A 72089-nucleotide genomic window follows, 5' to 3' on the forward strand; every position below is an offset into this window, starting at 1 on the left:
GGTAGAATATATATCCCACGGGGGTAAAATTGAAAAAAGATAAAAAAAATTTTTTTTTGGACTTAGTCATTTTTCGGGCGTTTATCAGACTTTCAGATAGGGGAAATGTCAGTGAGCGTTCCGATTTCAGTTCCAGAGTGATTCGCCCGTTGTGTCCTTAATATTTAGTCGTTTTCAGCCGATTTTCAGAATTTTTGAAAATGTCACTTTTTTGTGAAAATATCCACTAAATGAGGTAATAATATGTGTGAGGGTACCCCAGGAGAGTTCCAAATGTGTGTGGGTAGAATACATATCCCACGGGGGTAAAATTTAAAAAAGTTGAAGAAAATTTTTTTTTGGACATAGTCATTTTTCGGCGTTTATCAGACTTTCAGATAGGGTAAATATCAGTGAGCGTTCCGTTTTCAGTTCCAGAGCGAATCACCCGTTGAGCCCTTGATATTTAGTCATTTTCAGCTAATTTTCAGAATTTTTGAAAATTTCACTTTTTTGTGAAAATATCCACTAAATGAGGGAATAATATGTGTGAGGGTACCCCAAGAGAGTACCAAATGTGTGGGGGTAGAATATATATCCCACGCGGGTAAAATTGAAAAAAGTTGAAAAATAATTTTTTTTTGGACTTAGTCATTTTTCCGGCGTTTATCAGACTTTCAGATAGGGGAAATGTCAGTGAGCGTTCCGATTTCAGTTCCAGAGCGATTTGCCCGATGCGTCTTTGATATTTAGTCGATTTCAGACAATTCCCTGAATTTTTGAAAATTTCACTTTTTTGTGAAAATAACCACTAAATGAGGGAATAATATGTGTGAGGGTACCCCAGTAGAGTTCCAAATGTGTGTGGGTAGAATATATATCTCACGGGGGTAAAATTGAAAAAAGTTGAAACATTTTTTTTTGGACAGTCATTTTTCCGGCGTTTATCAGACTTTCAGATAGGGGAAATGTCAGTGAGCATTCCAATTTCAGTTCCAGAGCGATTCGCCCGTTGAGTCCTTGATATTTAGTCATTTTCAGTCAATTTTCTGAATTTTTGAAAATTTCACTTTTTTGTGAAAATATCCACTAAATGAGGGAATAATATGTGTGAGTGTACCCCAGGAGAGTTCCAAATGTGTGTGGGTAGAATATATATCCCACTGGGGTAAAATTGAAAAAAGTTGAAAACATTTTTTTTTTCGACTTAGTCATTTTTTTGGGCGTTTATCAGACTTTCAGATAGGGGAAATGTCAGTGAGCGTTCCGACTTCAGTTCCAGAGCGATTCACCCGTTGAGTCCTTGATATTTAGTCGTTTTCAGCCAATTTTCAGAATTTTTGAATATTTCACTTTTTTGTGAAAATATCCACTAAATGAGGGAATAATATGTGTCAGGGTACCCCAGGAGAGTTCCAAATGTGTGTGGGTAGAATATATATCCCACGGGGGTAAAATTGAAAAAAGATAAAAAAAATTTTTTTTTGGACTTAGTCATTTTTCGGGCGTTTATCAGACTTTCAGATAGGGGAAATGTCAGTGAGCGTTCCGATTTCAGTTCCAGAGTGATTCGCCCGTTGTGTCCTTAATATTTAGTCGTTTTCAGCCGATTTTCAGAATTTTTGAAAATGTCACTTTTTTGTGAAAATATCCACTAAATGAGGTAATAATATGTGTGAGGGTACCCCAGGAGAGTTCCAAATGTGTGTGGGTAGAATACATATCCCACGGGGGTAAAATTTAAAAAAGTTGAAGAAAATTTTTTTTTGGACATAGTCATTTTTCGGCGTTTATCAGACTTTCAGATAGGGTAAATATCAGTGAGCGTTCCGTTTTCAGTTCCAGAGCGAATCACCCGTTGAGCCCTTGATATTTAGTCATTTTCAGCTAATTTTCAGAATTTTTGAAAATTTCACTTTTTTGTGAAAATATCCACTAAATGAGGGAATAATATGTGTGAGGGTACCCCAAGAGAGTACCAAATGTGTGGGGGTAGAATATATATCCCACGCGGGTAAAATTGAAAAAAGTTGAAAAATAATTTTTTTTTGGACTTAGTCATTTTTCCGGCGTTTATCAGACTTTCAGGTATGGGAAATGTCAGTGAACATTCCGATTTCAGTTTCAGAGCGATTCGCCCGATGAGTCCTTGATATTTAGTCGTTTTCAGCCAATTTTCTGAATTTTTGAAAATTTCATTTTTTTGTGAAAATATCCACTAAATGAGGGAATAATATGTGTGAGGGTACCCCAGGTGAGTTCCAAATGTGTGTGGGTAGAATATATATCCCACGGGGGTAAAATTGAAAAAAGTTGAAAAATTTTTTTTTTTGGACTTCGTCATTTTTTCCGGCGTTTATCAGACTTTCAGATTGGGGAAATGTCAGTGAGCATTCAGATTTCATTTCCAGAGCGATTCGCCCGATGAGTCCTTGATATTTATTCGTTTTCAGCCAATTTTCTGAATTTTTGAAAATTTCCCTTTTTTGTGAAAATATCCACTAAATGAGGGAATAATATGTGTGAGGGTACCCCAGGAGAGTTCCAAATGTGTGTGGGTATAATATATATCCCACGGGGGTAAAATTGAAAAAAGTTGAAAAAAAATTTTTTTTGGACTTAGTCATTTTTCGGGCGTTTATCAGACTTTCAGATAGGGGAAATGTCAGTGAGCTTTCCAATTTCAGTTCCAGATCGATTCGCCCATTGAGTCCTTGATATTTAGTCACTTTCAGTCAATTTTTTGAATTTTTGAAAATGTCACTTTTTTGTGAAAATATCCACTAAATGAGGGAATAATATGTGTGAGGGTACCCCAGGAGAGATACAAATGTGTGTGAGTAGAATATATATCCCACGGGGGTAAAATTGAAAAAAGTTGAAAAATTATTATTTAATGGACTTAGTCATTTTTCGGGCGTTTATCAGACTTTCAGATAGGGGAAATGTCAGTGAGCTTTCCAATTTCAGTTCCAGAGCGATTCGCCCATTGAGTCCTTGATATTTAGTCACTTTCAGTCAATTTTCTGAATTTTTGAAAATTTCACTTTTTTGTGAAAATATCCACTAAATGAGGGAATAATATGTGTGAGTGTACCCCAGGAGAGTTCCAAATGTGTGTGGGTAGAAGATATATCCCACTGGGGTAAAATTGAAAAAAGTTGAAAACATTTATTTTTTCGACTTAGTCATTTTTTTGGGCGTTTATCAGACTTTCAGATAGGGGAAATGTCAGTGAGCGTTCCGACTTCAGTTCCAGAGCGATTCGCCCGTTGAGTCCTTGATATTTAGTCGTTTTCAGCCAATTTTCAGAATTTTTGAAAATGTCACTTTTTTGTGAAAATATCCACTAAATGAGGGAATAATATGTGTCAGGGTACCCCAGGAGAGTTCCAAATGTGTGTGGGTAGAATATATATCCCACGGGGGTAAAATTGAAAAAAGATAAAAAAAATTTTTTTTTGGACTTAGTCATTTTTCGGGCGTTTATCAGACTTTCAGATAGGGGAAATGTCAGTGAGTGTTCCAATTTCAGTTCCAGAGCGATTCGCCTGTTGAGTCCTTGATATTTAGTCATTTTCAGTCAATTTTCTGAATTTTTGAAAATTTCTCTTTTTTGTGAAAATATCCACTAAATGAGGGAATAATATGTGTGAGGGTACCCCAGGAGAGATCCAAATGTGTGTGGATAGAATATATATCCCACGGGGGTAAAATTGAAAAAAGTTGAAAATTTTTTTTTTTTGGACTTTGGCATTTCTTCCGGCGTTTATCAGACTTTCAGATAGGGGAAATATCAGTGAGCATTCCGATTTCATTTCCAGAGCGTTTCGCCCGATGAGTCCTTGATATTTATTCGTTTTCAGCCAATTTTCTGAATTTTTGAAAATTTCCCTTTTTTGTGAAAATATCCACTAAATGAGGTAATAATATGTGTGAGGGTACCCCAGGAGAGTTCCAAATGTGTGTGGGTAGAATATATATCCCACGGGGGTAAAATTGAAAAAAGGTAAAAAATTATTTTTTTTTGGACTTAGTCATTTCTCGGGCGTTTATCAGACTTTCAGATAGGGGAAATGTCAGTGAGCATTCCGATTTCAGTTCCAAAGTGATTCACTCGAGTCCTTGATATTTAGTCGTTTTCAGCCGATTTTCAGAATTTTTGAAAATTTCACTTTTTTGTGAAAATATCCACTAAATGAGGGAATAATATGTGTGAGGGTACCCCAGGAGAGATCCAAATGTGTGTGGGTAGAATATATATCCCACGGGGGTAAAATTGAAAAAAGTTGAAAAATTATTTTTTTTTGGACTTGGTCATTTTTCCGGCGTTTATCAGGCTTTCAGATAGGGGAAATGTCAGTGAGCATTCCGATTTCAGTTCCAGAGCGATTCGCCCGATGAGTCCTTGATATTTAGTCACTTTCAGTCAATTTTCTGAATTTTTGAAAATTTCACTTTTTTGTGAAAATATCCACTAAATGAGGGAATAATATGTGTGAGGGTACCCAAGGAGAGTACCAAATGTGTGTGGATAGAATATATATCCCACGGGGGTAAAATTGAAAAAAGTTGAAAATTTCTTTTTTTGGACTTAGTCATTTTTCCGGCGTTTATGAGACTTTCAGATAGGGGAAATGTCAGTGAGCATTCCGACTTCAGTTCCAGAGCGATTCGCCCATTGAGTCCTTGATATTTAGTCACTTTCAGTCAATTTTCTGAATTTTTGAAAATGTCACTTTTTTGTGAAAATATCCACTAAATGAGGGAATAATATGTGTGAGGGTACCCCAGGAGAGATACAAATGTGTGTGAGTAGAATATATATCCCACAGGGGTAAAATTGAAAAAAGTTGAAAAATTATTTTTTTTTGGACTTAGTCATTTTTCGGGCGTTTATCAGACTTTCAGATAGGGGAAATGTCAGTGAGCTTTCCAATTTCAGTTCCAGAGTGATTCGCCCATTGAGTCCTTGATATTTAGTCACTTTCAGTCAATTTTCTGAATTTTTGAAAATTTCACTTTTTTGTGAAAATATCCACTAAATGAGGGAATAATTTGTGTGAGTGTACCCCAGTAGAGTTCCAAATGTGTGTGGGTAGAATATATATCCCACTGGGGTAAAATTGAAAAAAGTTGAAAACATTTTTTTTTACGACTTAGTCATTTTTTTGGGCGTTTATCAGACTTTCAGATAGGGGAAATGTCAGTGAGTGTTCTGATTTCAGTTCCAGAGCGATTCGGCCGATGAGTCCTTGATATTTAGTCGTTTTCAGACAGTTTTCTGAATTTTTGAAAATGTCACTTTTTTGTGAAAATATCCACTAAATGAGGGAATAATATGTGTGAGGGTACCCCAGGAGAGTTCCAAATGTGTGTGGGTAGAATATATATCCCACGGGGGTAAAATTGAAAAAAGTTCAAAAAAAATTTTTTTTTGGACTTAGTCATTTTTCGGGCGTTTATCAAACTTTCAGATAGGGGAAATGTCAGTGAGCATTCCAATTTCAGTTCCAGAGCGATTCGCCCATTGAGTCCTTGATATTTAGTCACTTTCAATTTTCTGAATTTCTGAAAATTTCACTTTTTTGTGAAAATATCCACTAAATGAGGGAATAATATGTGTGAGTGAACCCCAGGAGAGTTCCAAATGTGTGTGGGTAGAATATATATCCCACGGGGGTAAAATTGAAATAAGATAAAAAAAATTTTTTTTTGGACTTAGTCATTTTTCGGGCGTTTATCAGACTTTCAGATAGGGGAAATGTCAGTGAGCGTTCCGATTTCAATTCCAGAGTGATTCACCCGTTGTGTCCTTGATATTTAATCGTTTTCAGCCTATTTTCAGAATTTTTGAAAATTTAACTTTTTTGTGAAAATAGCCACTAAATGAGGGAATAATATGTGTGAGGGTACCCCAGGAGAGTTCCAAATGTGTGTGGGTAGAATATATATCCCACGGGGGTAAAATTGAAAAAAGTTGAAAAAATTTTTTTTTTGGACTTAGTCATTTTTCCGGCGTTTATCAGGCTTTCTGATAGGGGAAATGTCAGTGTGCGTTCTGATTTCAGTTCTAGAATGATTCGCCCGATGAGTCCTTGATATTTAGTCGTTTTCAGCCAGTTTTCTGAATTTTTGAAAATGTCACTTTTTTGTGAAAATATCCACTAAATGAGGGAATAATATGTGTGAGGGTACCCCAGGAGAGTTCCAAATGTGTGTGGGTAGAATATATATCCCACGGGGGTAAAATTGAAAAAAGTTGAAAAAAATTTTTTTTGGGACATAGTCATTTTTCCGGCGTTTATCAGACTTTCAGATAGGGAAAATGTCAGTGAGCGTTCCGTTTTCAGTTCCAGAGCGATTCACCCGTTGAGCCCTTGATATTTAGTCGTTTTCAGCTAATTTTCAGAATTTTTGAAAATTTCACTTTTTTGTGAAAATATCCACTAAATGAGGGAATAATATGTGTGAGGGTACCCCAGGAGAGTACCAAATGTGTGGGGGTAGAATATATATCCCACGGGGGTAAAATTGAAAAAAGTTGAAAAATTATTTTTTTTTGGACTTAGTCATTTTTCGGGCGTTTATCAGACTTTCAGATAGGGGAAATGTCAGTGAGCGTTCCAATTTCAGTTCCAGAGCGATTCGCCTGTTGAGTCCTTGATATTGAGTCATTTTCAGTCAATTTTCAGAATTTTTGAAAATTTCACTTTTTTGTGAAAATATCCACTAAATGAGGGAATAATATGTGTGAGGGTACCCAGGTGAGTTCCAAATGTGTGTGGGTAGAATATATATCCCACGGGGGTAAAATTGAAAAAAGTTTAAAAAAATATTTTTTTGGACTTAGTCATTTTTCTGGCGTTTATCAGATTTTCAGATAGGGGAAATGTCAGTGAGCATTCCGATTTCAGTTCCAGAGCGATTCGCCCGATGAGTCCTTGATATTTAGTCGTTTTCAGCCAATTTTCAGAATTTTTGAAAATGTCACTTTTTTGTGAAAATATCCACTAAATGAGGGAACAATATGTGTGAGGGTACCCCAGGAGAGTTCCAAATGTGTCTGGGTAGAAAATATATCCCACGGAGGTAAAATTGAAAAAAGTTGAAAAATTATTTTTTTTGGACTTAGTCATTTTTACGGCGTTCATCAGACTTTCAGATAGGGGAAATGTCAGTGAGCGTTCCGATTTCAGTTCCAGAGCGATTCGTCTGATGAGTCCTTGATATTTAAACGTTTTCAGCCAGTTTTCTGAATTTTTGAAAATTTCACTTTTTTTGTGAAAATATCCACTAAATGAGGGAATAATATGTGTGAGGATACCCCAGGAGAGTTCCAAATGTGTGTGGGTAGAATATACAGTGTCTACAAGTAGTATTCAACCCCCTACAGATTTAACTGGTTTGATAAGATGCAAATAAGTTAGAGCCTTCAAACTGCAAACGAGAGTAGGATTTATGAACAGAAGCATAAATCTTACAAACCAAAAAGTTATGTTGCTCAGTTGAATTTTATTAAATTTTAAACATAAAAGTGTGGGTCAATTATTATACAACTCCTATGTTTAATATTTTGTGGAATAACCCTTGTTTGCAATTACAGCTAATAATCGTCTTTTATAAGACCTGATCAGGCCGGCACAGGTCTGTGGAGTTATCTTGGCCCACTCCTCCATGCAGATCTTCTCCAAGTTATCTAGGTTCTTTGGGTGTCTCATGTGGACTTTATTCTTGAGCTCCTTCCACAAGTTTTCAATTGGGTTAAGGTCAGGAGACTGACTAGGCCACTCCAACACCTTGACTTTTTCCCTCTTGAACCAGGCCTTGGTTTTCTTGGCTGTGTGCTTTGGGTCGTTGTCTTGTTGGAAGATGAAATTACGGCCCATCTTAAGATCCTTGATGGAGGAGCGGAGGTTCTTGGCCAAAATCTCCAGGTAGGCCGTGCTCTCCATCTTCCCATGGATGCGGACCAGATGGCCAGGCCCCTTGGCTGAGAAACAGCCCCACAGCATGATGCTGCCACCACCATGCTTGACTGTAGGGATGGTATTCTTGGGGTCGTATGCAGTGCCATCCAGTCTCCAAACGTCACGTGTGTGGTTGGCACCAAAGATCTCGATCTTGGTCTCATCAGACCATAGAACCTTGAACCAGTCTGTCTCAGAGTCCTCCAAGTGATCATGAGCAAACTGTAGACGAGCCTTGACATGACGCTTTGAAAGGAAAGGTACCTTACGGGCTCGTCTGGAACGGAGACCATTGCGGTGGAGTACGTTACTTATGGTATTGACTGAAACCAATGTCCCCACTGCCATGAGATCTTCCCGGAGCTCCTTCTTTGTTGTCCTTGGGTTAGCCTTGACTCTTCGGACAAGCCTGGCCTCGGCACGGGAGGACACTTTCAAAGGCTGTCCAGGCCGTGGAAGGCTAACAGTAGTTCCATAAGCCTTCCACTTACGGATGATGCTCCCAACAGTGGAGACAGGTAGGCCCAACTCCTTGGAAAGGGTTTTGTACCCCTTGCCAGCCTTGTGACCCTCCACGATCTTGTCTCTGATGGCCTTGGAATGATCCTTTGTCTTTCCCATGTTGACCATGTCTGAGTGCTGTTCACAAGTTTGGGGAGGGTCTTAAATAGTCAGAAAAGGCTGGCAAAAGAGATCTTTAATCCACACATGTGAAGCTCATTATTCTTGGTGCCTGAACTACTTCTTAATAATTTAGGGGGACCACACACAATTCTTGTGGTTTGAGGGGTTGAATAATAAATGACACACTGAATTAACTTTTAACGTTTTAAAAAAAAAAAAAAAAAAAAAACAATATTTGCTGCAGTGCATTTCCCACTTCCAGGCTGATCTACAGTACAAATGTCACAATGCCAAGTTAATTCCGCATGTGTCAACCAGCTAAATCTGAAGGGGGTTGAATACTACTTGTAGGCACTGTATAACCCACGGGGGTAAAATTGAAAAAAGTTGAACACATTTTTTTTTTGGACTTAGTCATTTTTCCGGCGTTTATCAGACTTTCAGATAGGGGAAATGTCAGTGAGCGCTCTGATTTCAGTTCCAGATCGATTCGCCCGATGAGTCCTTGATATTTAGTCGTTTTCAGCCAATTTTCTGAATTTTTGAAAATGTCACTTTTTTGTGAAAATATCCACTAACTGAGGGAATAATATGTGTGAGGGTACCCTAGAAGAGTTCCAAATGTGTGTGGGTAGAATATATATCCCACGTGGGTAAAATTGCAAAAAGTTGAAAAAAATTATTTTTTGGACTTAGTAATTTTTCCGGCGTTTATCAGACTTTCAGATAGGGGAAATGTCAGTGAGCATTCCAATTTCAGCTCCAGAGCGATTTGCCCGATAACTCCTTGATATTTAGTCGTTTTCAGCCAATTTTCAGAATTTTTGAAAATTTCACTTTTTTGTGAAAATATCCACTAAATGATGGAAAAATATGTGTGAGGGTACCCCAGGAGAGTTCCAAATGTGTGTGGGTAGAATATATATCCCACAGGGGTAAAATTGAAAAAAGTTGAAAAAAATTTTTTTTTGGACTTAATCATTTTTCGGGCGTTTATCAGACTTTCAGATAGGGGAAATGTCAGTGAGCATTCCGATTTCAGTTCCAGAGCGATTCGTCTGATGAGTCCTTGATATTTAGACGTTTTCAACCAATTTTCAGAATTTTTGAAAATTTCACTTTTTTGTGAAAATATCCAATAAATAAGGGAATAATATGTGTGAGGGTACCCAGGAGAGTTCCAAATGTGTGTGGGTAGAATATATATCCCACTGGGGTAAAATTGAAAAAAGTTGAAAAAATTTTATTTTTGGACTTAGTCATTTTTTTGGGCTTTTATCAGACTTTCAGATAGGGGAAATGTCAGTGAGCGTTCCGATTTTAGTTCCAGAGCGATTCACCCTTTGAGTCCTTGATATTTAGTCATTTTCAGCCAATTTTCAGAATTTTTGAAAATGTCACTTTTTTGTGAAAATATCCACTAACTGAGGAAATAATATGTGTGAGGGTACTGTAGGAGAATTCCAAATGTGTGTGGGTAGAAAATATATCCCATGGGGGTAAAACTGCAAAAAGTTTAAAAAAATTATTTTTTGGACTTAGTAATTTTTCCGGATTTTATCAGACTTTCAGATAGGGGAAATGTCAGTGAGCATTCCAATTTCAGTTCCAGAGCGATTTGCCCGATGAGTCCTTGATATTTAGTCGTTATCAGGCAATTTTCTGAATTTTTGAAAATTTCACTTTTTTGTGAAAATATCCACTAAATGAGGGAATAATATGTGTGAGGGTACCCCAGGAGAGTTCCAAATGTGTGTGGGTAGAACATATATCCCACGGGGGTAAAATTGAAAAAAGTTGAAAAATTTCTTTTTTTTGGAGTTAGTCATTTTTCCGGCGTTTATCAGACTTTCAGATAGGGGAAATGTCAGTGAGCATTCCGATTTCAGTTCCAGAGCGATTCGCCCGATGAGTCCTTGATATTTAGTCATTTTCAGCCAATTTTCAGAATTTTTGAAAATTTCACTTTTTTGTGTAAATATCCACTAAATGAGGGAAAAATATGTGTGAGGGTACCCCAGGAGAGTTCCAAATGTGTGTGGGTAGAATATATATCCCACGGGGGTATAATTGAAAAAAGTTTAAAAAAATTTTTTTTTGGACTTAATCATTTTTCCGGCGTTTATCAGACTTTCAGATAGGGGAAATGTCAGTGAGCATTCCGATTTCAGTTCCAGAGTGATTCACTCGAGTCCTTGATATTTAGTCGTTTTCAGCCGATTTTCAGAATTTTTGAAAATTTCACTTTTTTGTGAAAATATCCACTAAATGAGGGAATAATATGTGTGAGGGTACCCCAGGAGAGATCCAAATGTGTGTGGGTAGAATATATATCCCACGGGGGTAAAATTGAAAAAAGTTGAAAAATTATTTTTTTTTGGACTTAGTCATTTTTCATACGTTTATCAGGCTTTCAGATAGGGGAAATGTCAGTGAGCATTCCGATTTCAGTTCCAGAGCGATTCGCCCGATGAGTCCTTGATATTTAGTCACTTTCAGTCAATTTTCTGAATTTTTGAAAATTTAACTTTTTTGTGAAAATATCCACTAAATGAGGGAATAATATGTGTGAGGGTACCGAAGGAGAGTTCCAAATGTGTGTGGGTAGAATATATATCCCACGGGGGTAAAATTGAAAAAAGTTGAAAAAAATTTTTTTTTGGACTTAGTCATTTTTCGGGCGTTTATCAAACTTTCAGATAGGGGAAATGTCAGTGAGCGTTCCAATTTCAGTTCCAGAAGGATTCGCCCATTGAGTCCTTGATATTTAGTCACTTTTAGTCAATTTTCTGAATTTTTGAAAATGTCACTTTTTTGTGAAAATATCCACTAAATGAGGGAATAATATGTGTGAGGGTACCCCAGGAGAGATACAAATGTGTGTGAGTAGAATATATATCCCACAGGGGTAAAATTGAAAAAAGTTGAAAAATTATTTTTTTTTTTTGGACTTAGTCATTTTTCCAGCGTTTATCAGACTTTCAGATAGGGGAAATGTCAGTGAGCTTTCCAATTTCAGTTCCAGAAGGATTCGCCCATTGAGTCCTTGATATTTAGTCACTTTCAGTCAATTTTCTGAATTTTTGAAAATTTCACTTTTTTGTGAAAATATCCACTAAATGAGGGAATAATTTGTGTGAGTGTACCCCAGGAGAGTTCCAAATGTGTGTGGGTAGAATATATATCCCACGGGGGTAAAATTGAAAAAAGATAAAAAAAATTTTTTTGGGGACTTAGTCATTTTTCGGGCGTTTATCAGACTTTCAGATAGGGGAAATGTCAGTGAGCATTCCGATTTCAGTTCCAGAGCGATTTGCCCGATGAGTCCTTGATATTTAGTCGTTTTCAGCCAATTTTATGAATTTTTGAAAATGTCACTTTTTTGTGAAAATATCCACTAAATGAGGGAATAATATGTGTGAGGGTACCCCAGGAGAGTACCAAATGTGTGGGGGTAAAATATATATCCCACGGGGGTAAAATTGAAAAAAGTTGAAAAATTTTTTTTTTTTGGACTTAGTCATTTTTCGGGCGTTTATCAGACTTTCAGATAGGGGAAATGTCAGTGAGCATTCCAATTTCAGTTCCAGAGCGATTCGCCTGTTGAGTCCTTGATATTTAGTCATTTTCAGTCAATTTTCAGAATTTTTGAAAATTTCAATTTTTTGTGAAAATATCCACTAAATGAGGGAATACTATGTGTAAGGGTACCCCAGGTGAGTTCCAAATGTGTGTGGGTAGAATATATATCCCACGGGGGTAAAATTGAAAAAAGTTGAAAAAAATATTTTTTTGGACTTAGTCATTTTTCCGGCGTTTATCAGATTTTCAGAGAGGGTAAATGTCAGTGAGCGTTCTGATTTCAGTTCCAGAGCGATTTGGCCGATGAGTCCTTGATATTTAGTCGTTTTCAGCCAGTTTTCTGAATTTTTGAAAATGTCACTTTTTTGTGAAAATATCCACTAAATGAGGGAATAATATGTGTGAGGGTACCCCAGGAGAGTTCCAAATGTGTGTGGGTAGAATATATATCCCACGGGGGTAAAATTGAAAAAAGTTCAACAAAATTTTTTTTTGGAATTAGTCATTTTTCCGGCGTTTATCAAACTTTCAGATAGGGGAAATGTCAGTGAGCGTTCCAATTTCAGTTCCAGAGCGATTCGCCCATTGAGTCCTTGATATTTAGTCACTTTCAGTCAATTTTCTGAATTTTTGAAAATGTCACTTTTTGTGAAAATATCCACTAAATGAGGGAATAATATGTGTGAGGGTACCCCAGGAGAGTTCCAAATGTGTGTGGGTAGAATATATATCCCACGGGGGTAAAATTGAAAAAAGTTGAAAAATTTTTTTTTTTTGGACTTAGTCATTTTTCCGGCGTTTATCAGACTTTCAGATAGGGGAAATGTCAGTGAGCATTCCGATTTCAGTTCCAGAGCGATTCCCCCGATGAGTCCTTGATATTTAGTCGTTTTCAGCCAATTTTCAGAATTTTTGAAAATGTCACTTTTTTGTGAAAATATCCACTAAATGAGGGAATAATATGTGTGAGGGTACCCCAGGAGAGATACAAATATGTGTGAGTAGAATATATATCCCACGGGGGTAAAATTGAAAAAAGTTGAAAAATTATTTTTTTTTGGACTTAGTCATTTTTCGGGCGTTTAGATAGGGGAAATGTCAGTGAGCGTTCCGATTTCAGTTCCAGAGCGATTCGCCCGTTGAGTCCTTGATATTTAGTCGTTTTCAGCCAATTTTCAGAATTTTTGAAAATTTCACTTTTTTGTGAAAATATCCACTAAATGAGGGAATAATATGTGTCAGGGTAACCCAGGAGAGTTCCAAATGTGTGTGTGTAGAATATATATCCCACGGGGGTAAAATTGAAAAAAGTTGAAAAAAATTTTTTTTTGGACTTAGTCATTTTTCGGGCGTTTATCAAACTTTCAGATAGGGGAAATGTCAGTGAGCGTTCCAATTTCAGTTCCAGAACGATTCGCCCATTGAGTCCTTGATATTTAGTCACTTTCAGTCAATTTTCTGAATTTTTGAAAATGTCACTTTTTTGTGAAAATATCCACTAAATGAGGGAATAATATGTGTGAGGGTACCCCAGGAGAGATACAAATGTGTGTGAGTAGAATATATATCCCACAGGGGTAAAATTGAAAAAAGTTGAAAAATTATTTTTTTTTGGACTTAGTCATTTTTCCAGCGTTTATCAGACTTTCAGATAGGGGAAATGTCAGTGAGCTTTCCAATTTCAGTTCCAGAGCGATTCGCCCATTGAGTCCTTGATATTTAGTCACTTTCAGTCAATTTTCTGAATTTTTGAAAATTTCACTTTTTTGTGAAAATATCCACTAAATGAGGGAATAATTTGTGTGAGTGTACCCCAGGAGAGTTCCAAATGTGTGTGGGTAGAATATATATCCCACTGGGGTAAAATTGAAAAAAGTTGAAAACATTTTTTTTTACGACTTAGTCATTTTTTTGGGCGTTTATCAGACTTTCAGATAGGGGAAATGTCAGTGAGCGTTCCGACTTCAGTTCCAGAGCGATTCGCCCGTTGAGTCCTTGATATTTAGTCGTTTTCAGCCAATTTTCAGAATTTTTGAAAATTTCACTTTTTTGTGAAAATATCCACTAAATGAGGGAATAATATGTGTCAGGGTACCCCAGGAGAGTTCCAAATGTGTGTGGGTAGAATATATATCCCACGGGGGTAAAATTGAAAAAAGATAAAAAAAATTTTTTTTGGGACTTAGTCATTTTTCGGGCGTTTATCAGACTTTCAGATAGGGGAAATGTCAGTGAGCGTTCCGACTTCAGTTCCAGAGCGATTCGCCCGTTGAGTCCTTGATATTTAGTCGTTTTCAGCCAATTTTATGAATTTTTGAAAATGTCACTTTTTTGTGAAAATATCCACTAAATGAGGGAATAATATGTGTGAGGGTACCCCAGGAGAGTACCAAATGTGTGGGGGTAAAATATATATCCCACGGGGGTAAAATTGAAAAAAGTTGAAAAATTTTTTTTTTTTGGACTTAGTCATTTTTCGGGCGTTTATCAGACTTTCAGATAGGGGAAATGTCAGTGAGCGTTCCAATTTCAGTTCCAGAGCGATTCGCCTGTTGAGTCCTTGATATTTAGTCATTTTCAGTCAATTTTCAGAATTTTTGAAAATTTCAATTTTTTGTGAAAATATCCACAAAATGAGGGAATACTATGTGTAAGGGTACCCCAGGTGAGTTCCAAATGTGTGTGGGTAGAATATATATCCCACGGGGGTAAAATTGAAAAAAGTTGAAAAAAATATTTTTTTGGACTTAGTCATTTTTCCGGCGTTTATCAGATTTTCAGAGAGGGTAAATGTCAGTGAGCGTTCTGATTTCAGTTCCAGAGCGATTCGGCCGATGAGTCCTTGATATTTAGTCCTTTTCAGCCAGTTTTCTGAATTATTGAAAATGTCACTTTTTTGTGAAAATATACACTAAATGAGGGAATAATATGTGTGAGGGTACCCCAGGAGAGTTCCAAATGTGTGTGGGTAGAATATATATCCCACGGGGGTAAAATTGAAAAAAGTTGAAAAAAATTTTTTTTGGGACATAGTCATTTTTCCGGCGTTTATCAGACTTTCAGATAGGGAAAATGTCAGTGAGCATTCCGTTTTCAGTTCCAGAGCGATTCACCCGTTGAGCCCTTGATATTTAGTCGTTTTCAGCCAATTTTCTGAAGTTTTGAAAATTTCACTTTTTTGTGAAAATATCCACTAAATGAGGGAATAATATGTGTGAGGGTACCCCAGGAGAGTATCAAATGTGTGGGGGTAGAATATATATCCCACGGGGGTAAAATTGAAAAAAGTTGAAAAATTATTTTTTTTTGGACTTAGTCATTTTTCGGGCGTTTATCAGACTTTCAGATAGGGGAAATGTCAGTGAGCGTTCCAATTTCAGTTCCAGAGCGATTCGCCTGTTGAGTCCTTGATATTGAGTCATTTTCAGTCAATTTTCAGAATTTTTGAAAATTTCACTTTTTTGTGAAAATATCCACTAAATGAGGGAATAATATGTGTGAGGGTACCCCAGGTGAGTTCCAAATGTGTGTGGGTAGAATATATATCCCACGGGGGTAAAATTGAAAAAAGTTTAAAAAAATATTTTTTTGGACTTAGTCATTTTTCTGGCGTTTATCAGATTTTCAGATAGGGGAAATGTCAGTGAGCATTCCGATTTCAGTTCCAGAGCGATTCGCCCGATGAGTCCTTGATATTTAGTCGTTTTCAGCCAATTTTCAGAATTTTTGAAAATGTCACTTTTTTGTGAAAATATCCACTAAATGAGGGAATAATATGTGTGAGGGTACCCCAGGAGAGTTCCGAATGTGTGTGGGTAGAAAATATATCCCACGGAGGTAAAATTGAAAAAAGTTGAAAAATTATTTTTTTTGGACTTAGTCATTTTTACAGCGTTCATCAGAATTTCAGATAGGGGAAATGTCAGTGAGCGTTCCGATTTCAGTTCCAGAGCGATTCGTCTGATGAGTCCTTGATATTTAGACGTTTTCAGCCAGTTTTCTGAATTATTGAAAATTTCACTTTTTTGTGAAAATATCCACTAAATGAGGGAATAATATGTGTGAGGATACCCCAGGAGAGTTCCAAATGTGTGTGGGTAGAATATACAGTGTCTACAAGTAGTATTCAACCCCCTACAGATTTAGCTGGTTTGATAAGATGCAAATAAGTTAGAGCCTTCAAACTGCAAACGAGAGTAGGATTTATGAACAGAAGCATAAATCTTACAAACCAAAAAGTTATGTTGCTCAGTTGAATTTTATTAAATTTTAAACATAAAAGTGTGGGTCAATTATTATACAACCCCTATGTTTAATATTTTGTGGAATAACCCTTGTTTGCAATTACAGCTAATAATCGTCTTTTATAAGACCTGATCGGGCCGGCACAGGTCTGTGGAGTTATCTTGGCCCACTCCTCCATGCAGATCTTCTCCAAGTTATCTAGGTTCCTTGGGTGTCTCATGTGGACTTTATTCTTGAGCTCCTTCCACAAGTTTTCAATTGGGTTAAGGTCAGGAGACTGACTAGGCCACTCCAACACCTTGACTTTTTCCCTCTTGAACCAGGCCTTGGTTTTCTTGGCTGTGTGCTTTGGGTCGTTGTCTTGTTGGAAGATGAAATTACGGCCCATCTTAAGATCCTTGATGGAGGAGCGGAGGTTCTTGGCCAAAATCTCCAGGTAGGCCGTGCTCTCCATCTTCCCATGGATGCGGACCAGATGGCCAGGCCCCTTGGCTGAGAAACAGCCCCACAGCATGATGCTGCCACCACCATGCTTGACTGTAGGGATGGTATTCTTGGGGTCGTATGCAGTGCCATCCAGTCTCCAAACGTCACGTGTGTGGTTGGCACCAAAGATCTCGATCTTGGTCTCATCAGACCATAGAACCTTGAACCAGTCTGTCTCAGAGTCCTCCAAGTAATCATGAGCAAACTGTAGACGAGCCTTGACATGACGCTTTGAAAGGAAAGGTACCTTACGGGCTCGTCTGGAACGGAGACCATTGCGGTGGAGTACGTTACTTATGGTATTGACTGAAACCAATGTCCCCACTGCCATGAGATCTTCCCGGAGCTCCTTCTTTGTTGTCCTTGGGTTAGCCTTGACTCTTCGGACAAGCCTGGCCTCGGCACGGGAGGACACTTTCAAAGGCTGTCCAGGCCGTGGAAGGCTAACAGTAGTTCCATAAGCCTTCCACTTACGGATGATGCTCCCAACAGTGGAGACAGGTAGGCCCAACTCCTTGGAAAGGGTTTTGTACCCCTTGCCAGCCTTGTGACCCTCCACGATCTTGTCTCTGATGGCCTTGGAATGATCCTTTGTCTTTCCCATGTTGACCATGTCTGAGTGCTGTTCACAAGTTTGGGGAGGGTCTTAAATAGTCAGAAAAGGCTGGCAAAAGAGATCTTTAATCCACACATGTGAAGCTCATTATTCTTGGTGCCTGAACTACTTCTTAATAATTTAGGGGGACCACACACAATTCTTGTGGTTTGAGGGGTTGAATAATAAATGACACACTGAATTAACTTTTAACGTTTTAAAAAAACAAAAAAAAAAAAAAACAATATTTGCTGCAGTGCATTTCCCACTTCCAGGCTGATCTACAGTACAAATGTCACAATGCCAAGTTAATTCCGCATGTGTCAACCAGCTAAATCTGCAGGGGGTTGAATACTACTTGTAGGCACTGTATATCCCACGGGGGTAAAATTGAAAAAAGTTGAACACATTTTTTTTTTGGACTTAGTCATTTTTCCGGCGTTTATCAGACTTTCAGATAGGGGAAATGTCAGTGAGCGCTCTGATTTCAGTTCCAGATCGATTCGCCCGATGAGTCCCTGATATTTAGTCGTTTTCAGCCAATTTTCTGAATTTTTGAAAATGTCACTTTTTTGTGAAAATATCCACTAACTGAGGGAATAATATGTGTGAGGGTACCCCAGGAGAGTTCCAAATGTGTGTGGGTAGAATATATATCCCACGTGGGTAAAATTGCCAAAAGCTGAAAAAAAATATTTTTTGGACTTAGTAATTTTTCCGGCGTTTATCAGACTTTCAGATAGGGGAAATGTCAGTGAGCATTCCAATTTCAGCTCCAGAGCGATTTGCCCGATAACTCCTTGATATTTAGTCGTTTTCAGCCAATTTTCAGAATTTTTGAAAATTTCACTTTTTTGTGAAAATATCCAATAAATAAGGGAATAATATGTGTGAGGGTACCCCAGGAGAGTTCCAAATGTGTGTGGGTAGAATATATATCCCACGGGGGTATAATTGAAAAAAGTTGAAAAAAATTTTTTTTTGGACTTAATCATTCTTCCGGCGTTTATCAGACTTTCAGATAGGGGAAATGTCAGTGAGCATTCCGATTTCAGTTCCAGAGTGATTCGCCCGATGAGTCCTTGATATTTAGTCATTTTCAGCCAATTTTCAGAATTTTTGAAAATTTCACTTTTTTGTGAAAATATTCACTAAATGAGGGAAAAATATGTGTGAGGGTACCCCAGGAGAGTTCCAAATGTGTGTGGGTAGAATATATATCCCACGGGGGTAAAATTGAAAAAAGTTGAAAAAATTTTTTTTTTGGACTTAATCATTTTTCCGGCGTTTATCAGACTTTCAGATAGGGGAAATGTCAGTGAGCATCCCGATTTCAGTTCCAGAGCGATTCGCCCGATGAGTCCTTGATATTTAGTCGTTTTCAGCCAATTTTCAGAATTTTTGAAAATTTCACTTTTTTGTGAAAATATCCACTAAATGAGGGAGTAATATGTGTGAGGATACCCCAGGAGAGTTCCAAATGTGTGTGGGTAGAATATATATCTCACGGGGGTAAAATTGAAAAAAGTTGAACACATTTTTTTTTTGGACTTAGTAATTTTTTGGGCGTTTATCAGACTTTCAGATAGGGGAAATGTCAGTGAGCGTTACGATTTCAGTTCCAGAGCGATTTGCCCAATGAGTCCTTGATATTTAGTCGTTTTCAGCCAATTTTGTGAATTTTTGAAAATGTCACTTTTTTGTGAAAATATCCACTAAATGAGGGAGTAATATGTGTGAGGATACCCCAGGAGAGTTCCAAATGTGTGTGGGTAGAAAATATATCCCACGGGGGTAAAATTGAAAAAAGTTGAAAACATTTTTTTTTTGGACTCAGTCATTTTTCCAGCGTTTATCAGACTTTCAGATAGGGGAAATGTCAGTGAGCGTTCCGATTTCAGTTCCAGATTTATTCGCCCGATGAGTCCTTGATGTTTAGTTGTTTTCAGCCAATTTTCAGAATTGTTGAAAATTTCACTTTTCTGTGAAAATATCCACTAAATGAGGGAATAATATGTGTGAGGGTACCCCAGGAGAGTTCCAAATGTGTGTGGGTAATATATATATCCCACGGGGGTAAAATTGAAAAAAGTTGAAAAATTTCTTTTTTTGGAGTTAGTCATTTTTCCGGCGTTTATCAGACTTTCAGATAGGGGAAATGTCAGTGAGCATTCCGATTTCAGTTGCAGAGCGATTCGCCCGATGACTCCTTGATATTTAGTCGTTTTCAGCCAATTTTCAGAATTTTTGAAAATTTCACTTTTTTCGTGAAAATATCCACTAAATAGGGAATAATATGTGTGAGGGTAACTCAGGAGAGTTCCAAATGTTTGTGGGTAGAATATATATCCCACTGGGGTAAAATTGCAAAAAGTTGAAAAAAATTATTTTTTGGACTTAGTAATTTTTCCGGCGTTCATCAGACTTTCAGATAGGGGAAATGTCAGTCAGTGTTCCGATTTCAGTTCCAGAGCGATTTGCCTAATGAGTCCTTGATATTTAGTCGTTTTAAGCCAATTTTCTGAATTTTTGAAAATTTCACTTTTTTGTGAAAATATCCACTAAATGAGGGAATAATATGTGTGAGGGTATCCCAGGAAAGTTCCAAATGTGTGTGGGTAGAAAATATATCCCACGGGGGTAAAATTGAAAAAGTTGAAAAATTTTTTTTTTTTGGACTTAGTCATTTTTCGGGCATTTATCAGACTTTCAGAAAGGGGAAATGTCAGTGAGCGTTCCGATTTCAGTTCCAGAGCGATTCGCAAGTTGAGTCCTGGATATTTAGTCGTTTTCAGCCAATTTTCAGAATTTTTGAAAATTTCACTTTTTTGTGAAAATATCCACTAAATGAGGGAATAATATGTGTGAGGGTACCCCACGAAAGTTCCAAATGTGTGTGGGTAGAATATATATCCCACGGGGGTAAAATTGAAAAAAGTTGAAAAATTATTTTTTTTGGACTTATTCATTTTTCCGGCGTTTATCAGACTTTCAGATAGGGGAAATGTCAGTGAGCGTTCCGATATCAGTTCCAGAGTGATTCGCCCGATGAGTCCTTTATATTTAGACGTTTTCAGCCAGTTTTCAGAATTTTTGAAAATGTCACTTTTTTGTGAAAATATCCACTAATTGAGGGAATAATATGTGTGAGGGTACCCCAGGAGAGTTCCAAATGTGTGTGGGTAGAATATATATCCCACTGGGGTAAAATGTAAAAAAGTTTTAAAAATTTTTTTTTTGGACTTAGGGTATGTGCACACGATGCAGAAATGCTCAGGATTTTTTCCTGAGCGTTTCTGCATCTCTCTGGCAGGAAAAAACGCATGCGGATTGTACATGCGGTTTCCTGCCAGGTACATGCGGAAATGAAGCGGTCTTCACTTTCATTTCCGCATGCGGGTTGACAAGCGCTTCCCAAGCGATTTTAGCATCACTTGCAAAGTGCTTGTCAACTTCACACTATATAAATCCATGCAACCGACATGGATTTATATAGTGTGTGATGTCAAAAAATAAAAAATAAATCTATACGTTACCATCTGATGGCCCCCGGTGTCCTGCTTCATCGGTCCCGGCTGCCGGCAGTGAAGACTGTAGGACCTTCCGACGTTAGCGTCACGTGACCCGTCACATGACTCTGACGTCAGCGAAGGTCCTTCATTCAACCGCAAAGTGCGCGGGAAGCAGGCAGGACGCAGCGCGGGCCGTCAGAAGGTGAGAATATATATATTTTTTATTTTATTCTTTTTTTTTTAATGGTAAACGCGGAAACGCATGAAAAACGCATCGTGTGAACTCAGCCTTAGTCATTTTTTGGGCGTTTATCAGACTTTCAGATAGGGAAAATGTCAGTCAGCGTTCCGATTTCAGTTCCAGAGCGATTTGCCCGATGAGTCCTTGATATTTAGGCTGAGTTCACACGATGCGTTTTTCATGCGTTTCCGCGGCGTTTTTACAGTTGCGTAAACACCGCGGAAACGCATGAAAAACGCATGGTAGAAGGGCAGCAATGTTCCCCAATGGAAATCCGCATGTGCTGTGCCCATGATGCGGATTTTTCCGTCAAAAATCCGCAGCATGTCAATTAATTTTGCGGAAACGCTGCTCTTTTGCCGCCATTGACTTGCATTAGACCGCATGGAATCTGCATCACTGTATATGTTGATGCGCTTTTCATGCGGTCTAATGTGCGGATGGTACCCGGGTGTGGATGAGAGGACTCTCATCCAGACCCAGGTACCATTAAAAAAAAAGAATAAAATAAAAAATATATATATTCTCACCTTCTGACGGCCCGCGCTGCGTCCTGCCGGCTTCCCGCGCACTTCGCGGTTGAATGAAGGACCTTCGCTGACGTCAGAGTCATGTGACGGATCACGTGACGCTGACGTCGGAAGATCCTACAGTCTTCACTGCCGGCAGCCGGGACCGATGAAGCAGGACACCGGGGGCCATCAGATGGTAACGTATAGATTTATTTTTATTTTTTTGACATCACACACTATATAAATCCATGCCGGTTGCATGGATTTATATAGTGTGAAGTTGACAAGCACTTTCCAAGTGATGCTAAAATCGCTTGGGAAGCGCTTGTCAACCCGCATGCGGAAATGAAAGTGAAGACCGCTTCATTTCCGCATGTCCCTGGCAGGAAACCGCATGTATAATCCGCATGCGATTTTTCCTGCCAGAGAGATGCAGAAACGCTCAGGAAAAAATCCTGAGCATTTCTGCATCGTGTGCACATACCCTTAGTCGTTTTCAGCCAATTTTCTGAATTTTTGAAAATTTCACTTTTTTGTGAAAATATCCACTAAATGAGGGAATAATATGTGTGAGGGTACCCCAGGAGAGTTCCAAATGTGTTTGGTTAGAATATATATGCCACGGGGGTAAAATTTAAAAAAGTGGAACAATTATTTTTTTTGGACTTAGTCATTTTTCCGGCTTTTATCAGACTTTCAGATAGGGGAAATGTCAGTGAGCGGATTTCAGTTCCAGAGCGATTCGCCCGATGAGTCCTTTATATTTAGACGTTTTCAGCCAGTTTTCTGAATTTTTGAAAATGTCACTTTTTTGTGAAAATATCCACTAAATGAGGGAATAATATGTGTGAGGGTACCCCAGGAGAGTTCCAAATGTGTGTGGGCAGAATATATGTCCCACTGGGGTAAAATTAAAAAAAGTTGAAAAAATTTTTTTTTTGGACTTAGTCATTTTTTGGGCGTTTATCAGACTTTCAGATAGGGAAAATGTCAGTCAGCATTCCGATTTCAGTTCCAGAGCGATTTGCCCGATGAGTCCTTGATATTTAGTCGTTTTCAGCCAATTTTCAGAATTTTTGAAAATTTCACTTTTTTGTGAAAATATCCACTAAATGAGTGAATAATATGTGTGAGGGTACCCCAGGAAAGTTCCAAATGTGTGTGGGTAGAATATATATCCCACGGGGGTAAAATTGAAAAAAGTTGAAAAATTATTTTTTTTGGACTTAGTCATTTTTCGGGCGTTTATCAGACTTTCAGATAGCGGAAATGTCAGTGAGCGTTCCGATATCAGTTCCAGAGCGATTCGCCCGATGAGTCCTTTATATTTAGACGTTTTCAGCCAGTTTTCAGAATTTTTGAAAATGTCACTTTTTTGTGAAAATATCCACTAAATGAGGGAATAATATGTGTGAGGGTACCCCAGGAGAGTTCCAAATGTGTGTGGGTAGAATATATATCCCACGGGGGTAAAATTGAAAAAAGTTGAAAAATTTTTTTTTTGGACTTAGTAATTTTTCCGGCGTTTATCAGACTTTCACATAGGGGAAATGTCAGTGAGCATTCCAATTTCAGTTCCAGAGCGATTCGCCCGATGAATCCTTGATATTTAGACGTTTTCAGCCAATTTTCTGAATTTCTGAAAATTTCACTTTTTTGTGAAAATAACCACTAAATGAGGGAATAATATTTGTGAGGGTACCCCAGGAGAGTTCCAAATGTGTGTGGGTAGAATATATATCCCACTGGGGTAAAATGTAAAAAAGTTGAAAAATTTTTTTTTTGGACTTAGTCATTTTTTGGGCGTTTATCAGACTTTCAGATAGGGAAAATGTCAGTCAGCGTTCCGATTTCAGTTCCTGAGCGATTTGCCCGATGAGTCCTTGATATTTAGTCATTTTCAGCCAATTTTCTGAGTTTTTGAAAATGTCACTTTTTTGTGAAAATATCCACTAAATGAGGGAATAATATGTGTGAGGGTATCCCAGGAGAGTTCCAAATGTGTGTGGGTAGAAAATATATCCCACGGGGGTAAAATTGAAAAAGTTGAAAAATTATTTTTTTTTGGACTTAGTCAGTTTTCGGGCATTTATCAGACTTTCAGATAGGGGATATGTCAGTGAGCGTTCCGATTTCAGTTCCAGAACGATTCGCAAGTTGACTCCTGGATATTTAGTCGTTTTCAGCCAATTTTCTGAATTTTTGAAAATTTCACTTTTTTGTGAAAATATCCACTAAATGAGGGAATAATATGTGTGAGGGTACAGCAGGAGAGTTCCAAATGTGTGTGGGTAGAATATATATCCCACGGGGGTAAAATTGAAAAAAGTTGAAAATATTTTTTTTTTGGACTTAGTAATTTTTCCGGCGTTTATCAGACTTTCACATAGGGGAAATGTCAGTGAGCATTCCGATTTCAGTTCCAGAGCGATTCGCCCGATGAGTCCTTGATATTTAGACGTTTTCAGCCAATTTTCTGAATTTCTGAAAATTTCACTTTTTTGTGAAAATAACCACTAAATGAGGGAATAATATTTGTGAGGGTACCCCAGGAGAGATCCAAATGTGTGTGGGTAGAATATATATCCCACTGGGGTAAAATGTAAAAAATTGAAAAATTTTTTTTTTGGACTTAGTCATTTTTTGGGCATTTATCAGACTTTCCGATAGGGAAAATGTCAGTCAGCGTTCCGATTTCAGTTCCAGAGCGATTTGCCCGATGAGTCCTTGATATTTAGTCATTTTCAGAAAATTTTCTGAATTTTTGAAAATTTCACTTTTTTGTGAAATTATCCACTAAATGAGGGAATAATATGTGTGAGGGTACCCCAGGAGAGTTCCAAATGTCTTTGGTTAGAATATATATGCCACGGGGGTAAAATTTAAAAAAGTGGAATAATTATTTTTTTTGGACTTGTCATTTTTCCGGCTTTTATCAGACTTTCAGATATGGGAAATGTCAGTGAGCGTTCCGATTTCAGTTCCAGAGCGATTTGCCCGATGAGTCCTTGATATTTAGGCGTTTTCAGCCAATTTTCTGAGTTTTTGAAAATGTCACTTTTTTGTGAAAATATCCACTAAATGAGGGAATAATATGTGTGAGGGTATCCCAGGAGAGTTCCAAATGTGTGTGGGTAGAAAATATATCCCACGGGGGTAAAATTGAAAAAGTTGAAAAATTATTTTTTTTTGGACTTAGTCAGTTTTCGGGCATTTATCAGACTTTCAGATAGGGGAAATGTCAGTGAGCGTTCCGATTTCAGTTCCAGAACGATTCGCAAGTTGAGTCCTGGATATTTAGTCGTTTTCAGCCAATTTTCAGAATTTTTGAAAATTTCACTTTTTTGTGAAAATATCCACTAAATGAGGGAATAATATGTGTGAGGGTACAGCAGGAGAGTTCCAAATGTGTGTGGGTAGAATATATATCCCACGGGGGTAAAATTGAAAAAAGTTGAAAATATTTTTTTTTTGGACTGTCATTTTTCGGGCCTTTATCAGACTTTCAGATAGGGGAAATGTCAGTGAGCACTCCAATTTTAGTTCCAGAGCGTTTCGCCCGTTGAGTCCTTGATATTTAGTCATTTTCTGTCAATTGTCTGAATTTTTGAAAATTTCACTTTTTTGTGAAAATATCCACTAAATGAGGGAATAATATGTGTGAGGGTACCCTAGGAGAGTTCCAAATGTGTGTGGGTAGAATATATATCCCACGGTGGTAAAATTGAAAAAAGTAAAAAAAAATTTTTTTTTGGACTTAGTCATTTTTCGGGCCTTTATCAGACTTTCAGATAGGGGAAATGTCAGTGAGCACTCCAATTTTAGTTCCAGAGCGTTTCGCCTGTTGAGTCCTTGATATTTAGTCATTTTCTGTCAATTTTCTGAATTTTTGAAAATTTCACTTTTTTGTGAAAATATCCACTAAATGAGGGAATAATATGTGTGAGGGTACCCTAGGAGAGTTCCAAATGTGTGTGGGTAGAATATATATCCCACGGGGGTAAAATTGAAAAAAGTTGAAGATATTTTTATTTTGGACTTAGTCATTTTTCCGGCGTTTATCAGACTTTCAGATAGGGTAAATGTCAGTGAGCATTCCGATTTCAGTTCCAGAGCGATTCGCCCGATGAGTCCTTTGTATTTAGACGTTTTCAGCCAGTTTTCTGAATTTTTGAAAATGTCACTTTTTTGTGAAAAAAACCACTAAATGAGGGAATAATATGTGTGAGAGTACCCCGGGAGAGTTCCAAATGTGTGTGGGTAGAATATATATCCCACTGGGGAAAAAAAGGAAAAAAGTTGAAAAAAATTTTTTTTTGGACTTAGTCATTTTTCGGGCCTTTATCAGACTTTCAGATAGGGGAAATGTCAGTGAGCACTCCAATTTTAGTTCCAGAGCGTTTCGCCCATTGAGTCCTTGATATTTAGTCGTTTTCAGCCAGTTTTCTGAATTTTTTAAAATTTCACTTTTTTGTGAAAATATCCACTAAATGAGGGAATAATATGTGTGAGGGTACCCTAGGAGAGTTCCAAATGTGTGTGGGTAGAATATATATCCCATGGGGGTAAAATTGAAAAAAGTTTTAAAAACATTTTTTTTGGACTTAGTCATTTTTCCGGCGTTTATCCGACTTTCAGATAGGGGAAATGTCAGTAAGCATTCCGATTTCAGTTCCAGAGCGATTCGCCCGTTGAGTCCTTGATATTTAGTCGTTTTTAGCCAATTTTCTCAAGTTTTGAAAATTTCACTTTTTTGTGAAAATATCCACTAAATGAGGAAATAATATGTGTGAGGGTACCCTAAGAGAGTTCCAAATGTGTGTGGGTAGAAAATATATCCCAAGAAGGTAAAATTGCAAAAAGTTTAAAAAAATGTATTTTTGGACTTATTCATTTTTTGGGTGTTTATCAGACTTTCAGATAGTGGAACTGTCAGTGAGCGTTCCAATTTCAGTTCCAGAGCGATTCGCCCGTTGAGTCCTTGATATTTAGTCATTTTCAGTCAATTTTCTGAATTTTTGAAAATTTCACTTTTTTGTGAAAATATCCACTAAATGAGAAAATAATATGTGTGAGGGTACCCTAGGACAGTTCCAAATGTGTGTGGGTAGAATATATATCCCACAGGGGTAAAATTGAAAAAAGTTGAAAAATCATTTTTTTTGGACTTAGTCATTTTTCGGGCCTTTATCAGACTTTCAGATAGGGGAAATGTCAGTGAGCATTCCAATTTCAGTTCCAGAGCGATTCGCCCGTTGAGTCCTTGATATTTAGTCGTTTTTAGCCAATTTTCTGAAGTTTTGAAAATTTCACTTTTTTGTGAAAATATCCACTAAATGAAGAAATAATATGTGTGAGGGTACCCTAGGAGAGTTCCAAATGTGTGTGGGTATTAAATATATCCCAAGAAGGTAAAATTGCAAAAAGTTTAAAAAAATGTATTTTTGGACTTAGTCATTTTTTGGGCGTTTATCAGACTTTCAGATAGGGGAACTGTCAGTGAGCGTTCCGATTTGAGATTCCAGAGCGATTCGCCCGTTGAGTCCTTGATATTTAGTCATTTTCAGTCAATTTTCTGAATTTTTGAAAATTTCACTTTTTGTGAAAATATCCACTAAATGAGGGAATAATATGTGTGAGGGTACCCCAGGAGAGTTCCAAATGTGTGTGGTTAGAATATATATCCCACGGGGGTAAAATTGAAAAAAGTTAAAAAAAACTTTTTTTTGGACTTAGTCATTTTTTGGGCGTTTATCAGACTTTCAGATAGGGGAAATGTCAGTAAGCATTCCGATTTCAGTTCCAGAGCGATTCGCCCGTTGAGTCCTTGATATTTAGTCGTTTTTAGCCAATTTTCTCAAGTTTTGAAAATTTCACTTTTTTGTGAAAATATCCACTGAATGAAGAAATAATATGTGTGAGGGTACCCTAGGAGAGTTCCAAATGTGTGTGGGTAGAAAATATATCCCAAGAAGGTAAAATTGCAAAAAGTTTAAAAAAATGTATTTTTGGACTTAGTCATTTTTTGGGCGTTTATCAGACTTTCAGATAGGGGAAATGACAGTGAGCGTTCCAATTTCAGTTCTAGAGCGATTCGCCCGTTGAGTCCTTGATATTTAGTCATTTTTAGCCAATTTTCAGAATTTTTGAAAATTTCACTTTTTTGTGAAAATATCCACTAAATGAGGGAATAATATGTGTGAGGGTACCCAAGTAGAGTTCCAAATGTGTGTGGGTAGAATATATATCCCACGGGGGTAAAATTGAAAAAAGTTTAAAAAATTTTTTTTTTGGACTTAGTCATTTTTCCGGCGTTTATCAGACTTTCAGATAGGGGAAATGTCAGTGAGCGTTCCGATTTGAGATTCCAGAGCGATTCGCCCGTTGAGTCCTTGATATTTAGTCATTTTCAGTCAATTATCAGAATTATTGAAAATTTCACTTTTTTGTGAAAATATCCACTAAATGAGGGAATAATATGTGTGAGGGTACCCCAGGAGAGTTCCAAATGTGTATGGGTGGAATATATATCCCACGGGGGTAAAATTGAAAATAGTTGAAAAATTATTTTATTTTGACTTAGTCATTTTTCGGGCATTTATCAGACTTTCAGATAGGGGAAATGTCAGTGAGCGTTCCGATTTCAGTTCCAGAGCGATTCGCACGTTGAGTCCTTGATATTTAGTCATTTTCAGTCAATTTTCTGAATTTTTGAAAATTTCACTTTTTGTGAAAATATCCACTAAATGAAGAAATAATATGTGTGAGGGTACCCTAGGAGAGTTCCAAATGTGTGTGGGTAGAATATATATCCCACGGGGGTAAAATTGAAAAAAGTTTAAAAAATTTTTTTTTTGGACTTAGTCATTTTTCCAGCGTATATCAGACTTTCAGATAGGGGAAATGTCAGTGAGCAGTCCGATTTCAGTTCCAGAGCGATTCGCCCGATGAGTCCTTGATATTTAGTCGTTTTCAGCAATTTTCTGAAGTTTTGAAAATTTCACTTTTTTGTGAAAATATCCACTAAATGAAGAAATAATATGTGTGAGGGTACCCTAGGAGAGTTCCAAATGTGTGTGGGTAGAATATATATCCCACGGGGGTAAAATTGAAAAAAGTTAAAAAAATTTTTTTTTTGGACTTAGTCATTTTTCGGGCGTTTATCAGAGTTTCAGATAGGGGAAATGTCAGTGAGCGCTCCGATTTCAGTTCCAGAGCGATTCGCCCGTTGAGTCCTTGATATTTAGTCGTTTTTAGCCAATTTTCAGAATTTTTGAAAATTTCACTTTTTTGTGAAAATATCCAATAAATGAGGGAAAAATATGTGTGAGGGTACCCAAGGAGAGTTCCAAATGTGTGTGGGTAGAATATATATCCCACGGGGGTGAAATTGAAAAAAGTTTAAAAAATTTTTTTTTTTACGTAGTCATTTTTCCGGCGTTTATCAGACTTTCAGATAGGGGAAATGTCAGTGAGCGTTCCGATTTCAGTTCCAGAGCGATTCGCCCGATGAGTCCTTGATATTTAGTCGTTTTCAGCCAGTTTTCTGAATTTTTGAAAATGTCACTTTTTTGTGAAAATATCCACTAAATGAGGGAATAATATGTGTGAGGGTACCCTAGGAGAGTTCCAAATGTGTGTGGGTAGAATATATATCCCACGGGGGTAAAATTGAAAAAAGTTAAAAAAAAACTTTTTTTTGGACTTAGTCATTTTTTGGGCGTTTATCAGACTTTCAGATAGGGGAAATGTCAGTAAGCATTCCGATTTGAGTTCCAGAGCGATTCGCCCGTTGAGTCCTTGATATTTAGACGTTTTTAGCCAATTTTCTGAAGTTTTGAAAATTTCACTTTTTTGTGAAAATATCCACTAAATGAAGAAATAATATGTGTGAGGGTACCCTAGGAGAGTTCCAAATGTGTGTTGGTAGAAAATATATCCCAAGAAGGTAAAATTGCAAAAAGTTTAAAAAAATGTATTTTTGGACTTAGTCATTTTTTGGGCGTTTATCAGACTTTCAGATAGGGGAAATGTCAGTGAGCGTTCCAATTTCAGTTCCAGAGCGATTCGCCCGTTGAGTCCTTGATATTTAGTCATTTTCAGTCAATTTTCTGAATTTTTGAAAATGTCACTTTTTTGTGAAAATATCCACTAAATGAGGGAATAATATGTGTGAGGGTACCCAAGGAGAGTTCCAAATGTGTGTGGGTAGAATATATATCCCACGGGGGTAAAATTGAAAAAAGTTAAAAAAATTTTTTTTTTTACTTAGTCATTTTTCCGGCGTTTATCAGACTTTCAGATAGGGGAAATGTCAGTGAGCGTTCCGATTTCAGTTCCAGAGCGATTCGCCCGATGAGTCCTTGATATTTAGTCGTTTTCAGCCAGTTTTCTGAATTTTTGAAAATGTCACTTTTTTGTGAAAATATCCACTAAATGAGGGAATAATATGTGTGAGGGTACCCTAGGAGAGTTCCAAATGTGTGTGGGTAGAATATATATCCCACGGGGGTAAAATTGAAAAAAGTTAAACAAATTTTTTTTTTGGACTTAGACATTTTTCGGGCGTTTATCAGACTTTCAGATAGGGGAAATGTCAGTGAGCGTTCCGATTTCAGTTCCAGAGCGATTCGCCCGTTGAGTCCTTGATATTTAGTCGTTTTCAGCCAATTTTCAGAATTATTGAAAATTTCACTTTTTTGTGAAAATATCCACTAAATGAAGAAATAATATGTGTGAGGGTACCCTAGGAGAATTCCAAATGTGTGTGGGTAGAATATATATCCCACGGGGGTAAAATTGAAAAAAGTTAAAAAAATTTTTTTTTTGGACTTAGTCATTTTTCGGGCGTTTATCAGACTTTCAGATAGGGGAAATGTCAGTAAGCATTCCGATTTCAGTTCCAGAGCGATTCGCCCATTGAGTCCTTGATATTTAGTCGTTTTTAGCCAATTTTCTGAAGTTTTGAAAATTTCACTTTTTTGTGAAAATATCCATTAAATGAAGAAATAATATGTGTGAGGGTACCCTAGGAGAGTTCCAAATGTGTGTGGGTAGAAAATATATCCCAAGAAGGTAAAATTGCAAAAAGTTTAAAAAAATGTATTTTTGGACTTAGTCATTTTTTGGGCGTTTATCAGACTTTCAGATAGGGGAAATGTCAGTGAGCGTTCCGATTTCAGTTCCAGAGCGATTCGCCCGTTGAGTGCTTGATACTTAGTCATTTTCAGTCAATTTTCTGAATTTTTGAAAATTTCACTTTTTGTGAAAATATCCACTAAATGAGGGAATAATATGTGTGAGGGTACAGCAGGAGAGTTCCAAATGTGTGTGGGTAGAATAAATATCCCACGGGGGTAAAATTGAAAAAAGTTGAAAAAAATTTTTTTTGGGACTTAGTCATTTTTCGGGCGTTTATCAGACTTTCAGATAGGGGAAATGTCAGTGAGCGTTCCGATTTCAGTTCCAGAGCGATTCGCCCGTTGAGTCCTTGATATTTAGTCGTTTTTAGCCAATTTTCTGAAGTTTTGAAAATTTCACTTTTTTGTGAAAATATCCACTAAATGAAGAAATAATATGTGTGAGGGTACCCTAGGAGAGTTCCAAATGTGTGTGGGTAAAAAATATATCCCAAGAAGGTAAAATTGCAAAAAGTTTAAAAAAATGTATTTTTGGACTTAGTCATTTTTTGGGCGTTTATCAGACTTTCAGATAGGGGAAATGTCAGTGAGCGTTCCAATTTCAGTTCCAGAGCGATTCGCCCGTTGAGTCCTTGATATTTAGTCATTTTCAGTCAATTTTCTGAATTTTTGAAAATTTCACTTTTTGTGAAAATATCCACTAAATGAGGGAATAATATGTGTGAGGATACAGCAGGAGAGTTCCAAATGTGTGTGGGTAGAATAAATATCCCACGGGGGTAAAATTGAAAAAAGTTGAAAAAAATTTTTTTTGGGACTTAGTCATTTTTCCGGCGTTTATCTGACTTTCAGATAGGGGAAATGTCAGTGAGCGTTCCGATTTCAGTTCCAGAGCGATTCGCCCATTGAGTCGTGGATATTTAGTCGTTTTTAGCCAGTTTTCTGAATTTTTGAAAATGTCACTTTTTTGTGAAAATATCCACTAAATGAGGGAATAATATGTGTGAGGGTACCCCAGGAGAGTTCCAAATGTGTGTGGGTAGAATATATATCCCACGGGGGTAAAATTGAAAATAGTTAAAAAAAACCTTTTTTTGGACTTAGTCATTTTTTGGGCGTTTATCAGACTTTCAGATAGGGGAAATGTCAGTAAGCATTCCGATTTCAGTTCCAGAGCGATTCGCCCGTTGAGTCCTTGATATTTAGTCGTTTTTAGCCAATTTTCTGAAGTTTTGAAAATTTCACTTTTTTGTGAAAATATCCACTAAATGAAGAAATAATATGTGTGAGGGTACCCTAGGAGAATTCCAAATGTGTGTGGGTAGAATATATATCCCACGGGGGTAAAATTGAAAAAAGTTAAAAAAATTTTTTTTTTGGACTTAGTCATTTTTCGGGCGTTTATCAGACTTTCAGATAGGGGAAATGTCAGTAAGCAATCCGATTTCAGTTCCAGAGTGATTCGCCCGTTGAGTCCTTGATATTTAGTCGTTTTTAGCCAATTTTCTGAAGTTTTGAAAATTTCACTTTTTTGTGAAAATATCCACTAAATGAAGAAATAATATGTGTGAGGGTACCCTAGGAGAGTTCCAAATGTGTGTGGGTAGAAAATATATCCCAAGAAGGTAAAATTGCAAAAAGTTTAAAAAAATGTATTTTTGGACTTAGTCATTTTTCCGGCGTTTATCAGACTTTCAGATAGGGGAAATGTCAGTGAGCGTTCCAATTTCAGTTCCAGAGCGATTCGCCCGATGAGTCCTTGATATTTAGTCGTTTCAGCCAGTTTTCTGAATTTTTGAAAATGTCACTTTTTTGTGAAAATATCCACTAAATGAAGGAATAAAATGTGTGAGGGTACCCTAGGAGAGTTCCAAATGTGTGTGGGTAGAAGATATATCCCACGGGGGTAAAATTAAAAAAAGTTAAAAAAATTTTTTTTTTGGACTTAGTCATTTTTCGGGCGTTTATCAGACTTTCAGATAGGGGAAATGTCAGTGAGCGTTCCGATTTCAGCTCCAGAGCGATTCACCCGATGAGACCTTGATATTTAGTCGTTTTCAGCCAGTTTTCTGAATTTTTGAAAATGTCACTTTTTTGTGAAAATATCCACTAAATGAGGGAATAATATGTGTGAGGGTACCCCAGGAGAGTTCCAAATGTGTGTGGTTAGAATATATATCCCATGGGGGTAAAATTGAAAAAAGTTAAAAAAAAAACTTTTTTTTGGACTTAGTCATTTTTTGGGCGTTTATCAGACTTTCAGATAGGGGAAATGTCAGTAAGCATTCCGATTTCAGTTCCAGAGCGATTCGCCCGTTGAGTCCTTGATACTTAGTCATTTTCAGTCAATTTTCTGAATTTTTGAAAATTTCACTTTTTGTGAAAATATCCACTAAATGAGGGAATAATATGTGTGAGGGTACAGCAGGAGAGTTCCAAATGTGTGTGGGTAGAATAAATATCCCACGGGGGTAAAATTGAAAAAAGTTGAAAAAAATTTTTTTTGGGACTTAGTCATTTTTCGGGCGTTTATCAGACTTTCAGATAGGGGAAATGTCAGTGAGCGTTCCGATTTCAGTTCCAGAGCGATTCGCCCGTTGAGTCCTTGATATTTAGTCGTTTTTAGCCAATTTTCTGAAGTTTTGAAAATTTCACTTTTTTGTGAAAATATCCACTAAATGAAGAAATAATATGTGTGAGGGTACCCTAGGAGAGTTCCAAATGTGTGTGGGTAAAAAATATATCCCAAGAAGGTAAAATTGCAAAAAGTTTTAAAAAATGTATTTTTGGACTTAGTCATTTTTTGGGCGTTTATCAGACTTTCAGATAGGGGAAATGTCAGTGAGCGTTCCAATTTCAGTTCCAGAGCGATTCGCCCGTTGAGTCCTTGATATTTAGTCATTTTCAGTCAATTTTCTGAATTTTTGAAAATTTCACTTTTTGTGAAAATATCCACTAAATGAGGGAATAATATGTGTGAGGGTACCCAAGGAGAGTTCCAAATGTGTGTGGGTAGAATATATATCCCACGGGGGTAAAATTGAAAAAAGTTTAAAAAATTTTTTTTTTGGACTTAGTCATTTTTCTGGCGTTTATCAGACTTTCAGATAGGGGAAATGTCAGTGAGCGTTCCAGTTTCAGTTCCAGAGCGATTCGCCCGTTGAGTCCTTGATATTTAGTCGTTTTCAGCCAGTTTTCAGAATTTTTGAAAATGTCACTTTTTTGTGAAAATATCCACTAAATGAGGGAATAATATGTGTGAGGGTACCCCAGGAGAGTTCCAAATGTGTGTGGTTAGAATATATATCCCATGGGGGTAAAATTGAAAAAAGTTAAAAAAAAAACTTTTTTTTGGACTTAGTCATTTTTTGGGCGTTTATCAGACTTTCAGATAGGGGAAATGTCAGTGAGCGTTACGATTTCAGTTCCAGAGCGATTCGCCCGATGAGTCCTTGATATTTAGTCGTTTTCAGCCAGTTTTCTGAATTTTTGAAAATGTCACTTTTTTGTGAAAATATCCACTAAATGAGGGAATAATATGTGTGAGGGTACCCTAGGAGAGTTCCAAATGTGTGTGGGTAGAATATATATCCCACGGGGGTAAAATTGAAAAAAGTTAAAAAATTTTTTTTTTTGGACTTAGACATTTTTCGGGCGTTTATCAGACTTTCAGATAGGGGAAATGTCAGTGAGCGTTCCGATTTCAGTTCCAGAGCGATTCGCCCGTTGAGTCCTTGATATTTAGTCGTTTTCAGCCAATTTTCAGAATTATTGAAAATTTCACTTTTTTGTGAAAATATCCACTAAATGAGGGAATAATATGTGTGAGGGTACCCCAGGAGAGTTCCAAATGTGTGTGGGTAGAATATATATCCCACGGGGGTAAAATTGAAAATAGTTAAAAAAAACCTTTTTTTGGACTTAGTCATTTTTTGGGCGTTTATCAGACTTTCAGATAGGGGAAATGTCAGTAAGCATTCCGATTTCAGTTCCAGAGCGATTCGCCCGTTGAGTCCTTGATATTTAGTCGTTTTTAGCCAATTTTCTGAAGTTTTGAAAATTTCACTTTTTTGTGAAAATATCCACTAAATGAAGAAATAATATGTGTGAGGGTACCCTAGGAGAGATCCAAATGTGTGTGGGTAGAAAATATATCCAAAGAAGGTAAAATTGCAAAAAGTTGAAAAAAATGTATTTTTGGACTTAGTCATTTTTCCGGCGTTTATCAGACTTTCAGATAGGGGAAATGTCAGTGAGCGTTCCAATTTCAGTTCCAGAGCGATTCGCCCGATGAGTCCTTGATATTTAGTCGTTTTCAGCCAGTTTTCTGAATTTTTGAAAATGTCACTTTTTTGTGAAAATATCCACTAAATGAGGGAATAATATGTGTGAGCGTACCCCAGGAGAGTTCCAAATGTGTGTGGGTAGAAAATATATCCCAAGAAGGTAAAATTGCAAAAAGTTTAAAAAAATGTATTTTTGGACTTAGTCATTTTTTGGGCGTTTATCAGACTTTCAGATAGGGGAAATGTCAGTGAGCGTTCCAATTTCAGTTCCAGAGCTATTCTCCCGTTGAGTCCTTGATATTTAGTCGTTTTTAGCCAATTTTCCGAATTTTTGAAAATTTCACTTTTTTGTGAAAATATCCACTAAATGAGGGAATAATATGTGTGAGGGTACCCAAGGAGAGTTCCAAATGTGTGTGGGTAGAATATATATCCCACGGGGGTAAAATTGAAAAAAGTTTTAAAAAATTTTTTTTTGGACTTAGTCATTTTTCCGGCGTTTATCAGACTTTCAGATAGGGGAAATGTCAGTGAGCGTTCCAATTTCAGTTCCAGAGCGATTCGCCCGATGAGTCCTTGATTTTTAGTCGTTTTCAGCCAGTTTTCTGAATTTTTGAAAATGTCACTTTTTTGTGAAAATATCCACTAAATGAGGGGAATAATATGTATGAGGGTACCCTAGGAGAGTTCCAAATGTGTGTGGGTAGAAGATATATCCCACGGGGGTAAAATTAAAAAAAGATAAAAAAAATTTTTTTTTGGACTTAGTCATTTTTCGGGCGTTTATCAGACTTTCAGATAGGGAAAATGTCAGTGAGCATTCCGATTTCAGTTCCAGAGCGATTCTCCCGAAGAGTTCTTGATATTTAGTCGTTTTCAGCCAGTTTTCTGAATTTTTGAAAATGTCACTTTTTTGTGAAAATATCCACTAAATGAGGGAATAATATGTGTGAGGGTATCCCAGGAGAGTTCCAAATGTGTGTGGTTAGAATATATATCCCATGGGGGTAAAATTGAAAAAAGTTAAAAAAAAACTTTTTTTGGACTTAGTCATTTTTTGGGCGTTTATCAGACTTTCAGATAGGGGAAATGTCAGTAAGCATTCCGATTTCAGTTCCAGAATGATTTGCCCATTGAGTCCTTGATATTTAGTCGTTTTTAGCCAATTTTCTGAAGTTTTGAAAATTTCACTTTTTTGTGAAAATATCCACTAAATGAAGAAATAATATGTGTGAGGGTACCCTAGGAGAATTCCAAATGTGTGTGGGTAGAATATATATCCCACGGGGGTAAAATTGAAAAAAGTTAAAAAAATTTTTTTTTTGGACTTAGTCATTTTTAGGGCGTTTATCAGACTTTGAGATAGGGGAAATGTCAGTAAGCATTCCGATTTCAGTTCCAGAGCGATTCGCCCGTTGAGTCCTTGATATTTAGTCGTTTTTAGCCAATTTTCTGAAGTTTTGAAAATTTCACTTTTTTGTGAAAATATCCACTAAATGAAGAAATAATATGTGTGAGGGTACCCAAGGAGAGTTCCAAATGTGTGTGGGTAGAAAATATATCCCAAGAAGGTAAAATTGAAAAAAGTTTAAAAAAATGTATTTTTGGACGTAGTCATTTTTTGGGCGTTTATCAGACTTTCAGATAGGGGAAATGTCAGTGAGCGTTCAAATTTCAGTTCCAGAGCGATTCGCCCGTTGAGTCCTTGATATTTAGTCATTTTCAGTCAATTTTCTGAATTTTTGAAAATTTCACTTTTTGTGAAAATATCCACTAAATGAGGGAATAATATGTGTGAGGGTACAGCAGGAGAGTTCCAAATGTGTGTGGGTAGAATAAATATCCCACGGGGGTAAAATTGAAAAAAGTTGAAAAAAATTTTTTTTGGGACTTAGTCATTTTTCGGGCGTTTATCAGACTTTCAGATAGGGGAAATGTCAGTGAGCGTTCCGATTTCAGTTCCAGAGCGATTCGCCCGTTGAGTCCTTGATATTTAGTCGTTTTTAGCCAATTTTCTGAAGTTTTGAAAATTTCACTTTTTTGTGAAAATATCCACTAAATGAAGAAATAATATGTGTGAGGGTACCTTAGGAGAGTTCCAAATGTGTGTGGGTAAAAAATATATCCCAAGAAGGTAAAATTGCAAAAAGTTTAAAAAAATGTATTTTTGGACTTAGTCATTTTTTGGGCGTTTATCAGACTTTCAGATAGGGGAAATGTCAGTGAGCGTTCCAATTTCAGTTCCAGAGCGATTCGCCCATTGAGTCGTGGATATTTAGTCGTTTTTAGCCAGTTTTCTGAATTTTTGAAAATGTCACTTTTTTGTGAAAATATCCACTAAATGAGGGAATAATATGTGTGAGGGTACCCAAGGAGAGTTCCAAATGTGTGTGGGTAGAATATATATCCCACGGGGGTAAAATTGAAAAAAGTTTAAAAAATTTTTTTTTTGGACTTAGTCATTTTTCTGGCGTTTATCAGACTTTCAGATAGGGGAAATGTCAGTGAGCGTTCCAGTTTCAGTTCCAGAGCGATTCGCCCGTTGAGTCCTTGACATTTAGTCGTTTTTAGCCAATTTTCAGAATTTTTGAAAATTTCACTTTTTTGTGAAAATATCCACTAAATGAGGGAATAATATGTGTGAGGGTACCCAAGGAGAGTTCCAAATGTGTGTGGGTAGAATATATATCCCACGGGGGTAAAATTGAAAAAAGTTTAAAAAATTTTTTTTTTTACTTAGTCATTTTTCCAGCGTTTATCAGACTTTCAGATAGGGGAAATGTCAGTGAGCGTTACGATTTCAGTTCCAGAGCGATTCGCCCGATGAGTCCTTGATATTTAGTCGTTTTCAGCCAGTTTTCTGAATTTTTGAAAATGTCACTTTTTTGTGAAAATATCCACTAAATGAGGGAATAATATGTGTGAGGGTACCCTAGGAGAGTTCCAAATGTGTGTGGGTAGAATATATATCCCACGGGGGTAAAATTGAAAATAGTTAAAAAAAACCTTTTTTTGGACTTAGTCATTTTTTGGGCGTTTATCAGACTTTCAGATAGGGGAAATGTCAGTAAGCATTCCGATTTCAGTTCCAGAGCGATTCGCCCGTTGAGTCCTTGATATTTAGTCGTTTTTAGCCAATTTTCTGAAGTTTTGAAAATTTCACTTTTTTGTGAAAATATCCACTAAATGAAGAAATAATATGTGTGAGGGTACCCTAGGAGAGATCCAAATGTGTGTGGGTAGAAAATATATCCAAAGAAGGTAAAATTGCAAAAAGTTGAAAAAAATGTATTTTTGGACTTAGTCATTTTTCCGGCGTTTATCAGACTTTCAGATAGGGGAAATGTCAGTGAGCGTTCCAATTTCAGTTCCAGAGCGATTCGCCCGATGAGTCCTTGATATTTAGTCGTTTTCAGCCAGTTTTCTGAATTTTTGAAAATGTCACTTTTTTGTGAAAATATCCACTAAATGAGGGAATAATATGTGTGAGGGTACCCCAGGAGAGTTCCAAATGTGTGTGGTTAGAATATATATCCCATGGGGGTAAAATTGAAAAAAGTTAAAAAAAAACTTTTTTTTGGACTTAGTCATTTTTTGGGCGTTTATCAGACTTTCAGATAGGGGAAATGTCAGTGAGCGTTCCAATTTCAGTTCCAGAGCGATTCTCCCGTTGAGTCCTTGATATTTAGTCGTTTTTAGCCAATTTTCCGAATTTTTGAAAATTTCACTTTTTTGTGAAAATATCCACTAAATGAGGGGAATAATATGTATGAGGGTACCCTAGGAGAGTTCCAAATGTGTGTGGGTAGAAGATATATCCCACGGGGGTAAAATTTAAAAAAGTTAAAAAAATTTTTTTTTTGGACTTAGTCATTTTTCGGGCGTTTATCAGACTTTCAGATAGGGAAAATGTCAGTGAGCATTCCGATTTCAGTTCCAGAGCGATTCTCCCGAAGAGTTCTTGATATTTAGTCGTTTTCAGCCAGTTTTCTGAATTTTTGAAAATGTCACTTTTTTGTGAAAATATCCACTAAATGAGGGAATAATATGTGTGAGGGTACCCCAGGAGAGTTCCAAATGTGTGTGGTTAGAATATATATCCCATGGGGGTAAAATTGAAAAAAGTTAAAAAAAAACTTTTTTTGGACTTAGTCATTTTTTGGGCGTTTATCAGACTTTCAGATAGGGGAAATGTCAGTAAGCATTCCGATTTCAGTTCCAGAATGATTTGCCCATTGAGTCCTTGATATTTAGTCGTTTTTAGCCAATTTTCTGAAGTTTTGAAAATTTCACTTTTTTGTGAAAATATCCACTAAATGAAGAAATAATATGTGTGAGGGTACCCAAGGAGAGTTCCAAATGTGTGTGGGTAGAAAATATATCCCAAGAAGGTAAAATTGAAAAAAGTTTAAAAAAATGTATTTTTGGACGTAGTCATTTTTTGGGCGTTTATCAGACTTTCAGATAGGGGAAATGTCAGTGAGCGTTCAAATTTCAGTTCCAGAGCGATTCGCCCGTTGAGACCTTGATATTTAGTCGTTTTTAGCCAATTTCAGAATTTTTGAAAATTTCACTTTTTTGTGAAAATATCCACTAAATGAGGAAATAATATGTGTGAGGGTACCCAAGGAGAGTTCCAAATGTGTGTGGGTAGAATATATATCCCACGGGGGTAAAATTGAAAAAAGTTGAAAAAAATTTTTTTTTTGGACTTAGTCATTTTTCCGGCGTTTATCAGACTTTCAGATAGGGGAAATGTCAGTGAGCGTTCCGATTTCAGTTCCAGAGCGATTCGCCCGTTGAGTCCTTGATATTTAGTCATTTTCAGTCAATTTTCTGAATTTTTGAAAATTTCACTTTTTGTGAAAATATCCACTAAATGAGGGAATAATATGTGTGAGGGTACAGCAGGAGAGTTCCAAATGTGTGTGGGTAGAATAAATATCCCACGGGGGTAAAATTGAAAAAAGTTTAAAAAATTTTTTTTTTGGACTTAGTCATTTTTCCGCCGTTTATCAGACTTTCAGATAGGGGAAATGTCAGTGAGCATTCCGATTTCAGTTCCAGAGCGATTCGCCCGATGAGTCCTTGATATTTAGTCGTTTTCAGCCAATTTTCTGAAGTTTGGAAAATTTCACTTTTTTGTGAAAATATCCACTAAATGAAGAAATAATATGTGTGAGGGTACCCTAGGAGAGTTCCAAATGTTTGTGGGTAGAAAATATATCCCAAGAAGGTAAAATTGCAAAAAGTTTAAAAAAATGTATTTTTGGACTTAGTCATTTTTTGGGCGTTTATCAGACTTTCAGATAGGGGAAATGTCAGTGAGCGTTCAAATTTCAGTTCCAGAGCGATTCGCCCGTTGAGTCCTTGATATTTAGTCGTTTTTAGCCAATTTTCAGAATTTTTGAAAATTTCACTTTTTTGTGAAAATATCCACTAAATGAGGGAATAATATGTGTGAGGGTACCCAAGGAGAGTTCCAAATGTGTGTGGGTAGAATATATATCCCACGGGGGTAAAATTGAAAAAAGTTTAAAAAATTTTTTTTTTGTACTTAGTCATTTTTTGGGCGTTTATCAGACTTTCAGATAGGGGAAATGTCAGTGAGCGTTCCGATTTCAGTTCCAGAGCGATTCGCCCGTTGAGTCCTTGATATTTAGTCGTTTTCAGCCAATTTTCAGACTTATTGAAAATTTCACTTTTTTGTGAAAATATCCACTAAATGAGGGAATAATATGTGTGAGGGTACCCCAGGAGAGTTCCAAATGTGTGTGGGTAGAATATATATCCCATGGGGGTAAAATTGAAAGTAGTTGAAAAATTATTTTTTTTTGACTTAGTCATTTTTCGGGCATTTATCAGACTTTCAGATAGGGGAACTGTCAGTGAGCGTTCCGATTTCAGTTCCAGAGCGATTCGCCCGTTGAGTCCTTGATATTTAGTCATTTTCAGTCAATTTTCTGAATTTTTGAAAATTTCACTTTTTGTGAAAATATCCACTAAATGAGGGAATAATATGTGTGAGGGTACAGCAGGAGAGTTCCAAATGTGTGTGGGTAGAATATATATCCCACGGGGGTAAAATTGAAAAAAGTTTAAAAAATTTTTTTTTTGGACTTAGTCATTTTTCCGCCGTTTATCAGACTTTCAGATAGGGGAAATGTCAGTGAGCATTCCGATTTCAGTTCCAGAGCGATTCGCCCGATGAGTCCTTGATATTTAGTCGTTTTCAGCCAATTTTCTGAAGTTTTGAAAATTTCACTTTTTTGTGAAAATATCCACTAAATGAAGAAATAATATGTGTGAGGGTACCCTAGGAGAGTTCCAAATGTTTATGGGTAGAAAATATATCCCAAGAAGGTAAAATTGCAAAAAGTTTAAAAAAATGTATTTTTGGACTTAGTCATTTTTTGGGCGTTTATCAGACTTTCAGATAGGGGAAATGTCAGTGAGCGTTCCAATTTCAGTTCCAGAGCGATTCGCCCGTTGAGTCCTTCATATTTAGTCGTTTTTAGCCAATTTTCTGAAGTTTTGAAAATTTCACTTTTTTGTGAAAATATCCACTAAATGAAGAAATAATATGTGTGAGGGTACCCTAGGAGAGTTCCAAATGTGTGTGGGTAGAAAATATATCCCAAGAAGGTAAAATTGCAAAAAGTTTAAAAAAATGTATTTTTGGACTTAGTCATTTTTCCGGCGTTTATCAGACTTTCAGATAGGGGAAATGTCAGTGAGCGTTCCGATTTCAGTTCCAGAGCGATTCGCCCGATGAGTCCTTGATATTTAGTCGTTTTCAGCCAGTTTTATGAATTTTTGAAAATGTCACTTTTTTGTGAAAATATCCACTAAATGAAGAAATAATATGTGTGAGGGTACCCTAGGAGAGTTCCAAATGTGTGTGGGTAGAAAATATATCCCAAGAAGGTAAAATTGCAAAAAGTTTAAAAAAATGTATTTTTGGACTTAGTCATTTTTCCGGCGTTTATCAGACTTTCAGATAGCGGAAATGTCAGTGAGCGTTCCGATTTCAGTTCCAGAGCGATTCGCCCGATGAGTCCTTGATATTTAGTCGTTTTCAGCCAGTTTTATGAATTTTTGAAAATGTCACTTTTTTGTGAAAATATCCACTAAATGAAGAAATAATATGTGTGAGGGTACCCTAGGAGAGTTCCAAATGTGTGTGGGTAGAAAATATATCCCAAGAAGGTAAAATTGCAAAAAGTTTAAAAAAATGTATTTTTGGACTTAGTCATTTTTTGGGCGTTTATCAGATTTTCAGATAGGGAAAATGTCAGTGAGCGTTCCAATTTCAGTTCCAGAGCGATTCTCCCGTTGAGTCCTTGATATTTAGTCGTTTTTAGCCAATTTTCAGAATTTTTGAAAATTTCACTTTTTTGTGAAAATATCCACTAAATGAGGGAATAATATGTGTGAGGGTACCCAAGGAGAGTTCCAAATGTGTGTGGGTAGAATATATATCCCACGGGGGTGAAATTGAAAAAAGTTAAAAAAATTTTTTTTTTGGACTTAGTCATTTTTCGGGCGTTTATCAGACTTTCAGATAGGGGAAATGTCAGTAAGCATTCCGATTTCAGTTCCAGAGCGATTCGCCCGTTGAGTCCTTGATATTTAGTCGTTTTTAGACAATTTTCTGAAGTTTTGAAAATTTCACTTTTTTGTGAAAATATCCACTAAATGAAGAAATAATATGTGTGAGGGTACCCTAGGAGAGTTCCAAATGTGTGTGGGTAGAAAATATATCCCAAGAAGGTAAAATTGCAAAAAGTTTAAAAAAATGTATTTTTGGACTTAGTCATTTTTCCGGCGTTTATCAGACTTTCAGATAGCGGAAATGTCAGTGAGCGTTCCGATTTCAGTTCCAGAGCGATTCGCCCGATGAGTCCTTGATATTTAGTCGTTTTCAGCCAGTTTTATGAATTTTTGGAAATGTCACTTTTTTGTGAAAATATCCACTAAATGAAGAAATAATATGTGTGAGGGTACCCTAGGAGAGTTCCAAATGTGTGTGGGTAGAAAATATATCCCAAGAAGGTAAAATTGCAAAAAGTTTAAAAAAATGTATTTTTGGACTTAGTCATTTTTTGGGCGTTTATCAGACTTTCAGATAGGGGAAATGTCAGTGAGCGTTCCAATTTCAGTTCCAGAGCGATTCTCCCGTTGAGTCCTTGATATTTAGTCGTTTTTAGCCAATTTTCAGAATTTTTGAAAATTTCACTTTTTTGTGAAAATATCCACTAAATGAGGGAATAATATGTGTGAGGGTACCCAAGGAGAGTTCCAAATGTGTGTGGGTAGAATATATATCCCACGGGGGTAAAATTGAAAAAAGTAAAAAAAATTTTTTTTTTGGACTTAGTCATTTTTCGGGCGTTTATCAGACTTTCAGATAGGGGAAATGTCAGTAAGCATTCCGATTTCAGTTCCAGAGCGATTCGCCCGTTGAGTCCTTGATATTTAGTCGTTTTTAGCCAATTTTCTGAAGTTTTGAAAATTTCACTTTTTTGTGAAAATATCCACTAAATGAAGAAATAATATGTGTGAGGGTACAATAGGAGAGTTCCAAATGTGTGTGGGTAGAATATATATCCCACGGGGGTAAAATTGAAAAAAGTTGAAAAATTATTATTTTTTGGACTTCGTCATTTTTCGGGCGTTTATCAGACTTTCAGATACGGGAAATGTCAGTGAGCATTCCGATTTCAGCTCCAGAGCGATTCGCCCGATGAGTCCTTGATATTTAGTCGTTTTCAGCCAGTTTTCTGAATTTTGGAAAATGTCACTTTTTTGTGAAAATATCCACTAAATGAGGGAATAATATGTGTGAGGGTACCCTAGGAGAGTTCCAAATGTGTGTGGGTAGAAAATATATCCCAAGAAGGTAAAATTGCAAAAAGTTTAAAAAAATGTATTTTTGGACTTTGTCATTTTTTGGGCGTTTATCAGACTTTCAGATAGGGGAAATGTCAGTGAGCGTTCCAATTTCAGTTCCAGAGCGATTCTCCCGTTGAGTCCTTGATATTTAGTCGTTTTTAGCCAATTTTCAGAATTTTTGAAAATTTCACTTTTTTGTGAAAATATCCACTAAATGAGGGAATAATATGTGTGAGGGTACCCTAGGAGAGTTCCAAATGTGTGTGGGTAGAATATATATCCCACGGGGGTAAAATTGAAAAAAGTTAAAAAAATTTTTTTTTTGGACTTAGTCATTTTTCGGGCGTTTATCAGACTTTCAGATAGGGAAAATGTCAGTGAGCGTTTCGATTTCAGTTCCAGAGCGATTCGCCCGTTGAGTCCTTGATATTTAGTCGTTTTCAGACAATTTTCAGAATTATTGAAAATTTCATTTTTTTGTGAAAATATCCACTAAATGAGGGAATAATATGTGTGAGGGTACCCCAGGAGAGTTCCAAATGTGTGTGGGTAGAATATATATCCCACGGGGGTAAAATTGAAAATAGTTGAAAAATTATTTTTTTTTTACTTAGTCATTTTTCGGGCATTTATCAGACTTTCAGATAGGGGAAATGTCAGTGAGCGTTCCGATTTCAGTTCCAGAGCGATTCGCCCGTTGAGTCCTTGATATTTAGTCATTTTCAGTCAATTTTCTGAATTTTTGAAAATTTCACTTTTTGTGAAAATATCCACTAAATGAGGGAATAATATGTGTGAGGGTACAGCAGGAGAGTTCCAAATGTGTGTGGGTAGAATATATATCCCATGGGGGTAAAATTGAAAAAAGTTAAAAAAAAACTTTTTTTTGGACTTAGTCATTTTTTGGGCGTTTATCAGACTTTCAGATAGGGGAAATGTCAGTAAGCATTCCGATTTCAGTTCCAGAGCGATTCGCCCGTTGAGTCCTTGATATTTAGTCGTTTTTAGCCAATTTTCTGAAGTTTTGAAAATTTCACTTTTTTGTGAAAATATCCACTAAATGAAGAAATAATATGTGTGAGGGTACCCTAGGAGAGTTCCAAATGTGTGTGGGTAGAAAATATATCCCAAGAAGGTAAAATTGCAAAAAGTTTAAAAAAATGTATTTTTGGACTTAGTCATTTTTCCGGCGTTTATCAGACTTTCAGATAGGGGAAATGTCAGTGAGCGTTCCGATTTCAGTTCCAGAGCGATTCGCCCGATGAGTCCTTGATATTTAGTCGTTTTCAGCCAGTTTTATGAATTTTTGAAAATGTCACTTTTTTGTGAAAATATCCACTAAATGAAGAAATAATATGTGTGAGGGTACCCTAGGAGAGTTCCAAATGTGTGTGGGTAGAAAATATATCCCAAGAAGGTAAAATTGCAAAAAGTTTAAAAAAATGTATTTTTGGACTTAGTCATTTTTCCGGCGTTTATCAGACTTTCAGATAGCGGAAATGTCAGTGAGCGTTCCGATTTCAGTTCCAGAGCGATTCGCCCGTTGAGTCCTTGATATTTAGTCATTTTCAGTCAATTTTCTGAATTTTTGAAAATTTCACTTTTTGTGAAAATATCCACTAAATGAGGGAATAATATGTGTGAGGATACAGCAGGAGAGTTGCAAATGTGTGTGGGTAGAATATATATCCCACGGGGTAAAATTGAAAAAAGTTTAAAAAATTTTTTTTTTGGACTTTGTCATTTTTCCGGCGTTTATCAGACTTTCAGATAGGGGAAATGTCAGTGAGCGTTCCGATTTCAGTTCCAGAGCGATTCGCCCGATGAGTCCTTGATATTGAGTCGTTTTCAGTCAATTTTCTGAATTTTTGAAAATTTCACTTTTTTGTGAAAATATCCACTAAATGAAGAAATAATATGTGTGAGGGTACCCTAGGAGAGTTCCAAATGTGTGTGGGTAGAAAATATATCCCAAGAAGGTAAAATTGCAAAAAGTTTAAAAAATGTATTTTTGGACTTAGTCATTTTTTGGGCGTTTATCAGACTTTCAGAAAGAGGAAATGTCAGTGAGCGTTCCAATTTCAGTTCCAGAGCGATTCGCCCGTTGAGTCCTTGATATTTAGTCGTTTTTAGAAAGTTTTCCGAATTTTTGAAAATTTCACTTTTTTGTGCAAATATCCACTAAATGAGGGAATAATATGTGTGAGGGTACCCAAGGAGAGTTCCAAATGTGTGTGGGTAGAATATATATCCCACGGGGGTAAAATTGAAAAAAGTTTAAAAAATTTTTTTTTTGGACTTAGTCATTTTTCCGGCGTTTATCAGACTTTCAGATAGGTGAAATGTCAGTGAGCGTTCCGATTTCAGTTCCAGAGCGATTCGCCCGATGAGTCCTTGATATTTAGTCGTTTTCAGCCAGTTTTCTGAATTTTTGAAAATGTCACTTTTTTGTGAAAATATCCACTAAATGAGGGAATAATATGTGTGAGGGTACCCCAGGAGAGTTCCAAATGTGTGTGGTTAGAATATATATCCCATGGGGGTAAAGTTGAAAAAAGTTAAAAAAAAACTTTTTTTTGGACTTAGTCATTTTTTGGGCGTTTATCAGACTTTCAGATAGGGGAAATGTCAGTAAGCATTCCGATTTCAGTTCCAGAGCGATTCGCCCGTTGAGTCCTTGATATTTAGTCATTTTTAGCCAATTTTCAGAATTTTTGAAAATTTCACTTTTTTGTGAAAATATCCACTAAATGAGGGAATAATATGTGTGAGGGTACCCAAGGAGAGTTCCAAATGTGTGTGGGTAGAATATATATCCCACGGGGGTAAAATTGAAAAAAGTTTAAAAAAATGTATTTTTGGACTTAGTCATTTTTTGGGCGTTTATCAGACTTTCAGATAGGGGAAATGTCAGTGAGCATTCCAATTTCAGTTCCAGAGCGATTCGCCCGTTGAGTTCTTGATATTTAGTCATTTTCAGTCAATTTTCTGAATTTTTGAAAATTTCACTTTTTTGTGAAAATATCCACTAAATGAGAAAATAATATGTGTGAGGGTACCCTAGGAGAGTTCCAAATGTGTGTGGGTAGAATATATATCCCATGGGGGTAAAATTGAAATAAGTTAAAAAAAAACTTTTTTTGGACTTAGTCATTTTTTGGGCGTTTATCAGACTTTCAGATAGGGGAAATGTCAGTGAGCGTTCCGATTTCAGTTCCAGAGCGATTTGCCTGATAAGTCCTTGATATTTTTCGTTTTCAGCCAGTTTTCTGGATTTTTGAAAATGTCACTTTCTTGTGAAAATATCCACTACATGAGGGAATAATATGTGTCAGGGTATGCCAGGAGAGTTCCAAATGTGTGGGTAGAATATATATCCCACGGGGGTAAAATTGAACAAAGTTGAAAAAAATTTTTTTTTGGACTTAGTCATTTTTCCGGCGTTTATCAGACTTTCAGATAGGGAAATGTCAGTGAGCATTCCGATTTCAGTTCCAGAGCGATTTGCCCGATGAGTCCTTGATATTTAGTCGTTTTCAGACAATTTTCTGAATTTTTGAAAATTTCACTTTTTTGTGAAAATATCCACTAAATGAGGGAATAATATGTGTGAGGGTACCCCAGGAGAGTTCCAACTGTGTGTGGGTAGAATATATATCCCACGGGGGTAAAATTGAAAAAAGTTGAAAAATTTTTTTTTTTGGACTTAGTCATTTTTCCGGCGTTTATCAGACTTTCAGATAGGGGAAATGTCAGTGAGCATTCCGATTTCAGTTCCAGAGCGATTCGCCCGATGAGTCCTTGATATTTAGTCTTTTTCAGACAATTTTCTGAATTTTTGAAAATTTCACTTTTTTGTGAAAATATCCAGTAAATGAGGGAATAATATGTGTGAGGGTACCCCAGGGGAGTTCCAAATGTGTGTGGGTAGAAAATATATCCCACGGGGTAAAATTGCAAAATGTTGAAAAAAATTTTTTTGTGGACTTAAGTCATTTTTCAGGCGTTTCTCAGACTTTCAGATAGTGGAAATGTCAGTGAGCGTTCCGATTTCAGTTCCAGAGCGATTTGCCCGATGAGTCCTTGATATTTAGTCGTTTTCAGCCAATTTTCTGAATTTTTGAAAATTTCCCTTTTTTGTGAAAATAACCACTAAATGAGGGAATAATATGTGTGAGGGTACCCCAGGAGAGTTCCAAATGTGTGTGGGTAGAATATATATCCCACGGGTTTAAGATTGCAAAAAGTTGAAAAAGTTTTTTTTTTGGACTTAGTCATTTTTCGGGCGTTTATCAGACTTTCAGATAGGGGAAATGTCAGTGAGCGTTCCGATTTCAGTTCCAGAGCGATTCACCCGATGAGTCCTTGATATTTAGTCTTTTTCAGCCAATTTTCAGAATTTTTGAAAATTTCACTTTTTTGTGAAAATATCCACTAAATGAGGGAATAATATGTGTGAGGGTACCCCAGGGGAGTTCCAAATGTGTGTGAGTAGAAAATATATCGCACGGGTGTAAAATTGCAAAAAGTTGAAAAAGTGTTTTTTTTGGACTTAGTCAGTTTTCCGGCGTTTATCAGACTTTCAGAGAGGGGAAATGTCAGTGAGCATTCCGATTTCAGTTCCAGAGCGATTTGCCCGATGAGTCCTTGATATTTAGTCGTTTTCAGACAATTTTCTGAATTTTTGAAAATTTTACTTTTTTGTGAAAATATCCACTAAATGAGGGAATAATATGTGTGAGGGTACCCTAGGAGAGTTCCAAATGTGTGTGGGTAGAATATAAATCCCACGGGGGTAAAATTGCAAAAATTTGAAAACATTTGTTTTTTGGACTTAGTTATTTTTCCGGTGTTTATCAGACTTTCAGATAGGGGAAATGTCAGTGAGCGTTCCGATTTGAATTCCAGAGCGTTTTGCCCGATGAGTCCTTGATATTTAGTCGTTTTCAGTCAGTTTTCTGAATTTTTGAAAATGTCACTTTTTTGTGAAAATATCCACTAAATGAGGGAATAATATGTGTGAGGGTAACCCAGGAGAGTTCCAAATGTGTGTGGGTAGAATATATATCCCACAGGGGTAAAATTGAAAAAAGTTTAAAAAATTTTTTTTGGGGACTTTGTCATTTTTCGGGCGTTTAGCAGACTTTCAGATAGAGGAAATGTCAGTGAGCATTCCGATTTTAGATCCAGAGCGATTTGCCCGATGAATCCTTATTATTTAGTCGTTTTCAGCCAATTTTCAGAATTTTTGAAAATTTCACTAACTAACTGAGGAAATAATATGTGTGAGGGTGCCGTAGGAGAGTTCCAAATATGTGTGAGTAGAAAATATATCCCACGGGGGTAAAATTGCAAAAAGTTGAAACATTTTTTTTTTTACTTAGTCATTTTTCCAGCGTTTATCATACTTTCAGAGAGGGGAAATGTCAGTGAGCCTTCCGATTTCAGTTCCAGAGCGATTCGCCCGATGAGTCCATATTATTTAGTCGTTTTCAGCCAATTTTCAGAATTTTTAAAAATGACACTTTTTTGAGAAAATATCCACTAAATGAGGGAATAATATGTGTGAGGGTACCCCAGGAGAGTTCCAAATGTGTGTGGGTAAAATATTTATCCCAAGGTAGTAAAATTGCAAAAAGTTGAAAACATTTTTTTTTTGGACTGTCATTTTTCCAGCGTTTTTCAGACTTTCAGAGAGGGGAAATGTCACTGAGCGTTCCGATTTCAGTTCCAGAGAAATTCACCCGATGAGTCCATATTATTTAGTCGTTTTCAGCCAATTTTCTGAATTTTTGAAAATTGCACTTTTTTGTGAAAATATCCACTAAATGAGGGAATAATATGTGTGAGGGTACCCCAGGAGAGTTCCAAATGTGTGTGGGTAGAATATATATTTCACGGGGGTAAAATTGAAAAAAGTTGAAAAATATTTTTTTTTGGACTTAGTCATTTTTTTGGCGTTTATCATACTTTCAGAGAGGGGAAATGTCAGTGAGCGTTCCGATTTCAGTTCCAGAGCGATTCGCCCGATGAATCCTTGATATTTAGTCGTTTTCAGCCAATTTTCTGAATTTTTGAAAATGTCACTTTTTTGTGAAAATATCCACTAAATAAGGAAATAATATGTGTGAGGGTACCCTAGGAGAGTACCAAACGTGTGTTGGTAGAATATTTATCACACGGGGGTAAAATTGCAAAAAGTTGAAAACATTTTTTTTTGGGACTTAGCAATTTTTTTGGCGTTTATCATTCTTTCAGAGAGGGGAAATGTCAGTGAGCGTTCCGATTTCAGTCCCAGACCGATTCACCCGATGAGTCATTGATATTTAGTCGTTTTCAGCCAATTATCTGAATTTTTTCAAAATTTCACTTTTTTGTGAAAATATCCACTAAATGAGGGAACAATATGTGTGAGGGTACCCCAGGAGAGTTCCAAATGTGTGTGGGTAGAATATATATCCCACGGGGGTAAAATTGCAAAAACTTGAAAAAAATTTTTTTTTTAGACTTAGTCATTTTTTCGGCGTTTATCAGACTTTCAGAGAGGGGAAATGTCAGTGAGCGTTCCGATTTCAGTTCCAGAGCGATTCGCCCGATGAGTCCTTGATATTTAGTCTTTTTCAGACCTTTTTCTGAATTTTTGAAAATTTCACTTTTTTGTGAAAATATCCAGTAAATGAGGGAATAATATGTGTGAGGGTACCCCAGGAGAGTTCCAAATGTGTGTGGGTAGAAAATATATCCCACGGGGTAAAATTGCAAAATGTTGAAAAAAAATTTTTTTGGGACTTACGTCATTTTTCCGGCGTATATCAGACTTTCAGATAGTGGAAAAGTCAGTGAGCATTCCGATTTCAGTTCCAGAGCGATTTGCCCGATGAGTCCTTGATATTTAGTCGTTTTCAGACAATTTTCTGAATTTTTGAAAATTTCACTTTTTTGTGAAAATATCCACTAAATGAGGGAATAATATGTGTGAGGGTACCCCAGGAGAGTTCCAAATGTGTGTGGGTAGAATATATATTCCACGGTAGTAAAATTGAAAAAAGTTGAAAACATTTTTTTTTTGGAATTAGTCATTTTTCCGGCGTTTATCAGACTTTCAGATAGGGGAAATGTCATAGAGCGTTCCGATTTCAGTTCCAGAGCGATTCGCCCGATGAGTCCTTGATATTTAGTCTTTTTCAGACAATTTTCTGAATTTTTGAAAATTTCACTTTTTTGTGAAAATATCCAGTAAATGAGGGAATAATATGTGTGAGGGTACCCCAGGGGAGTTCCAAATGTGTGTGGGTAGAAAATATATCCCACGGGGTAAAATTGCAAAATGTTGAAAAAAATTTTTTTGTGGACTTAAGTCATTTTTCCGGCGTTTCTCAGACTTTCAGATAGTGGAAATGTCAGTGAGCGTTCCGATTTCAGTTCCAGAGCGATTTGCCCGATGAGTCCTTGATATTTAGTCGTTTTCAGCCAATTTTCTGAATTTTTGAAAATTTCCCTTTTTTGTGAAAATAACCACTAAATGAGGGAATAATATGTGTGAGGGTACCCCAGAAGAGTTCCAAATGTGTGTGGGTAGAATATATATCCCACGGGTTTAAGATTGCAAAAAGTTGAAAACGTTTTTTTTTTGGACTTAGTCATTTTTCGGGCGTTTATCAGACTTTCAGATAGGGGAAATGTCAGTGAGCGTTCCGATTTCAGTTCCAGAGCGATTCACCCGATGAGTCCTTGATATTTAGTCTTTTTCAGCCAATTTTCAGAATTTTTGAAAATTTCACTTTTTTGTGAAAATATCCACTAAATGAGGGAATAATATGTGTGAGGGTACCCCAGGGGAGTTCCAAATGTGTGTGAGTAGAAAATATATCGCACGCGGGTAAAATTGCAAAAAGTTGAAAAAGTGTTTTTTTTGGACTTAGTCAGTTTTCCGGCGTTTATCAGACTTTCAGAGAGGGGAAATGTCAGTGAGCATTCCGATTTCAGTTCCAGAGCGATTTGCCCGATGAGTCCTTGATATTTAGTCGTTTTCAGACAATTTTCTGAATTTTTGAAAATTTTACTTTTTTGTGAAAATATCCACTAAATGAGGGAATAATATGTGTGAGGGTACCCCAGGAGAGTTCCAAATGTGTGTGGGTAGAATATAAATCCCACGGGGGTAAAATTGCAAAAATTTGAAAACATTTGTTTTTTGGACTTAGTTATTTTTCCGGTGTTTATCAGACTTTCAGATAGGGGAAATGTCAGTGAGCGTTCCGATTTGAATTCCAGAGCGTTTTGCCCGATGAGTCCTTGATATTTAGTCGTTTTCAGTCAGTTTTCTGAATTTTTGAAAATGTCACTTTTTTGTGAAAATATCCACTAAATGAGGGAATAATATGTGTGAGGGTAACCCAGGAGAGTTCCAAATGTGTGTGGGTAGAATATATATCCCACAGGGGTAAAATTGAAAAAAGTTTAAAAAATTTTTTTTGGGGACTTTGTCATTTTTCGGGCGTTTAGCAGACTTTCAGATAGAGGAAATGTCAGTGAGCATTCCGATTTTAGATCCAGAGCGATTTGCCCGATGAATCCTTATTATTTAGTCGTTTTCAGCCAATTTTCAGAATTTTTGAAAATTTCACTAACTAACTGAGGAAATAATATGTGTGAGGGTGCCGTAGGAGAGTTCCAAATATGTGTGAGTAGAAAATATATCCCACGGGGGTAAAATTGCAAAAAGTTGAAACATTTTTTTTTTTACTTAGTCATTTTTCCAGCGTTTATCATACTTTCAGAGAGGGGAAATGTCAGTGAGCGTTCCGATTTCAGTTCCAGAGCGATTCGCCCGATGAGTCCATATTATTTAGTCGTTTTCAGCCAATTTTCAGAATTTTTAAAAATGACACTTTTTTGAGAAAATATCCACTAAATGAGGGAATAATATGTGTGAGGGTACCCCAGGAGAGTTCCAAATGTGTGTGGGTAGAATATTTATCCCAAGGGAGTAAAATTGCAAAAAGTTGAAAACATTTTTTTTTTGGACTGTCATTTTTCCAGCGTTTTTCAGACTTTCAGAGAGGGGAAATGTCACTGAGCGTTCCGATTTCAGTTCCAGAGCAATTCACCCGATGAGTCCATATTATTTAGTCGTTTTCAGCCAATTTTCTGAATTTTTGAAAATTGCACTTTTTTGTGAAAATATCCACTAAATGAGGGAATAATATGTGTGAGGGTACCCCAGGAGAGTTCCAAATGTGTGTGGGTAGAATATATATTTCACGGGGGTAAAATTGAAAAAAGTTGAAAAATATTTTTTTTTGGACTTAGTCATTTTTTTGGCGTTTATCATACTTTCAGAGAGGGGAAATGTCAGTGAGCGTTCCCATTTCAGTTCCAGAGCGATTCGCCCGATGAATCCTTGATATTTAGTCGTTTTCAGCCAATTTTCTGAATTTTTGAAAATGTCACTTTTTTGTGAAAATATCCACTAAATAAGGAAATAATATGTGTGAGGGTACCCTAGGAGAGTACCAAACGTGTGTTGGTAGAATATTTATCACACGGGGGTAAAATTGCAAAAAGTTGAAAACATTTTTTTTTGGGACTTAGCAATTTTTTTGGCGTTTATCATACTTTCAGAGAGGGGAAATGTCAGTGAGCGTTCCGATTTCAGTCCCAGACCGATTCACCCGATGAGTCATTGATATTTAGTCGTTTTCAGCCAATTATCTGAATTTTTTCAAAATTTCACTTTTTTGTGAAAATATCCACTAAATGAGGGAACAATATGTGTGAGGGTACCCCAGGAGAGTTCCAAATGTGTGTGGGTAGAATATATATCTCATGGGGGTAAAATTGAAAAAAGTTGAAAAATATTTTTTTTTGGACTAAGTCATTTTTTCGGCGTTTATCATACTTTCAGAGAGGGGAAATGTCAGCGAGCGTTCCGATTTCAGTTCCAGAGCGATTCGCCCGAAGAGTTCATATTATTTAGTCATTTTCTGCCAATTTTCTGAATTTTTGAAAATTTCACTTTTTTGTGAAAATATCCACTAAATGAGAAAATAATATGTGTGAGGGTACCCTAGGAGAGTTCCAAATGTGTGTGGGTAGAAAATATATCCCACGGGGGTAAAATTGCAAAAAGTTGAAAAATTTATTTTTCGGACTTAGTTATTTTTCCGGCGTTTATCAGACTTTCAGATAGGGGAAATGTCAGTGAGCATTCCGATTTCAGTTCCAGAGCGATTCGACCGATGAGTCCATATTATTTAGCCGTTTTCAGCCAATTTTCAGAATTTTTGAAAATTACACTTTTTTGTGAAAATATCCAATAAATGAGGGAATAATATGTGTGAGGGTACCCCAGGAGAGTTCCAAATGTGTGTGGGTAGAATATATATCTCACGGGGGTAAAATTGAAAAAAGTTGAAAAATATTTTTTTTTTGGACTTAGTCATTTTTTCGGCGTTTATCATACTTTCAGAGAGGGGAAATGTCAGTGAGCGTTCCGATTTCAGTTCCAGAGCGATTCGCCCGAAGAGATCATATTATTTAGTCGTTTTCTGCCAATTTTCTGAATTTTTTAAAATTTCACTTTTTTGTGAAAATATCCACTAAATGAGGAAATAATATGTGTGAGGGTACCCTAGGAGAGTTCCAAATGTGTGTGGGTAGAAAATATATCCCACGGGGAAATAATTGCAAAAAGTTGAAAAATTTATTTTTCGGACTTAGCTATTTTTCCGGCGTTTATCAGACTTTCGGATAGGAGAAATGTCAGTGAGCGTTCTGATTTCAGTTCCAGAGCGATTCGCCCGATGAGTCCTTGATATTAAGTCATTTTCAGCCAATTTTGTGAATTGTTGAAAATTTCACTTTTTTTGTGAAAATATCCACTAAATGAGGGAATAATATGTGTGAGGGTACCCTAGGAGAGTTCCAAATGTGTGTGGGTAGAAATTATATCCCACGGGGGTAAAATTGCAAATAGTTGAAAAATTTATTTTTCGGACTTAGTTATTTTTCCGGCGTTTATCAGACTTTCAGATAGGGGAAATGTCAGTGAGCGTTCTGATTTCAGTTCCAGAGCGATTCGCCCGATGAGTCCTTGATATTTAGTCGTTTTCAGCCAATTTTCTGAATTTTTGAAAATTTCACTTTTTTGTGAAAATATCCACTAAATAAGGAAATAATATGTGTGAGGGTACCCTAGGAGAGTACCAAACGTGTGTTGGTAGAATATTTATCACACGGGGTAAAATTGCAAAAAGTTGAAAACATTTTTTTTTGGGACTTAGTCATTTTTCCGGCGTTTATCAGACTTTCAGATAGGGGAAATGTCAGTGAGCGTTCCGATTTCAGTTCTAGAGCAATTCGCCCGATGAGTCCATATTATTTAGTCGTTTTCAGCCAATTTTCAGAATTTTTGAAAATTTCACTTTTTTGTGAAAATATCCACTAAATGAGGGAATAATATGTGTGAGGGTACCCTAGGAGAGTACCAAATGTGTGTGGGTAGAAAAGATATCCCACGGGGGTAAAATTGCAAAAAGTTGAAAAATTTATTTTTCGGACTTAGTTATTTTTCCGGCATTTGACAGACTTTCAGATAGGGGAAATGTCAGTGAGCATTCCGATTTCAGTTCCAGAGCGATTCGCCCGATGAGTCCATATTATTTAGTCGTTTTCAGCCAATTTTCTGAATTTTTGAAAATTTCACTTTTTTGTGAAAATATCCACTAAATGAGGGAATAATATGTGTGAGGGTACCCCAGGAGAGTTCCAAACATGTGTGGGTAGAATATATATCCCACGGGGGTAAAATTGAAAAAAGTTGAAAAGTATTTTTTTGGGGACTTAGTCATTTTTTCGGCGTTTATCATACTTTCAGAGAGGGGAAATGTCAGTGAGCGTTCCGATTTCAGTTCCACAGAGATTCGCCCGAAGAGTCCATATTATTTAGTCGTTTTCTGCCAATTTTCAGAATTTTTGAAAATTTCAGTGTTTTGTGAAAATATCCACTAAATGAGGAAATAATATGTGTGAGGGTACACTAGGAGAATTCCAAATGTGTGTGGGTAGAAAATATATCCCACGGGGGTAAATTGCAAAAAGTTGAAAAATTAATTTTTCGGACTTAGTTATTTTTCCGGCGTTTATCAGACTTTCAGATAGGTGAAATGTCAGTGAGCATTCCGATTTCAGTTCCAGAGCGATTTGCCCAATGAGTCCTTGATATTTAGTCGTTTTCAGCATATTTTCTGAATTTTTGAAAATTTCACTTTTTTGTGAAAATAACCACTAAATGAGGGAATAATATGTGTGAGGGTGGCCCAGGAGAGTACCAAATCTGTGTGGGTAGAATATATATCCCACGGGGGTAAAATTGAACAAAGTTGAAAAAAATTTTTTTTTGGACTTAGTCATTTTTCCTGCGTTTATCAGACTTTCAGCTAAGGGAAATGTCAGTGAGCATTCCGATTTCAGTTCCAGAGCGATTCGCCCGATGAGTCCTTGATATTTAGACGTTTTCAGCCAATTTTCTAAATTTTTGAAAATTTCACTTTTTGGTGAAAATAACCACTAAATGAGGGAATAATATGTGTGAGGGTACCCCAGGAGAGTTCCAAATGTGTGTGGGTAGAATATATATCTCACGGGGGTAAAATTGAAAAAAGTTGAAAAATATTTTTTTTTTGGACTTAGTCATTTTTTCGGCGTTTATCATACTTTCAGAGAGGGGAAATGTCAGTGAGCGTTCCGATTTCAGTTCCAGAGCGATTCGCCCGAAGAGATCATATTATTTAGTCGTTTTCTGCCAATTTTCTGAATTTTTTAAAATTTCACTTTTTTGTGAAAATATCCACTAAATGAGGAAATAATATGTGTGAGGGTACCCTAGGAGAGTTCCAAATGTGTGTGGGTAGAAAATATATCCCACGGGGAAATAATTGCAAAAAGTTGAAAAATTTATTTTTCGGACTTAGCTATTTTTCCGGCGTTTATCAGACTTTCGGATAGGAGAAATGTCAGTGAGCGTTCTGATTTCAGTTCCAGAGCGATTCGCCCGATGAGTCCTTGATATTAAGTCATTTTCAGCCAATTTTGTGAATTGTTGAAAATTTCACTTTTTTTGTGAAAATATCCACTAAATGAGGGAATAATATGTGTGAGGGTACCCTAGGAGAGTTCCAAATGTGTGTGGGTAGAAATTATATCCCACGGGGGTAAAATTGCAAATAGTTGAAAAATTTATTTTTCGGACTTAGTTATTTTTCCGGCGTTTATCAGACTTTCAGATAGGGGAAATGTCAGTGAGCGTTCTGATTTCAGTTCCAGAGCGATTCGCCCGATGAGTCCTTGATATTTAGTCGTTTTCAGCCAATTTTCAGAATTTTTGAAAATTTCACTTTTTTGTGAAAATATCCACTAAATAAGGAAATAATATGTGTGAGGGTACCCTAGGAGAGTACCAAACGTGTGTTGGTAGAATATTTATCACACGGGGTAAAATTGCAAAAAGTTGAAAACATTTTTTTTTGGGACTTAGTCATTTTTCCGGCGTTTATCAGACTTTCAGATAGGGGAAATGTCAGTGAGCGTTCCGATTTCAGTTCTAGAGCAATTCGCCCGATGAGTCCATATTATTTAGTCGTTTTCAGCCAATTTTCAGAATTTTTGAAAATTTCACTTTTTTGTGAAAATATCCACTAAATGAGGGAATAATATGTGTGAGGGTACCCTAGGAGAGTACCAAATGTGTGTGGGTAGAAAAGATATCCCACGGGGGTAAAATTGCAAAAAGTTGAAAAATTTATTTTTCGGACTTAGTTATTTTTCCGGCATTTGACAGACTTTCAGATAGGGGAAATGTCAGTGAGCATTCCGATTTCAGTTCCAGAGCGATTCGCCCGATGAGTCCATATTATTTAGTCGTTTTCAGCCAATTTTCTGAATTTTTGAAAATTTCACTTTTTTGTGAAAATATCCACTAAATGAGGGAATAATATGTGTGAGGGTACCCCAGGAGAGTTCCAAACATGTGTGGGTAGAATATATATCCCACGGGGGTAAAATTGAAAAAAGTTGAAAAGTATTTTTTTGGGGACTTAGTCATTTTTTCGGCGTTTATCATACTTTCAGAGAGGGGAAATGTCAGTGAGCGTTCCGATTTCAGTTCCACAGAGATTCGCCCGAAGAGTCCATATTATTTAGTCGTTTTCTGCCAATTTTCAGAATTTTTGAAAATTTCAGTGTTTTGTGAAAATATCCACTAAATGAGGAAATAATATGTGTGAGGGTACACTAGGAGAATTCCAAATGTGTGTGGGTAGAAAATATATCCCACGGGGGTAAATTGCAAAAAGTTGAAAAATTAATTTTTCGGACTTAGTTATTTTTCCGGCGTTTATCAGACTTTCAGATAGGTGAAATGTCAGTGAGCATTCCGATTTCAGTTCCAGAGCGATTTGCCCAATGAGTCCTTGATATTTAGTCGTTTTCAGCATATTTTCTGAATTTTTGAAAATTTCACTTTTTTGTGAAAATAACCACTAAATGAGGGAATAATATGTGTGAGGGTGGCCCAGGAGAGTACCAAATCTGTGTGGGTAGAATATATATCCCACGGGGGTAAAATTGAACAAAGTTGAAAAAAATTTTTTTTTGGACTTAGTCATTTTTCCTGCGTTTATCAGACTTTCAGCTAAGGGAAATGTCAGTGAGCATTCCGATTTCAGTTCCAGAGCGATTCGCCCGATGAGTCCTTGATATTTAGACGTTTTCAGCCAATTTTCTAAATTTTTGAAAATGTCACTTTTTGGTGAAAATAACCACTAAATGAGGGAATAATATGTGTGAGGGTACCCCAGGAGAGTTCCAAATCTGTGTGGGTAGAATATATATCCCACGGGGGTAAAATTGCAAAAAGTTAAAAAAAAAATTTTTTTGGACTTAGTCATTTTTCGGCCGTTTATCAGACTTTCAGATAGTGGAGATGTCAGTGAGCGCTCCAATTTTAGTTCCAGAGCGATTTGCCCGTTGAATCCTTGATATTTAGTCATTTTCAGTCAATTTTCTGAATTTTTGAAAATTTCACTTTTTTGTGAAAATATCCACTAAATGAGGGAATAATATGTGTGAGGGTACCCGAGGAGTGTTCCAAATGTGTGTGGGTAGAATATATATCCCACGGGGGTAAAATTGAAAAAAGTTGAAAAATCATTATTTTTTGGACTTAGTCATTTTTCCGGTGTTTATCAGACTTTCAGATAGGGGAAATGTCAGTGAGCGTTCTAATTTCAGTTCCAGAGCGATTCGCCCGTTGAGTCCTTGATATTTAGTCATATTCAGTCAATTTTCTGAATTTTTGAAAATTTCACTTTTTTGTGAAAATATCCACTAAATGACGGAATAATATGTCTGAGGGTACCCCAGGAGAGTTCCAAATGTGTGTGGGTAGAATATATATCCCACGGGGGTAAAATTGCAAAAACTTGAAAAAAATTTTTTTTTTAGACTTAGTCATTTTTTCGGCGTTTATCAGACTTTCAGAGAGGGGAAATGTCAGTGAGCATTCCGATTTCAGTTCCAGAGCGATTTGCCCGATGAGTTCTTGATATTTAGTCGTTTTCAGACAGTTTTCTGAATTTTTGAAAATTTCACTTTTTTGTGAAAATATCCACTAAATGAGGAAATAATATGTGTGAGGGTACCCCAGGAGAGTTCCAAATGTGTATGGGTAGAATATATATCCCACGGGGGTAAAATTGCAAAAAGTTGAAAAAAATTTTTTTTTGGACTTAGTCATTTTTCCGGAGTTTATCAGACTTTCAGATAGGGGAAATGTCAGTGAGCATTCCGATTTCAGTTCCAGAGCGATTCGCCCGATGAGTCCTTGATATTTAGTCTTTTTCAGACCTTTTTCTGAATTTTTGAAAATTTTAATTTTTTGTGAAAATATCCAGTAAATGAGGGAATAATATGTGTGAGGGTACCCCAGGAGAGTTCCAAATGTGTGTGGGTAGAAAATATATCCCACGGGGTAAAATTGCAAAATGTTGAAAAAAAATTTTTTGGGGACTTACGTCATTTTTCCCGCGTATATCAGAATTTCAGATAGTGGAAATGTCAGTGAGCATTCCGATTTCAGTTCCAGAGCGATTTGCCCGATGAGTCCTTGATATTTAGTCGTTTTCAGACAATTTTCTGAATTTTTGAAAATTTCACTTTTTTGTGAAAATATCCACTAAATGAGGGAATAATATGTGTGAGGGTACCCCAGGAGAGTTCCAAATGTGTGTGGGTAGAATATATATTCCACGGTAGTAAAATTGAAAAAAGTTGAAAACATTTTTTTTTTGGAATTAGTCATTTTTCCGGCGTTTATCAGACTTTCAGATAGGGGAAATGTCATAGAGCGTTCCGATTTCAGTTCCAGAGCGATTCGCCCGATGAGTCCTTGATATTTAGTCTTTTTCAGACAATTTTCTGAATTTTTGAAAATTTCACTTTTTTGTGAAAATATCCAGTAAATGAGGGAATAATATGTGTGAGGGTACCCCAGGGGAGTTCCAAATGTGTGTGGGTAGAAAATATATCCCACGGGGTAAAATTGCAAAATGTTGAAAAAAATTTTTTTGTGGACTTAAGTCATTTTTCCGGCGTTTCTCAGACTTTCAGATAGTGGAAATGTCAGTGAGCGTTCCGATTTCAGTTCCAGAGCGATTTGCCCGATGAGTCCTTGATATTTAGTCGTTTTCAGCCAATTTTCTGAATTTTTGAAAATTTCCCTTTTTTGTGAAAATAACCACTAAATGAGGGAATAATATGTGTGAGGGTACCCCAGGAGAGTTCCAAATGTGTGTGGGTAGAATATATATCCCACGGGTTTAAGATTGCAAAAAGTTGAAAAAGTTTTTTTTTTGGACTTAGTCATTTTTCGGGCGTTTATCAGACTTTCAGATAGGGGAAATGTCAGTGAGCGTTCCGATTTCAGTTCCAGAGCGATTCACCCGATGAGTCCTTGATATTTAGTCTTTTTCAGACAATTTTCTGAATTTTTGAAAATTTCACTTTTTTGTGAAAATATCCACTAAATGAGGGAATAATATGTGTGAGGGTACCCCAGGGGAGTTCCAAATGTGTGTGAGTAGAAAATATATCGCACGGGGGTAAAATTGCAAAAAGTTGAAAAAGTGTTTTTTTTGGACTTAGTCAGTTTTCCGGCGTTTATCAGACTTTCAGAGAGGGGAAATGTCAGTGAGCATTCCGATTTCAGTTCCAGAGCGATTTGCCCGATGAGTCCTTGATATTTAGTCGTTTTCAGACAATTTTCTGAATTTTTGAAAATTTTACTTTTTTGTGAAAATATCCACTAAATGAGGGAATAATATGTGTGAGGGTACCCCAGGAGAGTTCCAAATGTGTGTGGGTAGAATATAAATCCCACGGGGGTAAAATTGCAAAAATTTGAAAACATTTGTTTTTTGGACTTAGTTATTTTTCCGGTGTTTATCAGACTTTCAGATAGGGGAAATGTCAGTGAGCGTACCGATTTGAATTCCAGAGCGTTTTGCCCAATGAGTCCTTGATATTTAGTCGTTTTCAGTCAGTTTTCTGAATTTTTGAAAATGTCACTTTTTTTGTGAAAATATCCACTAAATGAGGGAATAATATGTGTGAGGGTAACCCAGGAGAGTTCCAAATGTGTGTGGGTAGAATATATATCCCACAGGGGTAAAATTGAAAAAAGTTTAAAAAAATTTTTTTGGGGACTTTGTCATTTTTCGGGCGTTTAGCAGACTTTCAGATAGAGGAAATGTCAGTGAGCATTCCGATTTTAGATCCAGAGCGATTTGCCCGATGAATCCTTATTATTTAGTCGTTTTCAGCCAATTTTCAGAATTTTTGAAAATTTAACTAACTAACTGAGGAAATAATATGTGTGAGGGTGCCGTAGGAGAGTTCCAAATATGTGTGAGTAGAAAATATATCCCACGGGGGTAAAATTGCAAAAAGTTGAAACATTTTTTTTTTTACTTAGTCATTTTTCCAGCGTTTATCATACTTTCAGAGAGGGGAAATGTCAGTGAGCGTTCCGATTTCAGTTCCAGAGCGATTCGCCCGATGAGTCCATATTATTTAGTCGTTTTCAGCCAATTTTCAGAATTTTTAAAAATGACACTTTTTTGAGAAAATATCCACTAAATGAGGGAATAATATGTGTGAGGGTACCCCAGGAGAGTTCCAAATGTGTGTGGGTAGAATATTTATCCCAAGGGAGTAAAATTGCAAAAAGTTGAAAACATTTTTTTTTTGGACTGTCATTTTTCCAGCGTTTTTCAGACTTTCAGAGAGGGGAAATGTCACTGAGCGTTCCGATTTCAGTTCCAGAGCAATTCACCCGATGAGTCCATATTATTTAGTCGTTTTCAGCCAATTTTCTGAATTTTTGAAAATTGCACTTTTTTGTGAAAATATCCACTAAATGAGGGAATAATATGTGTGAGGGTACCCCAGGAGAGTTCCAAATGTGTGTGGGTAGAATATATATTTCACGGGGGTAAAATTGAAAAAAGTTGAAAAATATTTTTTTTTGGACTTAGTCATTTTTTTGGCGTTTATCATACTTTCAGAGAGGGGAAATGTCAGTGAGCGTTCCGCTTTCAGTTCCAGAGCGATTCGCCCGATGAATCCTTGATATTTAGTCGTTTTCAGCCAATTTTCTGAATTTTTGAAAATGTCACTTTTTTGTGAAAATATCCACTAAATAAGGAAATAATATGTGTGAGGGTACCCTAGGAGAGTACCAAACGTGTGTTGGTAGAATATTTATCACACGGGGGTAAAATTGCAAAAAGTTGAAAACATTTTTTTTTGGGACTTAGCAATTTTTTTGGCGTTTATCATACTTTCAGAGAGGGGAAATGTCAGTGAGCGTTCCGATTTCAGTCCCAGACCGATTCACCCGATGAGTCATTGATATTTAGTCGTTTTCAGCCAATTATCTGAATTTTTTCAAAATTTCGCTTTTTTGTGAAAATATCCACTAAATGAGGGAACAATATGTGTGAGGGTACCCCAGGAGAGTTCCAAATGTGTGTGGGTAGAATATATATCTCATGGGGGTAAAATTGAAAAAAGTTGAAAAATATTTTTTTTTGGACTAAGTCATTTTTTCGGCGTTTATCATACTTTCAGAGAGGGGAAATGTCAGTGAGCGTTCCGATTTCAGTTCCAGAGTGATTCGCCCGAAGAGTTCATATTATTTAGTCATTTTCTGCCAATTTTCTGAATTTTTGAAAATTTCACTTTTTTGTGAAAATATCCACTAAATGAGAAAATAATATGTGTGAGGGTACCCTAGGAGAGTTCCAAATGTGTGTGGGTAGAAAATATATCCCACGGGGGTAAAATTGCAAAAAGTTGAAAAATTTATTTTTCGGACTTAGTTATTTTTCCGGCGTTTATCAGACTTTCAGATAGGGGAAATGTCAGTGAGCATTCCGATTTCAGTTCCAGAGCGATTCGCCCGATGAGTCCATATTATTTAGCCGTTTTCAGCCAATTTTCTGAATTTTTTAAAATTTCACTTTTTTGTGAAAATATCCACTAAATGAGGAAATAATATGTGTGAGGGTACCCTAGGAGAGTTCCAAATGTGTGTGGGTAGAAAATAAATCCCACGGGGATAAAATTGCAAAAAGTTGAAAAATTTATTTTTCGGACTTAGCTATTTTTCCGGCGTTTATCAGACTTTCGGATAGGAGAAATGTCAGTGAGCGTTCTGATTTCAGTTCCAGAGCGATTCGCCCGATGAGTCCTTGATATTAAGTCGTTTTCAGCCAATTTTGTGAATTGTTGAAAATTTCACTTTTTTTGTGAAAATATCCACTAAATGAGGGAATAATATGTGTGAGGGTACCCTAGGAGAGTTCCAAATGTGTGTGGGTAGAAATTATATCCCACGGGGGTAAAATTGCAAATAGTTGAAAAATTTATTTTTCGGACTTAGTTATTTTTCCGGCATTTATCAGACTTTCAGATAGGGGAAATGTCAGTGAGCGTTCTGATTTCAGTTCCAAAGCGATTCGCCCGATGAGTCCTTGATATTTAGTCGTTTTCAGCCAATTTTCTGAATTTTTGAAAATTTCACTTTTTTGTGAAAATATCCACTAAATAAGGAAATAATATGTGTGAGGGTACCCTAGGAGAGTACCAAACGTGTGGTGGTAGAATATTTATCACACGGGGTAAAATTGCAAAAAGTTGAAAACATTTTTTTTTGGGACTTAGTCATTTTTCCGGCGTTTATCAGACTTTCAGATAGGGGAAATGTCAGTGAGCGTTCCGATTTCAGTTCTAGAGCAATTCGCCCGATGAGTCCATATTATTTAGTCGTTTTCAGCCAATTTTCAGAATTTTTGAAAATTTCACTTTTTTGTGAAAATATCCACTAAATGAGGGAATAATATGTGTGAGGGTACCCTAGGAGAGTACCAAATGTGTGTGGGTAGAAAAGATATCCCACGGGGGTAAAATTGCAAAAAGTTGAAAAATTTATTTTTCGGACTTAGTTATTTTTCCGGCATTTGACAGACTTTCAGATAGGGGAAATGTCAGTGAGCATTCCGATTTCAGTTCCAGAGCGATTCGCCCGATGAGTCCATATTATTTAGTCGTTTTCAGCCAATTTTCTGAATTTTTGAAAATTTCACTTTTTTGTGAAAATATCCACTAAATGAGGGAATAATATGTGTGAGGGTACCCCAGGAGAGTTCCAAACATGTGTGGGTAGAATATATATCCCACGGGGGTAAAATTGAAAAAAGTTGAAAAGTATTTTTTTGGGGACTTAGTCATTTTTTCGGCGTTTATCATACTTTCAGAGAGGGGAAATGTCAGTGAGCGTTCCGATTTCAGTTCCACAGAGATTCGCCCGAAGAGTCCATATTATTTAGTCGTTTTCTGCCAATTTTCAGAATTTTTGAAAATTTCAGTGTTTTGTGAAAATATCCACTAAATGAGGAAATAATATGTGTGAGGGTACACTAGGAGAATTCCAAATGTGTGTGGGTAGAAAATATATCCCACAGGGGTAAAATTGCAAAAAGTTGAAAAATTTATTTTTCGGACTTAGTTATTTTTCCGGCGTTTATCAGACTTTCAGATAGGTGAAATGTCAGTGAGCGTTCCGATTTCTGTTCCAGAGCTATTCGCCCGATGAGTCCTTGATATTTAGTCGTTTTCAGCCAATTTTCTGAATTTTTGAAAATTTCACTATTTTGTGAAAATATCCACTAAAAGAGGAAATAATATGTGTGAGGGTACCTTAGGAGAGTTCCAAATGTGTGTATGTAGAAAATATATCCCACGTTGGTAAAATTGCAAAAAGTTTAAAAAAAATTTTTTCAGACTTTGTCATTTTTCCGGCGTTTATCAGACTTTCAGATAGGGGAAAAGTCAGTGAGCGTTCCGATTTCAGTTCCAGAGCGATTAGCCCGATGAGTCATTGATATTTAGTCGTTTTCAGCCAATTTTCAGAATTTTTGAGAATTTCACTTTTTTGTGAAAATATCCACTAAATGAGGGAATAATATGTGTGAGGATACCCCAGGAGAGTTCCAAATGTGTGTGGGTAGAATATATATCTCACGGGGGTAAAATTGAAAAAAGTTGAAAAATTATTTTTTTTTTGACTTTGTCATTTTTTCGTCATTTATCAGACTTTCAGATAGGTGAAATGTCAGTGAGTGTTCCGATTTCAGTTCCAGAGCGATTCGCCCGATGAGTCCTTGATATTTTGTCATTTTCAGCCAATTTTCTGAATTTTTGAAAATTTCACTTTTTTGTGAAAATATCCACTAAATGAGGAAATAATATGTGTGAGGGTACCCAAGGAGAGTTCCAAATGTGTGTTGTTAGAAAATTTATCCCACGGGGGTAAAATTGCAAAAAGTTGAAAACATTTTTTTTTGGACTTACTCATTTTTCCGGCGTTTATCAGACTTTCAGATAGGGGAAATGTCAGTGAGCATTCCGCTGTCAGATGCAGAGCGATTCACCGATTGAGTCGTTGATATTCGGTCGTTTTCAGCCAATCTTCTGAATTTTTGAAAATTTAACTTTTTTGTGAAAATATCCACTAAATGAGGAAATAATATGTGTGAGGGTACCCTAGGAGAGTTCGAAATGTGTGTGGGTAGAAAATATATCCCATGTTGGTAAAATTGCAAAAAGTTGAAAAATTTATTTTAGACTTTGTCATTTTTCCGGCGTTTATCAGACTTTCAGATAGGTGAAATGTCAGTGAGTATTCCGATTTCAGTTCCAGAGCGATTCGCCCGATGAGTCCTTGATATTTAGTCGTTTTCAGCCAATTTTCTGAATTTTTTAAAATTTCACTTTTTTGTGAAAATATCCACTAAATGAGGGAATAATATGTGTGAGGGTACCCCAGGAGAGTTCCAAATTCGTGTGGGTAGAATATATATCTCACGGGGGTAAAATTGAAAAAAGTTGAAACATTTTTTTTTTTGGACTTAGTCATTTTTTCGGCGTTTATCAGACTTTCAGATAGGTGAAATGTCAGTGAGTGTTCCGATTTCAGTTCCACAGCGATTCGCCCGAAGAGTCCATATTATTTAGTCGTTTTCTGCCAATTTTCAGAATTTTTGAAAATTTCACTTTTTTGTGAAAATATCCACTAAATGAGGAAATAATATGTGTGAGGGTACCAAACGAGAGTTCCAAATGTGTGTGGGTAGAAAATATATCCCACAGGGGTAAAATTGCAAAAAGTTGAAAAATTTATTTTTCGGACTTAGTTATTTTTCCGGCGTTTATCAGACTTTCAGATAGGTGAAATGTCAGTGAGCGTTCCGATTTCTGTTCCAGAGCTATTCGCCCGATGAGTCCTTGATATTTAGTCGTTTTCAGCCAATTTTCTGAATTTTTGAAAATTTCACTATTTTGTGAAAATATCCACTAAATGAGGAAATAATATGTGTGAGGGTACCTTAGGAGAGTTCCAAATGTGTGTGGGTAGAAAATATATCTCACGTTGGTAAAATTGCAAAAAGTTGAAAAAATTTTTTTCCGGACTTTGTCATTTTTCCCGCGCTTATCAGACTTTCAGATAGGTGAAATGTCAGTGAGCGTTCCGATTTCTGTTCCAGAGCTATTCGCCCAATGAGTCCTTGATATTTAGTCGTTTTCAGCCAATTTTCTGAATTTTTGAAAATTTCACTTTTTTGTGAAAATATCCACTAAATGAGGAAATAATATGTGTGAGGGTACCCCAGGAGAGTTCCAAATGTGTGTGGGTAGAAAATATATCCCACGGGGGTGAAATTACAAAAAGTTGAAAACATTTTTTTTTTGCACTTAGTCATTTTTCCGGCGTTTATCAGACCTTCAGATAGGGGAAATGTCAGTGAGCATTTGTTATGTTCTGCTACCAGAGCTAAGGAAAGAGAGGAGATCTGTCCCTACGATAGAACTCAGCTTAATCCCTACGATGTAACAGGGAACCTGATCCTGCGATCAGACCTGCTAAAGTCCTACGCTAGTCTGTACGGAGACCTATAGATGTGGGGAAGGAATCCCTACAAGTACTAAGGACTGGAAGGAAAATGGGACACCTCCTAACAGAAATAGTAGCAGACAGACGAACAAACAAATTATATAGAACATAGAGGTCCGTAGACCAAGCAAACTAACAGAGTTAGATACAGAGCACAGGCTAGCTAGAAAGTAGTTATACTATGAAGTCCAGCAAAGCCAGAAGGGCGGAGCAGGATTAAATAGGCCAACAAGGTCATGTGACCAGCAAAGGAAAAAAACCTAAGAGCAAGGTTCTAACAGTACCCCCCCTTCTAAGAGGATCCTCCGGTTCCCCTAGGACCAGGCTTATCAGGAAATCTCCTGTGAAACGCTCTGATAAGTCTGGACGCGGAAACATCATCTGACCTCAAACATGAGTTATCCTCGGGTCCGAAACCTTTCCAGGCCACAAGATACTGCAAACTACCTCTATACCGTCTAGAGTTAAGGATGCGAGAAATTTCATATTCCCCGTCCTCCACCACCGGAGGAACAGAGGCAGAGGCGTCACCATCCGACACAACAGCTTTTTTTAACAGAGAGACATGAAATACCGGATTAATTCTCCAGGAGGTAGGAACCTCCAACCTAACAGCAGATTGGTTGACAACCTGAAGCACCTTAAAGGGCCCTACAAACTTGGGACCCAATTTCTTAGAAGGAATCCTCAACCGCAGATTCCTAGAGGACAACCAAACCATGTCACCAACAGCGAACAAAACCTCCTGTCGTTTCCTATCAAAGTAGTCTTTAGATTTTCTGTTGGCCTCCTGAAGATTACCACGCACATCCGTCCAAACTCTCTCCAAATCACCGGAAAAATTCTCCTCCTCAGGCACGGCAGATCCCAACTTGGAGAACGACCCAAACGACGGATGTCTCCCAGAACAACAAAAAAAAGGCGAACAACCAGCAGAAGAAGATGTATGATTGTTAAGAGCAAATTCAGCAAGTGGCAGAAACTCAGACCACCCCTCTTGATTGTCTGCCACAAAACAATGCAAGAACTGCTCAACATCCTGGTTTTTCCTTTCTGTCTGGCCATTAGATTCAGGATGATATCCGGACGAGAACGACAAATGAACTCCCAACCTGTCACAAAAGGCGCGCCAAAAACGAGCCACGAACTGAGGACCCCTATCAGAAACAATGTCAGTAGGAACGCCATGAAGTCTGACAATTTCCTTGACAAAGGCCTTAGCGAGAGTTTTAGCGCAGGGCAGTTTGACGAAGGGAACCAAGTGACACATCTTGCTAAAACGGTCCACGACCACCCAGATGACAGTAAAACCCTCAGAGGGGGGAAGGTCAGTTATAAAGTCCATAGTCAAATGTGTCCAAGGAGCACTGGGAACCTCCAATGGACAAAGCAACCCCGCAGCAGGAGTATGTGAGGACTTAGATCTAGCACATATAGTACATTTACGCACCCACTTAATGACTTCCTTCTGCCATCCGGGCCACCAAAAACTGCAACCCACCAGTCTCTTGGTCTCAGAGATTCCGGGATGACCTGCCAACCGAGATTCGTGACACTCAACAAACAAATCTCTCCTAAAGGTCCCAGGCACAAACAACCTCCCATGAGGAGTGTTAGATGGGGCATTCTCCTGTGCTTTAAGAATCTCATCTTCCAAAACGGAGTCCAAAGCAGCTATCACAACACCTTCTTGTAAAATGTTCTCCTCTTTCTCAGCACCGACTATGGGAGAAAAACTGCGAGACAAGGCATCCGCCTTAACATTCTTAGTACCAGGGATGTAAGTAACGGATAAATTAAACCGCGAGAAAAACAGTGCCCACCTAGCCTGACGGGCATTCAGGCGCTTGGCAGCATCAAGATATATCAGATTTTTATGATCCGTAAGAACCTGAACGGGAAATTCCGCACCTTCCAAGAAGTGGCGCCAGTGTTCAAATGCGAGTTTAATAGCCAATAATTCCCGATTACCAATATCGTAATTCAGTTCAGTCTCCGAAAAATTTTTTGAAAAAAAGGCACAGGGATGTAATCCATCCCCGTTATCCTGAGACAATACTGCGCCAACCCCCGCAGAGGAAGCATCAACCTCAACCAAAAACGGCTTAGTCACATCAGGCTGCATAAGGATGGGAGCAGAGGTGAACCTCTCCTTGAGATACACAAAAGCTTCAATGGCCTCAGAAGACCACTGAACCGCATCAGCACCTTTCCTGGTGAGATCGGTCAGAGGTTTGACAATACTAGAAAATTTTTTTATGAATTTTCTGTAATAATTGGCGAAACCTAAAAACCTCTGTATCGATTTCAAACCAATAGGCCTAGGCCATTCCTGTACAGCTTGAACTTTAACCGGGTCCATCTCAAAACCTTCGCTGGAGATAATGTAACCCAAAAAACTAATTCTCTGTACAGCGAACTCACATTTCTCCAGCTTAGCAAAAAGCGAATTGTCCATTAATAACTGTAATACCTCTCGTACGCTCCGCCAATGAGACTCCAGATCCGGCGAATAAATCAAAATGTCATCCAAATACACAACCACATTTTTGCCGATCAAAGGTCTAAGGATGTCATTAATAAGATTCTGGAAAAATGCAGGAGCATTAGTAAGACCAAAAGGCATAACCAGATTCTCAAAATGACCCACAGGAGTGTTAAAAGCAGTCTTCCATTCGTCACCCTCCTTCATGCGCAACAGATTGTATGCCCCCTTAAGGTCAATTTTAGAGAACCACTTGGCCCCCATTAACTGGTTAAACAGATCAGGAATCAATGGCAGTGGGTAAGGATTGCGTACAGTAATTTTGTTAATCTCACGAAAATCCAGACAAGGACGTAAACCGCCGTCCTTTTTTTTTACAAAAAAAAATCCAACCGCCACAGGAGACTTAGAGGGCCTAATGTGACCGGCGGCCAAACTTGTCTGTATGTATTCCTCCAAAGCCTTCCTCTCAGGAATAATAAGGTTAAATAAACGACTTTTAGGAAGAGTCGCTCCAGGGACAAATTCAATAGAACAATCATAGTCTCTATGGGGAGGCAAAACCTGCGATTCCTTCTCAGAAAAAACTCTCCAAAAATCCTGAATAGGAACAGGCAATTCACCCCTATCCAAAGCTGCAATATGCCCGTTACAACACTTGTCATAACATTTATGGCTCCAGGATTTAATTTCACTGGTAGACCAATCCAGTACAGGATTGTGAAATTTTAACCAGGGCAATCCCAATATTACTGGAGAAGGCAAGTTATTCAAAACTACCAAATCCAATTTCTCATGGTGAACACCATTAATAGTGAGAGGAAATTCACAGACCTTGAGAGTAATATTCTTCAAAGGGGAACCATCCACAGAAACCACAGCAATGGGGGATGATAAAGGTTCGGGTTTTAAATTGAGTCTTTCCAAGAATCCCCCATCAATTGCATTCAGAGTAGACCCACAATCAACAAACACCCGAAATTCCATTAATTTTTCCTGAGCAATCGTGGAAGCAGCTAAAAATACACCCTTGGAATTTAAACAGGCAATACGGGCATGACTGACCATTTTTTTTTCTTTCTTCATATGAAGCTCACAGCCTTTAATCAAATGACCAGATTTTCCGCAATAGAAACACAAGCCTTCAGAAAATCTACGGTCTTTTTCTTGAGAGCGAGGTGCCACCGATCCAATCTCCATCGGTTCACCACTGTTAGTACACACATTCTCATAACCAGAAACTGACATAGCAGAGGATTTGCTCTCATTAACCCTTGCACGCAGTCTCCTATCCACCCGTATAGCTAATTGCATAGCCTGTTGCAAATCTTCAGGTGTAGGATAAGCAATTAGCAGGTCTTTAACCCTTTCATTGAGCCCAGCAAGAAATAGACTTTTCAGAGCAGAATCGTTCCACCCTGTTTGAGTAGACCAACGACGGAAATGAGTACAATATTTTTCCACATTACCTGATCCCTGTTTCAAACGTCTCAACTCAGTCTCAGCTGATGCGACACGGTCAGGATCATCATATAATAGTCCCAAAGCAGAAAAAAAACTATTCACTGATCTGAAGCATGTATCACTAGGTTGCAAAGAAAAGGCCCACTCCTGAGGCTCTTTGCGCAAAAGTGACATTATAAACCCTATGCACTGGGATTCATCCCCAGAGGACTTGGGTCTCAAACGAAAATACAATAAGCAAGCATTTTTAAATGAAAAAAATTCTCGGTGTTCACCAAAAAATAAATCCGGCAAACATACCTTAGGCTCCAAGAAATGTGCTCCAGGACAGTTACTCATGTGCTGACGGAGCTCGGCCACCTCCAGAGAGAGTCCCTGCAGGCGATGAGCCAAATCCTGAACCGACACCATTATGGAACAGAAAAATCTTTCCTTAGAGAATTTGCAGGCTGGACTTACTGTTATGTTCTGCTACCAGAGCTAAGGAAAGAGAGGAGATCT

The sequence above is a fragment of the Phyllobates terribilis genome, unplaced genomic scaffold (genome assembly GCF_046119375.1).
Source record: "Phyllobates terribilis strain yellow unplaced genomic scaffold, ASM4611937v1 Scaffold_13__5_contigs__length_258822181, whole genome shotgun sequence".
Lineage (NCBI taxonomy): Eukaryota > Metazoa > Chordata > Amphibia > Anura > Dendrobatidae > Phyllobates > Phyllobates terribilis.